This window comes from Aethalodelphis obliquidens, unplaced genomic scaffold (assembly GCF_003676395.1).
Source record: "Aethalodelphis obliquidens isolate GAN/ISIS:26980383/991018 unplaced genomic scaffold, ASM367639v1 scaffold24, whole genome shotgun sequence".
NCBI classification, from domain to species: Eukaryota; Metazoa; Chordata; class Mammalia; order Artiodactyla; family Delphinidae; genus Aethalodelphis; species Aethalodelphis obliquidens.
Window position 1 is genome coordinate 5,402,704 of NW_020837968.1, and position 72,089 is coordinate 5,474,792.

The 72,089-nt window shown below is 35.9% G+C and overlaps 1 protein-coding gene and 1 pseudogene across 1 annotated transcript; both read right to left on the reverse strand.

The window, feature by feature from the left end:
• Window positions 1–12,578: 12,578 nt before the first annotated feature.
• On the reverse strand, window positions 12,579–39,836 carry RGS18 (regulator of G protein signaling 18). The gene is made up of 5 exons (XM_027122177.1): window positions 39,483–39,836; window positions 38,891–38,992; window positions 37,798–37,859; window positions 15,947–16,113; window positions 12,579–13,979 (listed from the first exon to the last, which is right to left on the reverse strand). Exons 1-5 carry the CDS (start codon window positions 39,599–39,601, stop codon window positions 13,722–13,724), a joined length of 708 nt encoding a protein of 235 aa, XP_026977978.1. The 5' UTR covers window positions 39,602–39,836; the 3' UTR covers window positions 12,579–13,721.
• A 13,869-nt stretch (window positions 39,837–53,705) lies between these two features.
• LOC113628638 (BCL2/adenovirus E1B 19 kDa protein-interacting protein 3 pseudogene) lies at window positions 53,706–55,348 on the reverse strand (annotated as a pseudogene).
• Window positions 55,349–72,089: the final 16,741 nt, after the last annotated feature.

The window sequence follows — 72,089 nt, forward strand, 5'->3', positions numbered from 1 at the left end:
TCACGTATATTATATCATTTACATGTCATTCATTTTAAAATTATAAAATTGAAATTGCAGTATCCCCACACTACCTGTGGCCAGGGAACACAGCTGATGTGATTAGTCCTTGGGGAGGGTGTCCTTCCAGAAAGGAGGTGGTATTTCATTGGGAGGGAGCCCTTTGCACTCTTCCCTTCGTCCTCTTCTTTTGGTTGGGCAAGTAGACATCAGGCCTATGGTGGCGGCAGTACGTTGCAACCATGGGGACAAAGGCATACGAGAAGAAAATCAAGCAAAAAGATAAAAGGAGCCTAGCCTACAGATGTCCTATTCAGCCTCCAGACCAGCCCTCGCCTGCTTATTAAGACAGAAAAAGGAAGTTGACTTAGCCACTGCTGATTTTTGACAAATAAGATTACACAGAGGGAAGGTGAAAGGCTAGGACAAAACATAGGGGTGAGCAACTCCCAACACTAGTTATGTTTTTCCATTTTGCCAAACTGTGTTCATATCCTTCAGGAACTCAGATTTCATGGAAAGAGAGGCAAGTAAACAGCTAGAGTGATGGTGGCTAGGATATTACTACTAGAATTACTATAAGCAGAGTTTCATAAACACTCTTTTCCGACATATGATTCTTCTTTACAGGCTCCTGGATTTTGCAGAACTAACCTTAGAAGAATTCCTTTACTCTTCCACCATCTCTTAACCCCTTACTTATCCTCCTAGAATGTGTGTCTCATACTGGATGAGACCAAATTTTGGTCACAGGGTAAAGAAAGAAAATGTTCAAAAAGGTCAGAAAAAACATAGGCCTTTACGTGAAAGATATTTGCTTACTAAGTTCATGTTTGTTTGTTTTTTATATTTGTTTTCAGAGATCATAGAATTATTTTAAAAGTTAATAATTTTAGTGTACATTAAGTAGTTCAGAAGTTCAGATAGTATCATGAAGCTGCTTATAAAACAGTTTTTACTATGTGTTAATCTCCAAATGACAATTACAGTAGATGTTTCTAGAAATGTCCACTGCTTTCTGGTTTAGGTTCATTCCATAGCACCAACAGTAGCTTCTAATCGACATTTTACTTGTCTGCTTCAAGCTAAAGATGGGTGTGTATATGTGTGATATGAAAAGCAAGTGGTTTCCCAGTATTATTTTTCAAATCAAATCAGAGTTGGGTTCCACCCTGAAAAGGTGTGTGTCTATTCTTTATTTGTGGTGGTTTTGTTCTGTCTCTAATTGCAACCTGACCTAAAGGTTTTGCATCCTGGAGTCATTAAGCATGGCAGCAGGCAATTGGCAATTGGAATTTCAATATATCAGTTGTCTTGTCTGGAGGCTTACAGGAATTGTTGGTAAAAAAATAGTAAAGTGATTAGGTTAGACAGCACTTTACACTGACATCTGTCTTGGGAATTCTAAATGTAAATATTAAAATGAGGGTCACATATAAGATTGTATTTTAATTTACTATACTACTTGAAATTATGAAACCATAATCAACTGTGAGTCTGATGCCTGTTGAAATTATGGTTTAAAAGATGCTTATAAAAATGCCCTTTAATATTCATTTCTAGCACTAATCATTGCCTAACAGATTTTAAAACATGGCGGAAGATACTTGATCTGATGAAGTAACTAAAAATTAAGTCTGTTCTTAAATAAATAGGACACTATGGCAATATATTTGGATAAGGGTGATTCTATAGATAAGATCATTAAACTGTCTTTTATTAATAGTAAACTTCTTTAGCATTTGCAAAGGATGCTTCCTTCAAGAGGCTTAAAATGCTTTTTAAAAATCTTTGTAGTGTTTCACAGTAACTCCGTGAAAAATGAAACAGATCTCCTCTCTAAAAATGTCATTGCAAAAGAGAATTTTCTCTTTGGGAATAAATGACCTAACATTGAATAAATAGCCCCCAAAAATCTATTGCTTCCTTTGTCTGCAGCAAAGTGTACAGTCAGATCAATGTCCCATTGAACTTTGCACTGGTGTGAAATCATCTGATGTATTTGGTCAATTTGGGGCATAACATTTTAAAAATAAGTAGTCGATCATGTCTAATTTATCAGTTTATGTATCCCCAACACTTCTTATATGTTCATGATATATAATAGTTGTTCAATAAATATTTAATAGCTGGATTAGTATCAGCTGATGACTATAAATATCATGAAAGGTGTGCACATAAAGGGGTTTAGAGGTTTAAAGACATTTATTCGTGTTTTCATTGTTGTGTAACAAACTACCACAAACTTATCAGTGGGTCTGGATTCTGGGTAGGGTTCACCTGAGTTCTCTGCTGAAGGTCTCATGGCTGAAATCAAGGTATTGGCCTGGTTGTGTAATACTGGAGTGACTATTCCATCATAGTTTGCTACATAACATAACCCAACCAAGGGAGTGAGTACCCATCATATGCACAGGTTACACCCACATTCAAGGGTTCATGGTTTCGTAAGACGTGTACACCAGGGGCAAGAGTCTTGGGGGCCATCTTAGAATTCTGGCTTCCTCAATAAATAAGGACACACACACATACACACACCACACACACGGAGGAAAAATCAAGGAAAACCGTCATTTAAATATTACGCTTTCTTCACTGTTATCTGCTTTTAGGAATGGGAGTAAGGAAAGAGGATGGATGGTTCTTTTCTACCTAGAGTTCAGCTATTTGGAAATCGGCCTGTTTCATGGATCAAGCGCTAACATGTATTTTTGTTTGTTTGTGCTTTTTGCTTGTTTGTTTGTTTTGTTTTTTTGTTTGTTTTGTATTTTTGTTTGTGCTTTTTGCTTGTTTGTTTGTTTTGTTTTGTTTTTGCGGTACGCGGGCCTCTCAACTGCTGCGGCCTCTCCCGTTGTGGAGCACAGGCTCCGGACGCGCAGGCTCAGCGGCCATGGCTCACGGGCCCAGCCGCTCCGTGGCATGTGGGATCTTCCCGGACCAGGACACGAACCCGTGTCCCCTGCATTGGCAGGCGGACTCTCAACCACTGCGCCACCAGGGAAGCCCTACTGAGTGCTTATTGTGTATCAAACATTTGTCTAAATTCTTTTGATTCATTAGCTCATTTAGTCCTCCAGAAACTGTAAGGGAGGGACATTATTATCGCCTCCTATATAGTTGGAAAACAGTCACGAAGCGGTTGTCAGAGTCAAAACACTGGGAAGTGGCAAGGATACAATACTATGCTTAACACATATTATACCCTCAATAAATGTAGTTAGTGGGACTTCCCCGGCGTCCAGTGGTTAGAACTTCGTGCTTCCACTGCAGGGGGCCCTGGTTGGGGAACTAAGATCCCCACAAGCCGCATAGCACAGCCAAAAAAAAATGTAGTTAGTAATTTGATTATTATTTAGGATTATTAGAGAATAAAATAGTATAGAAAAACCAAAAGGACATGAATACATATATTTACTTAACTAGCATTGTTACCATTTTCTGTTAGAACCTCTTTGGAAGAGTACCCATCCTAGAGAAGTATAAAATCAAGTTAGGAAAGAACTTCTAATTCACAGTAACTTCTGTTTAGCAGTGCTTGCAGTAGTGCTGTCCGACTTCTCAGTATATTGACTAAGAAAACCCAGGAAAGAAAAAAAGACAAAATCTTAAAATGACCATACAAACTAAAACAGAAGCAAACTACCACTGGGTAAAATCTCCACAACAAACTACCAAGAATCTGGACTCCATGTTGGGATTGCTGTCTCAGGTCAGGGTGGCTGTGAAAGAGAGGAAGCTTCAGGAGACATAGAGGGATTGTAAGAGGTTTCACACCCAAATGCTCCAGGAAGAAATCTGGGAGCAGGATATGCCATGCAATGTGCTTTTTTTTTTTAGGCATTATAGCAACTCAGCTCAGCAGAGAAACAAGATCATGTCTCTGAATTAATATTTTGCAGGATCCATCATAAAATTTCAAAAAACTCTCTTACATGCTCAATAGGGTTCAGGAAAAGCAGACTTCCTTATCAAGAAATGTAGAGAGTTATTAGTTATTTTGATTTAAAGGGAACAGGGTAGGGATCAGTTGATTGACCCTGAGAGAGATCATAATTCTATGACACTTTTATTAAAAAAATTTGATTTTTAGATAAACAACAGATCAACAGATGTCTGCCACACTATTGTGAATAAGAGTACAATTTGAATAAGAATCCTGTTCAAATTGATAAACATGGAGCATAGCCAATGAATAAACATGTGTTGGTTGCCATGGTTAAAAAAATGCTAGTGTAAGTTTGGTGAGATGCAAAGAGGTAATCAGCGTAAAGATAAAACTGGCTTAGAATTACTTGACTAGTAGAACTGCACAGAGAATTGTATTAAGAGTTGACAAACTTAGCACTGATAAGCATATTCTAAAGCCAATGAACATATGAAGGAGGCAATACAAAGTATTGCTAATTCTAAGAATTTGTTACTCTACAGGATTGTCTCTTTCTGTCTCTCAGGATGAGAGTGTGTTAGTTGACATCATCAAAAAAAGTGTGCTGTAATTGTTGAGCTATTTTCTCTGATAATTACTCTTTTAGCCCTGAGGTTGGTTTTAAAAGCTTGATTTAGGAATATTTCATGTTGTATTATTTTCATATTCCTTATGCATACCTCATGCAAATTAACTTTCTTATAGCCTCATACTGACCTTTACCTCACTGAAGGAAATTAAATTGTAAAATGAATCTGCTTAGGAAAATCATTTTCAGAAAGTATTTCTTCCTCTATGTTGTTGAAGTTTGAGACGCTTTTAGCATGCCAAGTCATCAATCTTATTATATAATGAAATAAAAATCTAGACAATTGGCAAAAAATTAAAATATTTTGTCTCAGGATGAAAATGAAATAACAACTCTTAAAATATTGGAATATAGTAGAAAAGAAAAAAGTGCTGGCAACAATTAGCTCTAAATATTCTCAGAATTTGAGGGTGCTTTTCATACCATATATTGGCATATTTGACTTTTTTCTCAGGCTGCTTGAAATCGGTGAAACACATATAAAGACAAAGACATTTTGATTCTGTAAATATCTGAAAATCCTCAATTTGTACTTCCAAAATATATTCACATATTAAGAAACAAAAATACCTTAAATACCTAGAAATTAAAGATGTGCTTTTGCATGTAGTAGTTACAAATAATAAACTATTTTCAGTTTTATCTAAGAGTGCTTTTGGATTAGTTTTTTAATCTCTGATGATTTCTGAGAAAAATAAAACTGCAAGTTGTGTATTTTCTGTTCACAAAGTCTCAGCTGCCTCCTAAAATTCACAAATATAACCTTATGATGCCTAGTGGCACTAATGTCTTGTATACTAAAGAAGAAGGAGAAAAACTTTGGGTTTCCCATGACCATTTATTTTAAATTCACATTGCATCTTATTTTCAAACTCTGAAATCATATTACATGGACTTTACTTCCTTTATCTAAACATCCTGATTCAATTTTCAATTTAAAGTGCTTTTGAATGTAATGTCATGCATGGAATCAAAAATAGAAGTATTGGTGTTTTACTTTCATACCCAGGAATAGTTTTGTTTTTAAGCCAGGTTTAAAGGAAACAGACCTATAAAGAGAGCTTATAGATTTCAGAATAATCTCAATAACCAATTACTTAGTTGAAGAAGATGAAGTCTAGGAGATAAAATAGCCAATCTATAAAACCCCGTGAGTCCCAATTTTTTTTTTTAGAAATTTTAATTTTAAAAAAGTAGAAGAAAGAATCATAACATATAAAGTAGTAAGATTGTCAAGCTGATGACCTCAGTGTTTGTAAAACAAAAACTATAAGTAGATTCGATGGTTGTTTAATAAAGTCTATGATTCAGTTACATATAACACGTTAATACATGCACAAAAGTCTTTCCTGTTTGAGAATGTTTTCATGGAGATTATCTGGTTTTCCCAGAACCTCCTTCTTTCCCATTTCTGTCTAAGCCTACTTTTCCTTCAGTGTGATTCATTGTTTTTCTATGATGTTAAACGTTCCTTTACTTTATGTAACATGATTAGAAGTTTTAAAAGGATATATTCATCAAAAACTTACAAATGTATGATTGTGATTTTACATTTGGTATCTTGAGACTTTTATTCTTTTTTCTTGTTAATGTGAAGTCTGGTCTGAAGCATCCTTTGAAGAGAGTTGAACAAACAACTCATTTTATATCTTTGCTAAAGACTCAGTCTTATGACATGGAAGAGAAAAATTAATCTCTGTGATCAAAGTTTATAATTTAAATTTTTACTTTGTATACTATTAATTTTAACCAGTAGTAGTCATTCCAGCATTTATTCTATAGATGTATTGGAATCTTGGAAGCAAACCTGCATGGCATATATAAAGTAGTAAAAAGAAACAATGGACATTTAAAAATAAAACACAAGAATAAACCAGTAGCTCTAATTAGGTTTTATAAAAATTACTCAACCAAATATCTAAAAATTAAGTTAGTTCTATTTAAAAGTGAATTTAAGAGATCAACTCATTTACTACATGACACATATCCTAAGTATTAAAGCCAAAGACAGAAGTACGTAAACTTAGTATTTTACAATTGAGTAGTTATTAGATTAAATATGCAATTTTAATATGAAAATTATTAAGTATCTCAATACTTCCAAAAATCAGGAAGTCAAGAAATGACTAGAATTTAAATACTGATAAGAAATATCACTAACAAATTCAGATACTATGCCAATAAACATAATTAATTTACTTCATTTCTTCCATAAAATAAAATTCTTTGAATTTTTATTGCTTTGAAAATTACCATTCAATTAAATTGTAATATCTTTAGCATTTTACAAGTAAAATTAAATAAAAAATAATTGAATTTAATATAATTTGCATTTCTTTGAACAATTATGGCTGTGTATATGTATATTCACTAACACATATTTATAATATCAGCAAAAATAAATTTGAAGGAAAGAATCTAGTTTCATGTTGAGTTCTGATTAAGGTTTAATCTCCAGTAAAACAAACAAGATGACTTTTTGACAGTTTGTGTTTTATCAGAAGAGAATCCTGATACTTAGGAGGCATTAAGGAATTATTATTGATGAGATGAATAAATAAACAATAATGGTTGATATCTGAGTCATTTTTCACTCAAATTCTTTATTATTGCTCTAAATTATTCTAGAGATGACTTCATTATTCTTACTTTTAAAATGTGAAAGGTTGATGGAACATGATCTCTAAATCTCCTTTCAGCACTAGTGTTCAGTGATGAACTAAAATTTAAGAAATCTGCTGTCTAAAGCAGGTTCCCAGTAATGAACTGGATTCCCCTTTTCAGAACAATGTCATGCTTTGAATAGAAAATTTCAAATCTTGCTAATTTTTTCTTATTCAAGAGAATCCCACAGTGTTTTACTTGTAATAAACTACTGTCTTTTAGGAGCCATTATTACATTCATCGTGTCTTTGTCTTAATGCAGGTTAAATGATATCTTTTATTTTTTTAGGGAGATACAGTTGCTGGGATAAACAATCAGTATTTGCAATATTCAGGGATTAAAAATTCTTTTCACACACTTTTTTAAAGCCCTCAAATTACTATTTTATTGATTTTTCTCTAATACTTTTTATTTGATGTTTATAACCTTAATTTTTTAATCAAAATCCTTTGCAAAGTGTAGATATTGTCATACTATATTACCCCAAACATTTGCCTAAGGACTTTCTTCAGTGAGGGAAAAATAGTGAAATTGAGTGACAGAGAAAATACACTTAACCCAGTAGACTGAAGAATAATTATAATTATTATTTATCTTTTAAAATATCTTTAAAATTTATCTTTTAAAAATCAAACTATGTGTGTATATATCTATATATCTATACACATATCTATCTATATATTTATCTATCTATATCACCCTGAAATCTTATTTTACAAATTCTTGGCAAAATAGCCACCTAGAGGAAAAAAACAAAGAAAAAACAGAATAGAAGAAAATATACCTGAAATTGGCTAGCAAAAATAAGTTAATGGATCAAGTTGCAAAGTTACTGTTTCCTTCATGATCCTATGATTTTTTAGAGAATGTGTATATTACATTTCATAATAGATATGCTTATGAATAATATAGATAAATAAAATTTTATGGATTGAACCATGATTTTTCAATGAATTTACTTCATAGTTTGAGGTATCATATATCTGGTTTTGGGGTGATATTCATTTATCTGTGTCTTTTAACACTCTGCTTTTCGGTTTTCTACCAAAAATTTACTTCCAAAGACTCTATGTGAAATAATTTTATGTGAATAATGCCTAAATACATTTCTGGGAGCTCCTACTTAAAGGGAGCCTGTAATGAATCACATTATGATGTGAATAATGCCCATTTATCTATTCTATGAGATCAGTTCAGGTTTCCAGAGATTGACATTTTAAAGTAAAGTAAAGCATTTTAAAGTATTTCATTGGAAAGAGCAATTCAGTACATAACCTTATACCATAAAATATACTCAGACATATTGTGAAGACACAAAGGTATAACTCTGGTATTTTACTACATCATTGTGAAACTGTCTTGCCATTTTTTAGAGATAGGTGAAGCAAGATATATGTGAATGTTTTGCATGTTATATTGAAATGACTGATTTATGTGTTTGCCTACACGGGAACACCATGGGGTGTAATATCCTCAGTGATAAACTTTATACTGTGTTATTCATCTTTGCCTTCCTACCATACAGTACAGTGACTTGAACTGAGGTGAAGCTGTAGCAAATGTTTATTGAACTGCAGCAGCTCTGTATGATTAAATAAGGATAAATTAGGCATGAGGTATTCCAAACTATGGGTTATTAAATACATGTATCACTGGTATCATTAATACAGATATCCCTCATTCGAGTTCATGTTTAAATATTCCATTTTCTCTGCGGGTCACAATAGTTTAATGTTCAGAAAATAATTTGGAGATTTCACATACTGATGGCAATCTTTTCAAATGTTTTTACTCAGTTCTTTGCTCTAGTAAATAGGGTCTATTACGCACAATTTTGATATTTTTAGTAGCTCCAGATTTAACAGTTTTAATCATCATCTTCCCCACAATTATTACTTATTTCCTCCCAGTAGGTAAAGATATCAGAGATGAGACTGTAAACAGACTATCTAAAGATAATGCTGTTGTTTTTATGAAATCTATGATAAAGAATTTCCCTTGGTTATTAATTCTAAAAGTTGCATTTCTACTATAGAAAACTTAATTAGAAGGCTAAGTTCCACATGTGATTTTCTGTAGAATGATTATATTCTTTAAAATCACAGTTAATACTGTCTTTTAATTTTTTTGTTTGTTTTGTTTTTTTGTTTGTTTTTGTGGTACGCGGGCCTCTCACTGTTGTGGCCTCTCCCGTTGCGGAGCACAGGCTTCGGACGCGCAGGCTCAGCGGCCATGGCTCACGGGCCCAGCCGCTCCGCGGCATGTGGGATCTTCCCGGACCGGGGCGCGAACTCGTGTCCCCTGCATTGGCAGGCGGACTCTCAACCACTGCACTACCAGGGAAGCCCTGTCTTTTAATTTTATTAAATGCAATATTTTACCACTTATGCTGTTAATTTCTCTCTACTGTTTCTCAAGTGATACTACTTTTTTAAATGTAGCTTACAGTTATGTGGGTTTTTTTTTTTTTCTTTAACCGTTTGAAGGACCTTTTTTTACTCTTTGGAGGCCCTTTCTACAATTTCTTGACTTATAAGGCAAAAACAATGAAATGAAGTTAACAACAAAAAAACCTTAAATATAATGTGTTTATATATGTGTGTATGCTTTTGGTTAGTTTTGCATTCGTTTTGTAAGATAAGCAAAGTTTGTGCAAGTTAGTGGGTCTACTGTTTTTCTCTTAAATGAAATTAGCTACTCAACTCCTAGCTTCAAAAGATAAATGATACCTGCATCATCAGTCACAGATGGATTTGCAATTTGGGATAAATTTGAAGGATTGTCTTGTTTAAGTGTGGCTTTCAGCTGCATATTGTAGCATGCAAAATTTATCAGAGAACATCCAGGAAGAAAGTTTCTTTCTTTCTCCCTGCCTTTCACTCCTGTTTGATTCATATCTGCATGTCCAACAGCTAACAGTACCAATCAAATACACAGTGTTCAATAAATATTTGCTCATTCAACCAACATGTTACAGAAAATGGATTTGGATGTGTTATCTTACCTTTTATTTTCATTGTTGAAAATACTTTAGGTGATGTAGATGAACAAATTTGTCAAATTATCAAGGGTTTTCAGTTTTGTTTTCATTTTAAGACAGATGATAATTAAAGAGCGAGACAATCAAATATAAGGCCAGTTAATATGACACAGTGAAAGTAAATTTAATGTGTTTAAATTTAGTTAATGCTATATAGTTAAGTCTGTGAGCATTTCAGCGTTTGTGTATCTTCAATATTCTTTGTCCCCTTTTTTTCTCTTAAAGAAGGGCTACACTGCACATAACCAAAAAGTTAAGCTTTTTCAGCTTTGTCTTTAAAAACAATTTAAGCTTTTAATGTTCCAGTATTTTTCATTTAGCTAAAAGTCATTATTTACTCTTGTTTGCAGTGCAAAATTATAAAAGATTTCATGAGAGTAATAGCTGCCTGCATATGTTATTCTGGAAATCTCATTTTTCTCAAAGGGTATTTGTTTGATTTGTAACCTAGACATTATTAGAAATTTTATATTATAATTAAAATATGGTACTTAAGGGACTTCCCTGGTGGTGCAGTGGTTAAGAATCTGCCTGCCAATGCAGGGGACACGAGTTCAAGCCCTGGTCCAGGAAGATCCCACATGCCGTGGAGCAACTAAGCCCGTTTGCCACAACTACTGAGCCTGCGCTCTAGAGCCTGCGAGCCACAATTACTGAGCCCATGTGCCACAACTACTGAAGCCCACGCGCCTAGAGCCCGTGCTCCGCAGCAAGAGAAGCCACCTCAGTGAGAAGCCCGCGCACCGCAATGAAGAGTAGCCCCCGCTTGCCGTAATTAGAGAAAGCCCACGTGCATCAACAAAGACCCAACGCAGCCAAAAATAAATAACTTTATAACAACACCAAAAAAAAAATCAGAAAAGTATTTTAAAAATAAATAAAATGTGGTACTTAAATACAGGGAATACTTTTCATAATCCTGTCCATGCACTAAAGTAAATTAATCTATACTTGGCACTTCACAAATATTTTAAAATTTAATCGTCTTAAGAACACTGTAAATGTTTTATTCCAATATTACAAATGAAAAAGTGAAGTTCAGAATATTTAAGTAGCTTTCCCAACATATTGCTTTTGATAAGTGGCAGAGCCAGGATTTAAATAAAAATATGCCACATTGGAAAGCCTTTACCTTTTGCTGAAATATGTACTACTTTCCTCATAGGGCCTCCTATTGCTTCCATTTAATTCCAAGGTCATTTATTGAGCTTCTGTTATGTACAAAATATGACAGTCTGGGTATTGACTTTTGTCTGTGGGCTTTATGACACCTCAGATGATTTAATTCAACCCAAGTCTCTCTTTAAAGACATTCTGTATTTATACACGTGACTGGTCAAAAAAATGCAAGCTATATTTCCTGTGATTTTTTTTTTTCCTTTCATGTACTTCTAATTTTTTTTATAGAATTGCTCCCTATTCTTAGACCAATATCCCATATTAACGTTTAGTCTGAAAATTTCCTTCATTAACCATAATTATTTGCCTCTTTTTCTTGTTTGGGCATCAACCAAGAGGTGCTTTGGAGAATATCAGGTCAATAAATCAATAGAATCCATAAATGTGAGGGCCATAAAGAAAATTAGAAATTAGAAATCATGAGTCCTCATCTTGAAAAGAATGTGTGGAGGAAGGATGCTTAGAAATTAAATGGATTTCTGAGAATCGGGCATCTGATAAGGAGCCCAGACGTTAAGACTCTCAGGCTTTCATTGTATATTTCTGCAATTCCTTTAGCCAGCGTTCAGTACTGTCTGCCCATTTTTACTTGACTTCTTTCACTTCTACAATTGTTTATTTTGTTTTCTGTATTTGACTACTTATCCCCCCTACAGACACAAACTCTTTGAAGTCAAGGTTTAACTTCATCAAGAAGTCCTGTTATGTTTTTGAAGGGTCTCATGGAATATTTCATAATTTAAACAAGATATTGGGTGCTTCTAAAGAGTATTAACAAGCGAAAAAGCTATATACTAGCTTTCTGCGGTCCTAGAAAAATGCTGTTAAAATCAGTCCATGATTTTTTTCTGATGAGATCAGACAGCTTGTATAAAGTCTTAACTCTGTGTATAAAGCTATCAAACTCTTTGAAAAGAGACTACCACAAAAAAAGAAAATACAAATCAGCCAAAGAAAAAAGAAAAATAATTTTCTTAGTTGATCTTTGAAATGCATAATGCCTTGTTTTCGTATTCACAACAGTATTGGGAGTTGATTTAGCATTAAGATCAGTGACAAAATAACTCGATTAATACTTTCTACTCCAATATCATTCTAAAATAAGAAAATATATCTGTCTCATTTGATGACAGGAAGGATAATCAATAATCGGTGAGAGCATTTAGTGGTCAGATAAACATTAACTGTATGAATGAAGAAATTAAAAATATTTATTACTATAGGTGATCTACAGTTTTATACTTTACAGTTCAACTAAAATAACATTTGCCAAAGCCAAACGTATGACATTTTAAATACAGACGTTTACATATAATGCAACACACATCTAAAAGTAAATATTTCCCGATAGTTAGAGACATACATACTTATTAGCATCATCATCTTTGAATAATATAGTATTAAATGATTCAGTGAGATTTGGAATAAGAACATGATCCATGGAGGAGCACTATCTGAATATGAGCCAGTGTGGCATGTGCCTGAGTTTCCAGGGCCTTGGACTCCTTGCCACTTTATTTCCTCTCATTCCAAAAATAAAGGTTCATGACTCTGGGGATAAACCTCCTCTGGTCATCATTCAGATGACTCACTGCCCACTCTTTTAGCGGAAAGTTTTTCTCACAGATGAGAAGATGCTCCACTCAGTCCCAACCTGGAGCTATTGCAGCATCTGGTCATGTTTCTTTGACCAGCAGAAGTGGTTCCGTATAACTGAGTAAGTCCATGCTCGCTTAGGAATGAGCACAAATGTAGATCCCATTCTTGGTTATCAACCTAGGTTCTGTATGACCTGGAAGTTCTGTAGAGATGAATGTGTCCTCCCAAAAGTTCCTGTTGCTGGCTTATAACTAGAAGTGATATATTGCTATTCTTGAGCCAGGGTTCTATACTCTCTATAACTGAACCAGAGAAAAGCTTCATCATTATAGAAAATGTTGTCCAAATACATGGCTATCTGAGCATCATATAGTTTACATCTAGAAAAAAAAGTCCAAACTAGATATTTGGCCAAACTGTTGAAATTTTGCAAAAGTTTAACCTTTACAATCTTATACAACATAATTATTACTTCTTTTCTGCCTTTTAATTAAGCAATAAGTTTTTCTGACTGAATGAAATGAAGTCAGATGGAAGCTTTTACAGAATATCTTGGCAGATAGAGTATATATTGTCAGAAAAAAAATTTTGGTTTGCATTTTTTAAATCATTTCGAATGATGCACTTTATTTTAAAAGACTTAACCAATTTGTTAACATAAACACGCTATATCTTAGAAGCAGATATACAAGCTTGCCAGCAAAATGAGCAAAATTAATTTTCTTTATAACCAAATGGCAACATCTGACTTTACATCCTGGAATTCATTGTAGGTAAATGAACGTGATCGTCTTCTAAGATTTGTTGGTCTCTGAGGTCTTCCTTCTATCAAGTCTAAATAGATGTCAGATTTCAGAAAACGTGTGTAACTGTCTTGCTCCATGAGCTGATACACTCTGCTTTGTGCAGCATCAAAACTGTGGAGGGTGGGTTGGGTGATGCTCCTGGTGATGATTTCTTTGGTGTGAAAATCAAGGTTAACCTGGATAATAAAAACAATAATAAAAGTGTAATTATCGTCAATCTACTTAAGTAAACACCTTTGAGAAACAGAAGTAAAGGACTGACTCCACGTTGGAGGGGGCATACGGCACTCGGATGCTTGGTGCTTTTCCTGTTGTGGGTCCAGGGATCCAGTGATTCACTCTGGGCTGGCATGTTACCTGGCTCTTCTCTCCCTTTGCACCCGGTCCTTATCAGTCTCTGCCAGTGTAGGATCATGGAACAATGTAATGTTAGGTGTCCTAGAGATCATTAGATTCAACTCATTTTCAAAGTGAAAACTAAACTTTGTAGAAATTCAGTTATTTTGAGTGAGGGCAAGCAGTGTGTTTGGGCCATATTTGGGATTTCAATGTGAGGCTTTTGCTATATCCCAGTGCTCTTTTCATTATATTATGATGTTTTCCTACAAGCAAACGTGTGCTGAAAATGCCTATATGCATATATACGTGTGTGTGTATATATATATAAAGATATAAAATCCTTTAACGCTTTTTATCAAAACATTGATGATATATTCGGCTTTGATGGTGCTCAGTTTTCAGTTTTCACGTAGGTTTCTTTTCCTTCGTGGGTAACACCACATGACCAGCTGCCTTTGTTTACTTGCGTGTAAGGGGAAGACAGGATAATACGTTGAAACACAAAACAGATTGAGACATACTGAAACAAGGAAAATAACTGTCATTTCATGTGCGACAGTATCTACATAAGCAGTGCTACCTCGTGGACAGCAACAATTTATAGTCAAACAGAACTCTTAACAGTGACAGATTATCAGTTCTACACTTCAGTGAAAAGACTATTTATTGAGCATGTACTAAAAATACAGAAACTGTAATTCATATTCAAGGATAGTGAAGTAATATTTGCTGGTTTAATAGCCATTTTAGCAGTTGTTTCATACAGTTACCTCATACTGAGCTTGCAGTAAAAAAAAAAATCACAATTGTTTTTTCACTTGAACCGTTGCCAAATTAGGTTTTCCTCATCTTTCTATTATGAAATTTTCTTTTAGTCCATTTTAATGTGTAGGGGTAATAATTACAGAGCAAATGAAACTTTGTACAGATAGATGAGCTAACATTAAAATAGTACATAATACAAACCTCTTGATTTCTCTTACCTTCATCACGTACAAAAGTCTTTAGTTTCTACAAGCAGTTACTTGTGCTAAGGTGATAAACATGATAAATGAATGAATCTAAATGTTGCAATTAATTGTGTTCACTCTTAGTCTAGAATAAAATACCCCGAGGAGTAACTTCAGTTATACCTTTCCTTCCATAGCAATATCTTATAATGCATTCTGTTTGTAAATAGAAATCTATATACAGGCAGACCTCGGAGATATTGCGGGTTCCCTTCCAGACCACCTCAGTAAAGGGGATATCGCAATAAAGTGAGTCACACAAATTTTTTGGTTTCCCAGTGCATAAAAATGTTATGTTTACATGATAATCCATTAAGTGTGTGATAGCATTATGACTAAAAAAACAACATACATCCCTTAATTAAAAAATACTTCATTGCGGAAAAAGGCTAATTATCATCTGAGCCTTCAATGAGTCACAGTAGAAACATCAAAGATCACTGATCACAGATCACCATAGCAAGAATAATAATAATGGAAAAAGTAAGAATTATTGTGAGAACTACCTAAATGTTACATAGAGATATGAAGTGAACCAATGCTGTTGGAAAAATGGCACCGATAGACTTGTTCAAGGCAGGGCTGTCACAAACCTTCAATTTGTAAGAAACAAAATATATGTGAAGTGCAACAAAGTGAAGGGAATAACATGAGGCATGCTTGTAAATAACCACCAGTTTTGTTTCAACAAAATTCTGACCTTTCTGTTAGAATGTATGGCAGTACCGATTTGATGAAGACATATTCTCTCAAAAAATTTTTAAACAGATGTAAATTTTTACAATCATCTTTACCTCTTGTGGAGCATCATTCTGTATAAATTTCTCATATATTGCTTTTGCTTTATGAATTATTTGTTGAGGGTCTTTGCTTTTCTTGAAATCTTCACAGGCTATCCAAAATTCAATGTTTTCCTCACTGAATTCAGTTTTAAGAAATCTGGTAAAAGTCTCCAGTCCATCTACCAAGGAAAGAAGTGATATATTTTAACTAAAAAATATTGATACTGAGAATATATGCTACTTGATATTGAAGTACAACTGTGAGTGTTAGCAGAAGAAGCGTCTTCCCTGTAATTCAGGGCAGTAGCACACTTCTTGCTCATGAGGAACCATGTTAACAATTAGCTGAAATCTTCACAACTATGAAAGGTAAGTACCAATGAGGCTGGTATCATACTTAGACCTGAGTAACAGGGACCTTAAATCTGGACCTCACTTTGGGTCTCTCTCAGCTGTGCCTTTCCTTGGGGTGAGTGTCATAGGGTTATTCTACAGAGCCAAAGAGCCATTCCAGCTGGAGATCATCTCTCAACTTCTAGACCATGCTTCTTGGACTCAGGACCCTGAAATTCCCTTTAAAAGGCTTTGTGGGGCTTCCCTCGTGGCACAGTGGTTGAGAATCTGCCTGCTAATGCAGGGGACACGGGTTCGAGCCCTGGTCTGGGAGGATCCCACATGCCATGGAGCAACTAGGCCTGTGAACCACAACTACTGAGCCTGCGCGTCTGGAGCCTGTGCTCCGCAACAAGAGAGGCTGCAATAGTGAGAGGCCTGTGCACCGCGATGAAGAGTGGCCCCTGCTTGCCACAACTAGAGAAAGCCCTCGCACAGAAACAAAGACCCAACACAGCAAGAATAAATTAATTAATTAATAAACTCCTACCCCCAACATCTTCAAAGGAAAAAAAAAAAGGCTTTGTGTTTCCAGGATTGGCACAGTCCTCTTCCCCAGATACATCCACCAAAGGCACCTGTCTCAGTGGAATGCACACCCCAAGGCTTGAGTGTGGACAGGACTTGAATTTGCACGCTGGAGTGTCCACCGAAATGTGCAAAGAGGCCTCTCACAGTGTGGAACCAAACCATGGGTGGAAAGTGAAGGGAGGTGGGCTATGCTTATAGGGTAGAACTGGGAAGAGTCTGAGAATTTTATATTCAAACGTAATCTACCATGTGTCACAATAGAAGGATAAAATGGTTTTTTTTGTTTTGTTTTTTGGTTTTTTTTTTTGCGGTATGCGGGCCTCTCACTGTTGTGGCCTCTCCCATTGTGGAGCACAGGCTCCGGACGCGCAGGCTCAGCGGCCATGGCTCACGGGCCCAGCCGCTCCGTGGCATGTGGGATCTTCCCGGACCAGGGCACGAACCCGTGTCCCCTGCATTGGCAGGCGGACTCTCAACCACTGCGCCACCAGGGAAGCCCAAAATGTCTATTTTTAACAGTTTATTAGCCTGATCTGTAACTCTTAAGCATTTAGAAATATAGTATGGGGCCTCCATTTTTACTTTTTTTCTGAGGCCCATGAATGTTAGGGGCAGGTATCAAGTCTTATGGAAGACTGCCAGGGTTCAAGTTCTTGTTCAGCTAGTTACTATGTGGTCCTGAGTGAGTTACTTTTCCTTTCTGTGTCTCAGTTTCTCAATATTTAAAATTAATGATAAAACCGACCCGATAGAGCTGTTTAGAGAATTAAATGTGCCAAAATGTGCAGGACGCTTAAAACAGAAACTGGCGTATAGCAAGTTCTCTATCTGGGTTTTGATGGAGGGTGTGATGGTTATGATGATGTTGATGATTTTGATGACTATCGTTTTTTTTAGGCTCAGTTAGGTAAAGTTTCATAGCTAAAACTGTGGCAGACTCAGGATTCAACACTAAGACAATCTGACTTTAATACTAGGGTTCTTTCAACTATTTATGATATTCTACTTTTTTGGGCTAATAGGTTTTTGTTTTTTTTTTATTTATTTTTGGTCGTGTTGGGTCTTTGTTGACGCGCTTGGGTTTTCTCTAGTTGCGCGAGCGGGGTCTACTGTTTGTTGCGGTGCGCAGGCTTCTCATTGTGGTGGCTTCTATTGTTGTGCAGCACCGGCTCTAGGCACGTGGGCTTCAGTAGTTGTGGCTCGAGGGCTCTAGAGCGCAGGCTCAGTAGTTGTAGCACGTGGGCTTAGTTGCTCTGCGGCATGCGGGATCTTCCCAGACCAGGGCTCGAACCCGTGTCCTTTGCATTGGCAGGCAGCTTCTTAACCACTGTGCCACCAGGGAAGCCCCGGTATTTTTTTATAAAATTAAACTTCTTTGAGAAAATTATAGATTCACGTGTAGTTGTAGGAAATAACAGAGACAGAGCCCATGTACCCTTTATCCAGTTTCCACCAATATAACATCTTGTAAAACTGTAGTAAAAATATCACAAATAGGATAATGATATTGATATAGTTAAGATACAGAATATTTCCATGATTACAAGGTTATCTCATGTTGCCTTTTTACTGTTATACTCACATTTTTCCCACACCCAACCCCTCCTTAAATGTTAGGAACCAATAGTCTGTTCTCCATTGCTGTAATTTGGTCAACTCAAGAATATGGTATAAGTGGAATCATGTAGTATATATTGTTTGGGGTGGCTTTTTTCATCTACCATGATCCGCTGGAGATTGATCAGTATAGCAGTAATTTGTGCCTTTTCATTGCCGTGTTGTATTCCATGGTATGGATTTGTTTAACCATTCCTGTTGAAGGTTTTGGGGAGCAGTTATCAATAAGGATGCTATAAACATTTATGTATAGATTTTGTGTGTGTGTGTGTAGATGTAAGTTTTCATTTCTGTGGGATAAGAGAAGTGAAGCTGTTCAGTTAATGGTATTTGAAATAGAGAAGAGAGCATTATAGAAGCATTGAGAAAAGGTAAAAATGTTCCTTCTAGATTTTTCAGATAAATTTTCTCAGGGACTTCCCTGGCAGTCCAGTGGTTAAGACTCTGTGCTCCTAACGCGGGGAGCACATGTTTGATCCCTGGTTGGGGAACTAAGATCTCACATGCTGCACAGCACAGCCAATAAATAAATAAATAAATAAATAAATAAATAAATAAATATTCTCAGAGAAATTCACATTTGAGTTGGATACAAACGATTTTTAGCAGTCTTTCTTCAGATTTGTTCTCTACTCATAGTTATGACCTATTTCTCTTTCTGCTATCACAGGTGAGTTATTACACGAGGAAATTTCATGAGTGCTGTCTAGATTTCTCACCTAGCAGCATTTGAAATATTCTTCTTCCTAGGATTCTAGGACACCATACCTCCTAATTTATACCATCCGATTACTTTTAAGCCTGGCTGTTCCCTGGTTAAATGTGATGTTCGCTGGGATTCTGTTCTTTACATTCTTCTCCTTTTCTTGCCTCTTCTACCTCCCTTTTCTTTCTCTATCCTCCTGTATCCTCGTCTTCTAACATTTTTCCTGAAACTCCTTTCCCCCTTATTTCCCTCTGTACTTTATGCATACTGCTGGCACCTACAGGCAAAATAAGGCATTACAAACAATCTTGCAAACCAGTAAAGTTTCTCTGAGTTAAATTTTGATCTAATTAAAAGATTTTAATCTCATTGCAAGAAATCATTAGAAGAAAATTTTTCTCTTCACCTCAGATATTCCTCCAGCTACTGATCTATATCTTTCTCCTTACAAAGTCCTTTGAGTAAGCTTTCTGCAGTTGGTCTCTTAATCCCCTTCACTCATTTACCTCCCCATACACTAAAATGTGGTTTCTACTCAACGCTTGACTTAAATAATTTTTACCAAAATGACTTACTGTAATATTCCATAGAAAAATTTTTTTCCAATCCATATATTACTTCATCTCTCTATGACAGCAGGCAAAGATGAAATATGTCTGTAATTCTTTTCTATGGCACATACACTCTTGAGTTTCTTCTTATATCTCTGACTACTGCTTTTCTAAATACTTCTCAGTTTATCCTTCTTCCTTCTTCCCTTTAATTCCAATTCCAGGGCAATCACTTCAACACTTTAACACAATGAATATGCTGATGATTTTCAGAAACGATCTCCGGCTCAGATCTCTTTCCTGAGCTCCAAGCTCATATCACCCAACATTTGGTAAACATCTCCACTGAATTTCCCACCAAAATAATCACATCACAGCTGAATTCAATATCGTCACCCAAAAGCTTCCCAGAATGTTTCCCATGCAATGACACCATCCACTCAACAACTTAACCCACAACCCTGGCATCCTTAGGGATCCCCAATTTTCTTCTCAACTCAATTGATAATCAAATCTTCTCAAGTTTATCTTCTTTATGTATCATGCATCTGTCTTTTTATTTTTATTCAATCTGGAATTACCCTTATTCAGACCAGGATCATATTTTACATAGATTATTATAAAAACCTTCTAAATGGTGACTCTGACTCCAGGCTTCACTTGCTTCCATCCCCTGCTAACCTCCCCCCCCCAACACTTTCCAAGTTATTATTCACATTCTAGTCAGTAATATCTTTCTAGAGTACAAACTTAATTATGTTTCTTCACTGTTGAAAATTTTCCAACAATGCCCTTAATCTCTTTCCACTCTCTTTCTCACGCTCTAAGCTCCAAGCACAGTGAAATAACTTAGAGTTCCATTCATGTGCCATGTTCCCACATCTCTTTAGCTTCTATTGGAAAGATTTTCTCTTCCTACTCCAATTTTATCAATCTAATTTCATCAGGCTAATCTGTATCACCCATTGAAGTTTAAATTAGAGATCACTTTATCTGGAAAGACTTCACTGATCTCTCAAGAATAAGTTGGGTGTCCTTCATATATGACGTCCTACACTGGGTAACATTTAAACTATTGTGCTGCAGTTGCTTCCTTATTTTTGTTTCTCATGCTATATTGTGAGATTCATGAGATGAAGGCCCTTGTCTAATTTGCCACAAAGATCCCCAGCACGAAGAAATCACTCAATATTTACTTACTGAAAGAAATAAGTAATAATTGAACACATGAGAAAAAGTACAAATTTTCATTAAAAATACAAAAGTTCTAGCAAAAAAGTCTTGTTGAGGAGGCAGAGATGAGTCTGGGGATCATGATATGTTTGGGATTTGTGGGTCAGGGTACAGAGGAAAAAAGAGAAGAAAGAAACATGCAGAGGGTGCCTGGAAGTCTACATGCAGGTTACCTGTAGATCCTTGGCTGAGGGTCAGGCTGTACACGGGCAGGGCAAACTCTGTGAAGCCCAGAAGAGTATAGCTACAGTGGTGCTGAGAGGTAAATGGAGATCAGGGAGTTTGCATGGGTCTGGGAGACTTTGGATTTCTGGCCCAGCTATAGTGGAGATACCCAAGAAAGTCTATATTTTTGGTATAAATACTACAGGCAAGGTCTTTGTCCTCAAACTAAGATAAATTGGAAAGAGATTGGTTTTAAATATCAAACTGATCAGAAAGAATCAAGAGGATCCACCCGTGATTTAACTGACTGCCAGAAAAATAATCTAATGCTGTTTAAAGGAAGACAGCATAATCTAGACTCCTGTATCTTCCTCCTTGCACACATACAATAAAAATTTATTAGGCATGCAAGAAATGTCTAATGTGACCCATTATCAATAACAAAAGTGGTCAATAGAAACAGATACCTGAAACACAAGATACCTGAAATGTTGGAAATAGCACAATGGTGAAGAATGAAAAGGTTAAAAAAGACATAAGGAGTGAATAGATGCAAAAACTCAGAAAAGAAATTGAAACTATAGAAAACAATCAAATGGAACTTCTAGAACTAAAATGGAAAATACTTGAAGCAAAAAAAATTCATTGGATCATCATGACAGCAGATTAACAACTGCCTAAGAAAAGATGAGTAGACTAGAAGACGGGAAAATAGAAATTATTTAATTTAGGATAGTAGAGGACTTCCCAGGTGGCACAGTAGTTAAGAATCTGCCTGCCAGTGCAGGGGACATGGGTTTGAGCCCTGGTCTGGGAAGATCCCAAATGCCGCAAAGCAACTAAACCCATGTGCCACAACTACTGAACCTGAGCTCTAGAGCCCACAAGCCACAAATACTGAGCCCACCGTGTGCCACAACTACTGAAGCCCACGTACCTAGAGCCTATGCTTGGCAACAGGAGAAGGCACCACAATGAGAAGCCCACACACTGCAACAAAGAGTAGCCCCCGCTCACCACAACTAGAGAAATCCCGCGCACAGCAATGAAGACATAACACAGCCAAAAATTTTTAAAAATTTAAAAAAAAAGGATAGCACGAAACGAGGGGGAAAATTTCACAATTATACTTCCAGATTTTAATTCTGTTCACTCATACATTTATAGAACAAATAGACAGAATGTCAATCAGAATATGTAAAACTTGAACATTATCAACTAAATTGACCTAATTGACAATTATATGACATTCTACCAAATACATATTTTCAAGTGCACAAGCAAGATTATCTAAGATGGATCACATGCTAGGATGTAAAATGAATATAAATAAATGTCAAAAGATTGAAGTCTTACACAGTATGTCCTTTGCCCATAAGGGTTTTAATCAAAAATCAACTAGTCATTTTCACAGTGTTGATTCTTCCAATCCAACAACATGGTATATCTCTCCATCTGTTTGTATGATCTTTAATTTCTTTCATCAGTATCTTACAGTTTTCTGCATACAGGTCTTTTGTCTCCTTAGGTAGGCTTATTCCTAGGTATTTTTTCTTTTTGTTGCAATGGTAAATGGGAGTGTTTCCTTAATTTCTCTTTCAGATTTTTCATCATTAGTGTATAGGAATGCAAGAGATTTCTGTGCATTAATTTTGTATCCTGCTACTTTACCAAATTCATTGATTAGCTCTACTAGTATTCTGGTAGTGTCTTTAGGATTCTCTGTGTATAGTATCATGTCATCTGCAAACAGGGACAGCTTTACTTCTTCTTTTACAATTTGGATTCCTTTTATTTCTTTTTCTTCTCTGGTTGCTGTGGCTAAAACTTCCAAAACTATGTTGAATAAGAGTGGTGAGATTGGACAACCTTGTCTTGTTCCTGATCTTAGAGGAAGTGGTTTCAGTTTTTCACCATTGAGAACGATGTTGGCTGTGGGTTTGTCATATGTGGCCTTTATTGTGTTGAGGTAAATTCCCTCTATGCCTATTTTCTGGAGGGTTTTTATCATAAATTGGTGTTGAATTTTGTCAAAAGCTTTCTCTGCATCTATTGAGCTGATCATATTGTTTTTATCCTTCAATTTGTTAATATGGTGCATCACACTGATTGATTTGCATATATTGAAGAATCCTTGCATTCCTGGTGTAAACCCCACTTGATCATGGTATATGATCCTTTTAATGTGCTGTTGGATTCTGTTTGCTAGTATTTTGTTGAGGATTTTTACATCTGTGTCCATCGGTGATATTGGCCTGTAGTTTTCTTTCTTTGTGACATATATGTCTGGTTTTGGTATCAGGGTGATGGTGGCCTCATAGAATGATTTTGGGAGTGTTCCTCCCTCTGCTACATTTTGGAAGAGTTTGAGAAGGATAGGTGTTAGCTCTTCTCTAAGTGTTTGATACAATTTGCCTGTGAAGCCATCTGGTCCTGGGCTTTTGTTTGTTGGAAGATTTTTAATCATAGTCTCAGTTTCAGTGTTTGTGATTGGCCAGTTTATATTTTCTATTTCTTCCTGGTTAGTCTTGGAAGGTTGTGCTTTTCTAAGAATTTGTCCATGTTTTCCAGGTTTTCCATTTTATTATCACATAGTTGCTTGTAGTAATCTCTCATGATCCTTTGTATTTCTGCAGTGTCAGTTGTTACTTCTCCTTTTTCATTTCCAATTCTATTGATTTGAGTCTTCTCCCTTTTTTTCTTGATGTGTCTGGCTAATGGTTTATCAATTTTGTTTATCTTCTCAAAGAACAAGCTTTTAGTTTTATTGATCTTTGCTATTGTTTCCTTTATTTCTTTTTCATGTATTTCTGGTCTGATCTTTATGATTTCTTTCCTTCTGCTAACATTGGGGTTTTTTGTTCTTCTTTCTCTAATTGCTTTAGGTGTAAGGTTAGATTGGTTATTTGAGATGTTTCTTATTTCTTGAGGTAGGATTGTTTTGCTATAAACTTCCCTCTTAGAACTGCTTTTGCTGCATCCCACAGGTTTTGGGTCATTGTGTTTTCATTGTCATTTGTTTCTAGGTATTTTTTGATTTCCTCTTTGATTTCTTCAGTGATCTCTTGGTTATTAAGTAGTGTATTGTTTAGCCTCCATGTATTTGTATTTTTTACAGATTTTTTTCCTGTAATTTATATCTAGTCTCATAGCATTGTGGTCAGAAAAGATACTTGATATGATTTCATTTTTTAAAAATTTACCAAGGCTTGATTTGTGCCCCAAGATATGAACTATACTATCCAAAGCAATCTACAGATTCAGTGCAATCCCTATCAAACTACCAATGGCATTTTTCACAGAACTAGAACAAAAAATTGCACAGTTTGTATGGAAACACAAAAGACCCTGAATAACCAAAGTAATCTTGAGAAAGAAAAATGGAGCTGGAGAAATCAGGCTCCCAGACTTCAGACAATACTACAAAGCTACAGTCATCAAGACAGTATGGTACTGGCACAAAAATAGAAATATAGATCAATGTAACAGGATAGAAAGCCCAGAGACAAACCCACGCACATATGGCCACCTTATCTTTGATAAAGGAGGCAAGAGTATACAATGGAGAAAAGACAGCCTCTTCAATAAGTGGTGCTGGGAAAACTGGACACCTACACGTAAAAGAATGAAATTAGAACACTTCCTAACACCATACACAAAAATAAACTCAAAATGGATTAAAGACCTAAATGTAAGGTCAGACACTATAAAATTCTTAGTGGAAAACATAGGCAGAACACTCTGTGACATAAATCACAGCAAGATCCTTTTTGCCCAATGGAAATAAAAACAAAAATAAACAAATGGGACCTAATGAAACTTAAAGGCTTATCACAGCAAAGGAAGCCATAAACAAGATGAAAAGACAACCCTCAGAATGGGAGAAAATATTCACAAACGAAGCAACTGACAAAGGATTAATCTCCAAAATATACAAGCAGCTAATGCAGCTGAATATCAAAAAAAACAAACAACCTAAGCCAATAATGGACAGAAGACCTAAATAGACATTTCTCCAAAGAAGATATACAGGTAGCTAACAAACACATGGAAGAATGCTCAACATCACTAATCATTAGAGTAATGCAAATCAAAACTACAATGAGGTATCACCTCAAACCAGTCAGAATGGCCATCATCAAAAAATCTAGAAACAATAAATGCTGGAGAGGGTGTGGAGAAAAGGGAACCCTCTTGCATTGTTGGTGGGAATGTAAATTGATACAGCCACTATGGAGAACAGTATGGAGGTTCCTTACAAAACTAAAAATAGAGCTAACATATGACCCAGCAATCCTACTACTGGGGATATACCCTGAGAAAAACATAATTCAAAAAGAGACATGTACCAGAATGTTCATTGTAGCTCTATTTACAAGAGGCAGGATATGGAAGTAACCTGAGTCCCTTGACAGATGAATGGATAAAGAAGATGTGGCACATATATACAATGGAATATTACTCAGCCATATAAGGAAACGAAATGGAGTTATTTGTAGTGAGGTGGATGGACATAGAGTCTGTCTTACAGAGTGAAGTAAGTCAGAAAAACAAATACCATATGCTAACACATATATGTGGAATCTAAAAAAAAAAAATGGTTCTGAAGAACCTAGGGGAAGGACATGAATAAAGATAGAGACGTAGAGAATGGACTTGAGGACACGGGGAGGGAGAAGGGTAAGCTGGGACAAAGTGAGAGAATGGCATGGACATATATACACTACCAAATGTAAAATACCTAGTCGGAAGCAGCCACATAGCACAGGGAGATCAGTTCCGTGCTTTGTGACCATCTAGAGTGGTGGGATAGGGTGGGTGGGAGGCAGATGCAAGAGGGAGGAGATATGGGGATATATGTATATGCATAGCTGATTCACTTTGTTATAAAGCAGAAACTAACACACCATTGTAAAGCAATTATACTCCAATAAAGGTGTTAAAAAAAATCAACTAGTAACATAGCTTTAAAAGCCCCCAAATATTTGGAAATAAAACAACACATATAAATAATTTATTGATCAAAGAAGGAATCAAAAGAGAAATTAGAAAGTATTTACAATTGAATTATAATAAAAATACAGCGCATCAAATTTTGTAGGATGCAGTTTAAACCGCATTTAGAGGGAAATTTACCACATGAAATGCTATACTAGTAAAAAATAAAATCTGAGTTTCTACTTTAAGAAGCTTTAAAAACAAGAGAAAATTAAAGCCACAGTAAGTTGAAGGAAAAAAAATTATAAAAGAAGTCTATGTAAAAGAAAACAAACCATAGAGAAAATTTACAAAGCCAAAAGTTGGTTCTTCAAAAACATTAATAAAGTAGAACTCCTAGTGAGGCTGTTTCATAGTAGTAGGAAGCAAATCAGTGATATTTCCACAGATCTTAGGCATATTACAAAGATAGTAAATATTATGAATGATTTTATGCCAATAAATATAATTTAAATAAAATGGGAAAATTGTGTAAAGAAAGCCTACCCAAACTGACACTGAAGTGAAAAATCTGAAACTATTAAATTAATAGATTTTTATAATAAAAATACCACCCCCCCAAAATAAAATCTTGGGCCCAGATTTGGTGAATTTCATCAAACATTTAAGAAAAAAGTATTCTAATCTTATACAACTTACAGAAAACAGTGGAGGGATGAATAATTTCCTTCTCATTTTAAGAGGTTAGGATAACTCTAATACCAAAACCTGACAAATGTAACACCAACAGCAGCCCCAGAAATAACGATTAAGAAAGGAAAAGAAAATTATAGACCAATGATCACAGATGTAAAGATTCTGAACAAAATATTAGAGACTTAAATTCAGGAATTTAAAGAGGGAGAAGCATACATTCTAGCATTAAGGCAAAAAAATTGTGAAGTAAATGATAGCTTTCTTTGTCTACTCAACTTATTTTCACTTACATTCATTTCTTCTATTCACTATTCTCTAGAACTATTCCTCATGGTCCATGATTATTTGTAACATAATAAGTTCCATATAGAATGAAGCAAGAAGAATGAATATGGTAGAACTATGGTGATAACTGAGAGGGTTTGCATTTTTAACATGTTTAAAGGTTTTGAGGGCTAAGTGCTGTTCATACACATTACTACATTTAATACTACAATATATGTATGGAATATGTCCTATATTAATTTTCGTAGCTGAGAAAACTGAGATTCATATAAATTCAATTGTCCCAGATCTCAGTTTTCAAACAAACTAGTTGTAGAAGTATATCTTTCTCAAGAAGGCAGCACTTTCTGTCATAGGTAGAGTAACAGTCCTTCAAAGATGTCCATGCCCTAACCCTCAGAACCTGTGACTACATTACCTGACATGGAGCAAAAGCTTTGCTGATGTGATTAAGGTTAAGAACCTTGAGAGGGGCAAATTATCCTGGATTATCCAGGTGGACCCAATTTCATCACATGAGTGCTTAAAAGTGAAGGAGGAAAGCAGAGAAGTGGGTCCGGGGAATGCGATGTGAGAAGCACTCTTGCTGCCCTTCAAGATGGCAGAAGATGGTCAAGAGCCAGAGTGTGGTGGCTTCCAGAGGGTGAGAGTGGCCTTAGTTTAGAGCCAGCAAGAGAATGGAGACCTTGGTCCAAAAGTGCAAAGAGCTGACTTCTGCCAAGAACCCAAATGGATAGGAAAGGGATTCTCCCCAAGACCTTCCACAGAGGACAACAGCCTGCTGACACCTTGATTTTTTTCCCAGTGAGATCCGTGCTACACCTCTGACCTACAGAACTGTAAGATAATACATTTGTGTTGTAAGTCCCTAAAGTTATCATAGCTTGTTACACAGCCACAGGAAACTACTATAGTCCTCAAATCATGTGTTACATGTCACCATTTACTTCTCCTATATCTAGAACTTGTCCTGTTTGTCATGAAGCATTGTGTTTTCATTTTTGTTTTTAATGCTGAAAGCAACTGTTTGATTATATTAGAGATCCAGGAACTTAATGTAAGAGAACAACAGCCAGAAATGGCATAACCTACAGACATTCCTTAAGTGATAGGTATGGGATCTCTCCAAACACTACCATGATAGAGGAGCCCTGTGGGCGTCTTCTACTCCACTGCTCCTTCCATTGGTGTTTTCATTGGGGTGAGGGGAGAGTCTGCCATTTCTTTTCCTTTGTAAATTGATCCTGAGCACCAGATGTTAGTGGTTAAACCTTAGTGAAGAAACTAGGAAGACAAGCAAAGGTCAGTCTCAACAAGAATTTGAGAAGGCATCATAGGACTGACATGCCACCCAGAAATTGTCCACAGTGATTAGAGGCTGGTAAGATAATTCCTAGTCAAACACAGCTGTCTTAAGGAGGCCTTAGTTCTAAGCGCTTCCTGCTTAAGTCAACAAATTCTAGTCTCTGAGGAGAAGGAAGAATGATCAATGTGAGTGATATTGAACCGCTCTTGTTCTTATTTCTCTAGCACAGTTAGTGTTTGATTTTCAAGATTTATTTCTCATGCTGTGTAGTGTGCTTTGCTCAGAATGTAGCAGAAAAATATAAATGGATAATGATTCCTTGAAGCTTTTTGATAGATAGAAGATTTTCCCCAAATACCTACAAATGTATATATTCTCAGAGTAAAGTTAATGATCTATCTCTGTTTTTATTATTTTTAAGCCAAAATAGCTATCAAAGTGAAAAACAGGGAGTCAGACAAGTGGGTTTTACCCTGACTTGTTAACCCACCAGCACTCTTAGGGATTACTGTTCCTCAGTGCGGTCTGTTTGACTTTCCTTTCCACAACTCTTTTACCCTCTGTAGCTCAGTACCTGAACTTGTAAAAAAGCAGTTTGAGTCATTACTGTTGTCGAAGGTTACATTCCTCTAATTTTGGAAAACTACATCGCAGCAGCAGCCTTTCAGACTTCAGGTAAAGCTGGAGCCCCAGGCTGATGACTTTAGAAAATAGGCTGAATAAGCATCATTTGCCTATTGATTGGCAACAGCTTGAAAACTTCTTCCTTTTCCATTTATGCGACTAGAAAGATCATTTTGTTGCCTAATCTCTGCTTTTACTTTTTGTCCTTTTTTTTCCCTTCTTCTTCTTGTGTAATGATCCCAGAAGGAAACAAGGAGACTAAGGCAAAACATGCCTTTCAACCCCTAAATCAAAATTGAAGTAGAATTTGAAATGTGGGCAAGGTTTAGGTGTGTGAAAGAAAAGCCACAACAAAAACAACCATCTGTAGACCAATTGGCTTAAACCAAACTTTCGGTAGTTACGTAGTCATGCCCCAGCCTCTGGCCAGAACTTTAAAAAAAATATATTGAGAATTCCCCCTTGATGAATTTTTAGTGTAATCAAAAACCGCTGCTTAGCACCCATACTTCCTTCCTCTTTAAAATTTCTAAAATGTTTGCCCTTTTTTCCTCCAATTAACATCCACTTTTTGCTGGATTGAATCCTAACTACATGTATATTCTCTTAATTTATCTCTCATAATTATCTTCACAACTGATAGATTCTTTGTATTTTTTAATAGAACTCTGAAATTTCTTACTTGCTCGGTAGCTGCTATAAAGTAGTCTGAGGAGGATTCCTTGACTAGATATTAGGAAACAATTGGAAGCAAGACAGCAAAATGATGGTGAGAACATCTTCAGGTTATCCTAATTAAGAAAAGCAAAAGTGGTCGTATGGAAATGTGCACTTTGATATTGAAAAGCCTGTCATTGGGTGGTATTGCCCTGTGTGTTCATGATGTGGGTCCTGCCTCTTCCTCTCCCACAATGAGAGACATCTGTCTTGTTCTAACTTGCTGCTCCGTTACTATTTAAATGGAAATTAAAGCAAAGTTAGCAAATAAAATGCCTGCTATCTTACAACAGAACGGTCTGTTCCAGGTCAGACCTAGACGGGAAAGAGGAAATTAAGAATATGCTTTAGTGGGCTTATGAATAAAGTTACTTTGACCCCAGTGAAGGGAAATGCTTTTTGGATTTCATGTTATTCTATCTATATGTCATATATAAGCATGATTGATCAGTTTTTAAATACCAGATTGTTCCTAAAGCAAGTTGATAAATTGCTGTGACAATTTTAGGAGGATGTGGTCATCACTTTTCCTATTAATCTCAATTATAAGAAACTTTTTGTATTGACACCTAGAAGGGATCATCCATATGCCAGACAACTGAAATTGTTACTTATTAAAAATAACTTCCTTTGTCTATCTTTTAATTATTTGTGAAACACTTAGTATGAACCTGAGGACTGTATTATAAACTGAAAATGCAATGATATTAATTACAATAGTTGAAGTTTTGAGTCTTTGCTAAGGCCTGGGCACACTGCTATATGCCTTTTATTGGGGCAGTTCCATTTAATTTTCACACCAGCCCTAAGGAGTTAAGTCCTGTTCTACCCATTTATACAGATGAAGAAGCTGAGGTTCAGAGAGTTGAGTTGCCCTGAATCTTACCGCTGGGAAAAGACAGCACCGGGGTTTGAATCCAGGTTTATTTTGTTTATAATTATAGAACGTTTGTCTTTCAACTGCCATGAAACAACAAAGTCTTTACTGTTGAGGAATATGGAGATTAATAGGCAAGACAGGCATGTATAGACCAAGGACTAAGAAATGAGAATTGCAGGGGTGACTAATTCTGTTTGGAGCAGCAGAGAAAAATCAGCTTACTTAAGATGACTATAGAAGCCTTCCAGAAAATAACATGAATGCTACTTAAATAGTCCTTCACTAATTCACAAAGCATGAGTGAGTGTCAGCTCTGTACCAGCCGTTGGGCTTTGGAGTACCACCGTGCTTAGTCTTGAGTTTGATACAGACATTCAAAATGAAGTCACAGCATTAACGTAAGGAAAAGCGCTGTGTGTTAAAAGTGCTCATGGTGAGTTAAAGTGAATGAATCTTGTTGCCATAATATGAATATAATAGGGGAGAATAAATACTGATTCAAGAAACAAATTAATGATGAATGAGAAGGTAGTTCACCTATTTAAAAGTTTAAGTAAATGACTTTTAAAACAAATAATACGTAATATCATGCGGGATTATCCCAGCACGCTAGTTACTTCCTGTTTCTCTTACTCACTTGGGGCAGCTGCATGAAGTCAGGTCACAATGGAACCGTTTCTCACACAGAGGCAGTAACTTACTAAACAGTCCTTTAGAAGAAAGCAGTGGTGAAGACATCTGCCAAAAGCGCTTGATAGAACCCGGGATTAGAATTCACACTGGAAGAAGCTGGCTCAATGTGTCATACAAATATGAAATGCTTGTAATTGCATGTTTCTAAATTGAAACTCTGACATCTGTTGGAGTATTTTTCTGATGCCAAGAAACCAAATGAAACAAAAAGTCAAGGAACTCAGAAGTTGGAAACCCAAATACAGTGTGGTATCTTAAGTACTAGGTTGCCTTGCTTCTCCTTTGATATTTGACTTTGGACCTGCCACAGAATGTGGTGGTTACTTGTGCAATAATGATTTGTTTGTGCGGCCCATTTATAATCTAGACTGGATTTTACTTACTTTTATTTTTTAGATAGATAAAGTAATTGCGTGTTTGTTACGGGTCAGCTTGATTCAGAAAGTTAAATTTGCAGAACCCTGGAATCCCTTATCTTGCAGAAAACTGGTAACTGAAAATTGGAAAGGGCAACTTAAAAAGCCACAAGGTGAAAAGTGTAAGGAGAAGTGCTAATTTCCTTCCCCAAAAGAGAAGTATGCACTTCCTTGCAGCCTTTCCTCAAAGTCAGTAATATGTACTTCCCACAGTATCATCAGTTCATGTTTTTAAATCAAGGGGGTGAAATGACTCACATATTCCTTTTATCCTACCTCATCGTGAATTAGTCTCAAAATTAAGCTTAGTATATATAATCACAATTTAAAGTGCAAAAAGTCCAAGCAAATAGCTGTTAATAAAAAGACTAAAAATACTGGAATTATTTGCAGTGACTGGAAAAAAGGCTGTACAGGAAAATAAACAGGTAGTAGTTGGAAGTTTTTTTTTTATTGACAGACTCCCTTCATAGGAAATAACCTTCTCTTTCAAATCTTTACTTATCAAGTATGTGAGATGGTTAGAAAATGTTTCTATAATCAATCATGCTTCTGTATTCTAAGTGTGTGCCTATAAAACCCTGCAAAACTGCTGATAAAGTTTACCAGCAACTAAAAAAGTTCAAAGTCTCACCTGTTATCTTCTCCAAATCTATTTTTTCCACCTCTATTTCTGATCTATAAAAGGCACTCTTACCTTCCTATTAATATGGAACAAAATCTAGAGATCTTTGGCTCCTTTTTCTTCATCTCCTTTTACTTCACCACCTCACTTTACAACATAAGTACACATTCATTCAGTCACCAAGTTCTTCCATTTTCTTTCCAAAATAGCCCTTACGTTGAGGTTAACTTTGATATTTGTAACAACCTTGTAGGCAGTCCTATTATATGCATCCATCAGAGTTAGCTTTCTAACAAACAAACTCTTCTTGAGTTTGTCCCCAACTTGATTTTCCAATGTGATTTTTCACTACTCTTTACCTCAATGAATGCGACCTGCTTGCTTTCCTAGGTTATAAGCCCAGTAAGCGCAAATCGCTTATTTCTCTAGCCCTTTTCCTGCCTTTTTCTCTACTCAGGAATAACCTTTTCCTCTGCCTGTTGAAATCTTGCACGCATCGACATAATTTCATGTAATGATTTTCTAAAGCCTACATGAAACATTGCAAGTTCTACAGGCATATTTTAAACTATTTATCCAATTGTTTTCAAAATTATGTATTATCAGCAGCATTGTTTTACTTTCAAAGCTGTCTTACACAGAACCATATAAATATATGCATACAAACACTCACGAATATGTGAGTGTAATATACATATATATGTAATTTTATTGGAATTAATTGATTTGCTAAGTTCATATTGGTAACATTTATTTTCATAAAGTCAATTGGTAAGAAGACTGATAACTAAATTTGAAATTGATGATTATGAATGACAGTCTGATACTGGTTTTTGGTTTATTCCTTTTGTTTTTCTTAAACAACATTTAGAAATTATTGTTATATATGGTTTTAAATCATAGATTTTTATGATTCATTTTTCAGTTTCAGGCAAATTTGTCAATAAACAGGGAAGGCAGGAAAAAAATTACCTTAATATCTGCAGAGAAACAAATGAGGAATGGAGGTTAAATTATTGATGGACTGCAGTGTATTAAATTTACTGTATAACATATTTAAGTTCATTTTTTAAAATAACATTTACTTTTAGAATAGATTAGATTTACAGAAGAGTTATGAAGATAGGACAGAGCTTCCACACACCCCACACCTCCAGATCCCTGCTATTATTAACATCTTACATTGGTAAGGTACATATGTTATAATTTTTTTTATATATAAATTTATTTATTTATTTGTTTTTGGCTGCATTGAGTCTTCGTTTCTTCACACGGGCTTTCTTGCAGCGAGCGGGGGCTACTCTTCGTTGTGGTGCGTGGGCTTCTCATTGCAGTGGCTTCTCTTGTTGCGGAGCACAGGCTCTAGGAGTGTGGGCTTCAGTAGTTGTGGCATGTGGGCTCAGTATTTGTGGCTCGCGGACTCTAGAGCGCAGACTCGGTAGCTGTGGCGCGCGGGCTTAGTTGCTCCGCGGCATGTGGGATCTTTCCGGGCCAGGGCTCAAACCCGTGTCCCCTGCATTGGTAGGCAGATTCTTAACCACTGCGCCACCAGGGAAGCCTCTACATATGTTATAATTAATAAACAAATACTAATACATTATTATTAACTAAAGTCCCTACTTTGGTTATATTTCCTTGGATTTTACCTTCTGTGCTTTTTTTAATTTTAAAAGAGTTAAGCTACATTTTAGGAACGAAATTTGAATACAATAGTGGGATTATCAAAACACTCCATGGATTCCTTGGTTTCTGTGGAACACAGCAAAAACACTGTTCTTTCTGCTTGAGTTTCATCTATTACCTGTTACCCTAAGCCACGCTTTTTCAAATTATGTTTCTCAATAAAGAATTACTTTCTCTCTAGTTCGCTAAATAAATTGCACTGTTTAATGCCCCATGCCTATGTTGGCTTTCTGCTTGGATGATCTCTTTCTCTTTGTCCAGCTAGTGAATTTTTTTATTAATCCCCTAAAATCTAGCATAAGAACCATCTACTCTGCTCCTTTCCTAAAGATGCTAATAATTATTCTGCAGTGGTTTTAGTATCAGGCATTTTTTTTGTCAAATAAATACTCAAATTTTCTGATGTATTTTGTTTGACTTATCACTTCACTTCCCATTTGAATAAATTTAATACATTTTCCATTTCCTTTATATAGATATGGCATACAGAATTTGAGAAACTTACACATTTAACGAAACGGAAATTCTATAAAATCTGATAGAGCAAGGTCTTGAAGTGTGTGTGTGTTTGTGTGTGCATGAGTATAAAACTTTCCTTTTTTTTTTCTTTTTGGCCTACAGTCAAGTCAATAGAAATGAGCTGAATTTGACCATTGCAACCATGAGACTTTCTTAGGTGATTATTTTAAGCTTTATAATTTAATAGTACAATAAGATTTGCAATTTAGAATAACTGAATTTTTGGGATTGATTAAAAGAATACCATTAACATAATTTTTTGTGAATCCAGTATAATTTAATTAGCACTTTGATCATGAGCAATGATAATAATGTCTAAGTGGGTCAGTGCTGATTTTTGTTATTCATGCTACCCCCTCTAGGTTCCAACTGCTGCTGTTTTACAGAACTTTAATATTTCCACCAGTAGAGAACAGAGAGGAGCAGATTTTTTTCCATTTGGTTTTGACTACTTGTAAAGCAACATGATTAGAGAATGCCAGGGGAGGATTTTCTGTAGGACTAATTGCCTAGAGAGAACCTTTATTCTCTCTAATGGGTCGTGAGAGTATGATGAAATTATTATATACCAATGTATTAAGTTAAAGAAAAGTCCAGCTTATATATTTCTTTCCATTGAAATTTAACCCTGTAAGTGATGTTTATACAGCTGGGAGCAGGTTGCAAAACAGAAAAAGATTATTAAATTTATTGTTGATAATTATTTTTCATGATAGCAGAAGCCATTTACATTTGTGTAGTGTCAAACAGTTATTGGCTTGTTGCAACCTAAGTGTCCATCAACAGATGAATGGATAAAGAAGAGGTGGCACATATATACAATGGGATATTACTCAGCCATAAAAGGAAACGAAATTGAGTTATTTGTAGTGAGGTGGATGGACCTAGAGACTGCCATACAGAGTGAAGTAAGTCAGGAAGAGAAAAATAAGTACCGTATGCTAACACATATGTATGGAATCTAAAAATAATAATAAAAATGGTTCTGAAGAACCTAGGGGCAGGACAGGAATAAAGACTCAGATGTAGAGCATGAACTTGAGGACATGGGGAGGGGGAAGGGTAAGCTGAGATGAAATGAGAGAGTGGCATGGACATATATACACTACCAAACGTAAAATAGCTAGTGGGAAGCAGCCACATAGCACAAGGAGATCAGCTCGGTGCTTTGTGAACACCTAGAGGGGTGGGATAGGGAGGGTGGGAGGGAGATGCAAGAGGAAGGGGACATGAGGATATATGTATATGTATAGCTGATTCACTTTGTTACAGAGCAGAAACTAACACACCATTGTAAAGCAATTACACTCCAGTAAAGATGTTAAAAAAAAAAAAAAGAAACAGAAAACAGTTATTGGCTTCTTACTCATCTCATGTAATCCTGACAGAAATTTATTTCTATTGGAGCTAAAGACATTGTGATCTCCATTTACAGTTGAGGAAGCTGAATATGAAAGTGATTAGGAAAGTGATTGTGAGGCAGAAGAGAACCAGAGCTCAAATCTCGAAAGGGACCCAGGACTAAGTTTTTCCTAGCAACAAATTTGGTTATATTATTCGAACACTTAATATTTACCAGGTGCTGGGTTTGGAGATCCACAGATGAAAAGACATGTTTCCTTATAATAAACATTCAAACTGGAAAAAAAAATGAATTCCACTTCTTTTTTCCTTGCTCTGACTAGTGAAGAGGCTCAAGGGCTGAGTTGTGCCCAAATGGTGGAAATAATAGGAGATTAAAAGAAGAAATAAGTTTGGGGGGCATGAATTAGGGAGGAAAGTTTTACATAGGTTGTAATTAGATAAATACCTGAACCAAGAGAGTGACAGAGGAGATAATGAGAATGGGAGATAGGTTTTACATATATTTGGCAAGAATTTTAACAAAAGTCAAGAAATGGGTGGATACTGGGAATGAAGAAAAGTTGAAGAAAGCTGTTCACATTATTTTTCTCCAAAATAGGGAGTTATAGAGCATTAAGGTGAAATGAGGATGGAGTAACCCATTAAACTTTTTTCAGCATGAACTTCCTTTCTTACCACTACCCTCCATTTTCACTACATCCTTGCCTAAATTTAAGCCTTGATTTCTCTACCTATACTTTTCTTTCTCTGAGTCAATATTACAATTCAGAGGCAGAATCTGTTTTCATTGGAAGAGGGAAGGTCTTCAGGGAGAGTCTGCAGAAATAGGATTCTCTGTCAGTAAATCTAGGGGAACATGAACTGGTCACCAAAACCTTATAGATGGATGGACAATTAGGAGAAAATTAAAGGACATGAAGACAGATTAGAAAAGTTGGTTTCATCAAAGAGTGCATAGTACTTGAGGCTGAATTGCAAGTACTGCACTCCCAGCAACAGGAGCTCCTGCTTCCAGTAGACACCTTAGGATGAGAAAACCACTGGCAATGCTGTAAACAGTAGTTAGCCTCAGGCTAACCCAAAGAAATGCGGTAAGGAATAGAAGAACTTGGAGATACAAATAAAAGCTGTGGGCTAGAGGAAGTGTGTGGCTATTTGGTAGTGATAAAGTGTTGCTTCTTAAGCAGACTCTGCCTGGTTTAACGTGGAAAGCAATGAACCCTGTGGTTGCTTAGCCTCATCGCCTACTCGGTTCAGTCTGTCAGTTTTACTCCCTGAAAGAAACTGTGTATTGAATAAAGGCCAGGAAAAAATGCTTACTCAGCTGTTTCCTTATGCAGCTGACTCTAAGGATTAGCAATCCAGGCAGCCTGTCCTCTGACCTGTGCTTGGACAAACTCAGTATTTGTCCTCACTTTCCATCTCATCTACAAAGCTCCACCTTAAATGCCCACCTGATTCTCAGTTACTCTGCAAAATTCTGATGACTGATGCAAAGAGTGAAGCATTTATAAAATTAAAACAATATATATTTTCACGAAGGTTTCCTAACTATCCATGAACAGAGCTACTTTAGATTTTTGATCACTTAACAGTAAAAATAACACAGATAATCTGGGATTTAATAAAACCAAGGATCTCATTCACAAACTAAAAACACTGAAAATATGGAACTATTCATCTAGCACCAAGAAATATTTCATCCACCATAAGTAATTCTTAATAAAATAAGAGTATTTTTAAAATACTCTTATTAGTTGACTGTTCTATTATTTAGTTATTTCTGTGGATCAAAAACTCATATTGCTGTAAATTATCAATCAGACTAAATTTTTATGACAGCCTGCTTTGTATAGTTACATACATATTTTGTATACTTTTCCATTAAAGAATAAAGTATTTGGGAAAAGTAGCACTAACCTTTATGGGAAAGCAGTTTGTCAAATGATTCACCCCATATCACTGCTTCTTCAGGAGAGATTCTGTTCAAGAAACAATGTTTTATAATGGAGTATGCAGAAACTCTACTTATGAATCTGCTCTAACATGTGCTATCATACTGCTCTTTTCAGTCATATTTCACAGGATTTCTCCTTTGATTATTATACAATGGAAATTGTATTTATATTGGAAAGTTCAAATACATTGGGTTTTGCCTATAAAACAATGTGTTAAAATAACATTATTTTCTCATGAATTATTTTATTTTCTAGGGAAAAATAATCATGTGTTAGGTTAAAAACAAAGAAATCAGGTCAATTATCTTTCTTAATTTGGAAAATAGGAGAACCTAATCTAACAGTGTCTTTCAGTCAAACTTTTTTAAAACTGCAATTTCCTTGAAACTCTTACCAAAATATGCAACAATTTTTTTTAACAGATACAGGAAGTTTGACTAATGAAGTTTTAAAAGGGTAAGAAATAGGAAACATTCTTAATACAACAAATATTTTAGAAATGTTGATAATTGAGAATTGAATATATTTGTCTTGGATCTTTTATTGGTCATATTTCATATTTGGAAAAATTTATATTATCCTAGTGTATAAGGTTATTCCATTTTCTGTTTGAACTAAAGAAATGGCTAAAAGTTACAAAACATCCCTTTTTGTGCTTTACTTGATACTGTACCTAGGGCATTTTTTCCAAACTACTGAAGAAAGAGATGAATAGCACTTCTCAATGACATTGTGCAAACTCTTAAATTAATGAGTATTTCATCAGTTTAAAATACAAAGTGATGAAGGAGTAAAATATATCATTTAAAATTGGCAGGCATATAATTTTAAAAGAGCATCTTTAAATTTTTATGAGATTACTTAATTCAAGCTATTAAAATGGTTTAATTTTATGGAATAGATCTGGTTTTTTTGAAATGAGATCGCTAACCCTTCCTTATATTACTGTGTAATATTCAATAAAATGGTAATCCCTAATTTCCTCTTTCTTAAATCTTTAATGATAGAATCAGCAAAATGTCCCCCCCCCCCCCAGATAATTACAAGTTATTCACCTTGTTTCTTTGGCCAGTTGCCCAGATCTGCTGGAAAGAGTATCTTCGTGAAACTCAGGTTTCTGCACAAGAAGACTTAGCCTATTTCTTTTTTCCTTAGCTCTGTAATGAAAAGGCATTAGCTTCAGGACAACTTGGATGACAATTGAAATCTCTCCTTCTGACTGACAAACAGATTTGGGATTGGTAATCACCTGGACACCCCTTCTCACCCACCTCCCTCACTCTGGACACGCTCAGTGGTTTTCTTAAGAATTTCATTTAAATACTGTTTATGGAGGAATTAGGATAGCATATGTGAAATATACTTGTTTTTTTTCCCCTCAGTGACTTTAAAGTATTTGAGATTATATTTCAATAAATATTATTACAAGTTTTCCTGTGTGGTTAAAATTGTTGCACTTTAAAAAATAAAATAAAAATACTTTTAGATTTAACAGTTATTTACTCCTAATAAATAGATTTTTTTCAGTTGTAATATTACAATCAATATATTTTCAACCAGATATTTTAAAAACAAGTGCTAACAAATATTCAATGTCGATCATGTTTTTAAAAGTATAAGGCTAACTTAAAAAATTATGATTTTTACCTGATTTTGGCTTCTTTGCTTGTTTCTTCTTTTCCTGAACCATATATTAACTTGAAAAAAGTTTTTTCTTTTGGTTCACACATATTTAATTGAGAAAAGAAAAACAATGATGTTTCCATCTTCTCTGTCTAAAATGTAGAGATGTCTAATTTATTACATCTTTCACTTGTTAATGCTATTCCATGGTTATACATAATGGAGTAAAAAGTTATCTCAACCCGTCAGCAACACTTTAAAAAAAAAATCAAGAGCTTGGGTTTCTGCCTCTGCAAAAATATAGAACTGAGGAACTAAAGTACAATTCAGTCTGGAGTTGTTTAGGGAAATGAGACTACAATTTTGCAAAATGACTCTTGGTCTCTGAGATAAAGACTAGTATTACCACAGCACAACTTCTCTTTCTAGTTTGTGCAACCAGAATGATGCTAGACCCAAATGACACTGTCATTTCCCACAGGAACTTTTTAAAAAGGTCTTTAACGTGTGTAGTACGTGTTAAAATGTGTGTGGCAAAGTGCTACACCAATCATATTTTCCCTTGTTCTTAAAATTAAGTATTTTTACTTATTTAAATACATTGAATTAGGTAAATTACATTTAACTGACATAATGCTATGTAATGTTAATCACATTTGCTTTACATATTGTATCAAAATAAGAAGATAGATCATAGAGTTTCACAGTTGAAGCTCACTTTCAAAGTTGAAGCTCACTTCAAAGTTTCACAGTTGAAGCTCACTTTCAAAGTTGAAGTTTCACAGTAAGAAGCATTTAATTCAATGATTTTTAAGCACAGGTCCATGGAATGACTTCAGACATTTGTAAAATTTTTACCAGTCCATGATGAAAATGGGAATAAAAGATCATATGTAATTTTTTCCTTAAACTATTTTTAATAGTATCTATTTTTAATATGAAGCACTTATTCTGAATTTGTCCTTTTGCCTTTTTTAATGTTAAAATGTTTTTAATGAAATATTGTAACTAGAGCCGGCAGTTTGTAGGATTGTTTATTTTATGTTCTTATTAAAAAAGAAACGGCAACTCAAAGTTGGTTCAGCTTCCACCTTCTTTTTTTTCATGAAACCCAAATATCTAAGAAATGCTGATCTAGACCATAACTCACATTAAAAAAAAAAAAAAAAAAAGGCAGGAATGATAGATATTAAGTGATTTATTCTTACAAATTCCCAGAGGTCAGTAGAAAAGAAGATCCGGAATTATCAGAGCCTTTGATCACCAGTAGCATGTGCTTTAGTCTTTCCAAGTCTTTGATCTCCAGTAGTTAATGCTTTAATTCCTCTAAAATTGTATATATTAAAAAAAAAAAGTTAACAAATCTAAAAGAAAATTTATTTTCAATCTTTCTGAATTATTGATTTTAAGAAAATAGTTATTCTTAAAGATTCACAGGGATCCCTTTTAGGGATACCAGCTAGGAGCTCAAAACATTTGCAGAAATGAAATTAAAGAATATTTAGTATATATTTATACTATATGCCCCTGATTCTATAAGTTTTACTTTGAACATATTTTTAAGTTCACCTTGGCTGAAAATTGACTGTTAAAAATATTGTACAGGAGGGCATTTTATGGCAAGTCTAGCTGGAAACAGATGTTGATAATGCAGATTACACTTCCACCACAAACTCCTTTAGTCTCTAGTATTTATTAGCACTCTCTCTCTCTCTCTCTCTATATATATATATATATATGAGGTTTAGTTTTGTAAAGGTGAATGAGGGCAAGGGCTGGTGAGCAAGGACATATTCTAGTCCCTAAGACTATATTTGAATTACTATATTCAGAGGAGTATGAGACAGGAATTTACTATTTTTCATAAGATTTGCTGAAATTGCGTGTAAGATGTGCTCTTCACAGGCTGATAGAACTGTGGAGAGAGAGACTGTGAAAACATGGACACAAGTAAATTACATTAAAGACCTGTCCAGAGGTCTGAAAGAGAATTGGAAGATGTGTGGGCTAACTCTGTGTGTGTGTGCAGACAGGTGGAAGTAGGAGAAGAAAAACAGGGTGGATGCTACATGATGACTTGAGCTGATAATCATTCTTTGGGGCACAATTATCCTTTAGCTTGAAGAGTATTCTCATAGGATAGAATTCTAGGTTTACAGTCACGTTTTTTTGTTCTTTTTTTCCAATGCTTTTAAGATGTTGCATTTTTGTCTTCTGGCCTCCATTATTCCTGATGAGAACGTCAGTAATAATTTGTATCATAGTTCTTATGCTCTAATGTGTCTTTTTTTCTGTCGCTACTTTTCAGATTTTTTTTTGTCTCTGATTTTTTAAAATTTGATTATGATATGAAAGATATTCATTCTACTTGGGATTTGTTTAGTTTCTTGGATGTGTGGTTTTATAGTTTTCATCAAATTGGAAACTTTTAGGCGTTGATTCTCCTATTTGTTTTTCTCTTTCTTCCATTTTCAGAAAACTCCAATTACAGGTATGTTTGACCCCTTGACATTGTCCCCCTGGTCACTTAGGAACTATCCAGTTTTTTCAGCCTCTTTTCTCTCTGTTCCTCAGATATTTTTCATTGCTATGTCTTGATAGAAATTTTCACTGATCTTTTCTTCCTCAGTGCCTAATCTGTTTTAGGTTTATTCTGTAATTTTTTAAATTTCAGTTCCAGAAATTCCATTTTTTTATAGTTTGCATTTTTCTTTATTATGTTCTTTTTCTTTGAAGTACTTGAACATATTTAAAATACCTGTATTGAAGTCCTTTTTTGAAAATTCCTCACTGTGGTTCTGGGTCTGCTTTTATACCAATTTTTCTCCGGCTAATAGCACGTTTTCCTACTCTTTCAGATGTCTAATAATTATATATTGATGCTAAACATTTTGAATTTTGTGATGTTAAATATCAGGACTTTATTAGTCTTCATTTAATGATGATAGAGTTGGTCTTGGTCAGGCAGTTATCTGAGTATCAGGTTTGTCCATAAAGACTTTTATTTGAACTTTGTTATGGTGAGCCTAGAATAGCCTTAATTACTAAGATAGAAAGATTCTTAAATTTCTAATGAATTCTCAGAGTGTTTATTAAAGCTTTGCTATTCTGGATGTTAAGTACTTGAATGTCCCTTAGCCCTGTGTAAGCTCTGAAGGTTAACGTATATCTCACAGTAGGTGTCCTCTGTCAATGCTCGTGGAGTTTTATCCTGCGTGAGAGCTGCTTGGTGTTCAGCCAGACTCCAAGGTACCCTCGTACAAACTTCTTGAGCTCTTTCTAGTACTTTGTCTTGCAAATTTCAGCCCTCTTGCTCTCCCTGAATGCAGATCACTATTTCCTCATCTTAAAATAGTACTTTTTGCTCTATTTAAGGAGTACCCCTGTAAACTTCTCAGTCTCTAAATGAGCCTTACATTTCTTCCCTGCACTGAAGTCTTCAAAGAAGGCAGTTGAAGTTGTATGGCTCACTTCATCTGTCTCTCTTCTGTTAAGTATCGCATGTCTATGTTGCCTGTTTTCAGTGTCTGAAAACAGTTGTGTTATATATTTGTTATATGTGTTATATCGGTCATGGTCATGGTCATGGCCGTCTTTTACCACACACACACGCACACACACAAACACACACGTATCCTGTTACCTTAATGAATTCCATTACTGCTATTATTGCTCATGGAATTACTCATAGCTTTTCAATTAGTTTTCTTAAGTTTCTCAAGAAACAGATACTTTATAAATATTATTAGTTTCAACAACCCATTTCCAACCATTACACTCTCATTTATATTCTAACCTAATATTATTGTTTTATAACTTCAGTACAGAAAGTTGATAGTTGGAATCGTTGTTGTCTTTGCCTTGGCATTAGGAGAAATTAAGACCTACTAAAATGAGGCTCAGTTTCATACTTACCTTTTGTGAATGTGTGCATTTATATGATTATGTTCCTTGTTCTTTTCTTTTCTTATGATAACTTTGCATGGAATTTGAATTTGATACATTTCTGTTGTTTATTTTCACATGAAATTAGTTTTCTTATACTTTTAGAATGAGCCAGGATTCAAGAAAACTTTCCTAGCTTTAATTTCGATAATTACATTGGTGGTAGTATTAGTATTCTGAGAATAATTTTCAAAATGAATAATTAGTGGATATTCTTATTTATCATCTCCTGTGTCCTTGAGAAGCAGAATTTTTAGGGTGGAATAAGGGACATATAGATGCAATAAGGAAGCATTTAATTTAAATCTCCTTAGTCTTGAAGTTTGACTGTATCAGGATAAATTTGGGAAGTTGTTACTGGGTTGGTTATTGTTTCCAGTCTTTTATGTTGGATGGAGCTAGGCTGTATATTTTTCCTACTTATAAATATTACCTTCCTCTTTTCACTATTAAGACCTAGATACAATGACTAATGCTTTCGTGATGAGACTCATATTGTGGCCTTGAAGTGTCACTTCTCACTAAAAGCGACCTAGGTTTAGTGGAGACATTGCTGAGGTCTGAGACAGGAGATGCACGAGCTGAGCCTGGCAAATCTTGCCATATCGGTTAGAAGGGAAGCTATCAAAGACTAATGGAGTCAATTCAAATTATTCAAGGGCCAACTTACTAGTCTTCCACTAACCACAAAGGGACGATCAGATTTTCAGTACTTTTAATAACGAGAGTGGATTGAAGACATCAAACTTATTTTCATCTGTGGGTGCATAGCAATATTTAAAAAGAATTGCCTACCTGCAGAGGATTATAGAAATTAACATATTAAAATGAAAACTGGTTAATAAAGGGAACAATTAAGCAGTTATCCTATATTTCTTATTAACTCTACCATGGGAAACCAAAGAGTGACTGAGAGAAAGTATTGCTTTAATAAGATATATTCTGACAAACAAATAAAAGTGAAAGAATATTAAAATCTCAGCTTTTTAAACCAACAAATGATTAGATACAGGTGTTAAACTTCAACGGTGGCTAAGATCACAAAAAGAGACAAGCAGACATTATGTGCTTCCTATAGCCATACTACATTCTACTTACAGTTTTCCAAAGAGATCAAATCTGATATCCAGTCTCTGGACCCAGCTGCCAATCTGCAGAAATGACAGAGGACAGAGGAACATGTTTAACTGCACCATGAAGGTGCAAGCAGTGAGATCCCGGCTGTGGGGGGAACTACAGCCCAGTTCTGCAGCTGCTAAATTGTAGGGGAACAAAGGAGATTGAAGTAAGGGGGGATAGAACTGTCTCTTTCATTCAGATGTGCATTGAATGAAAAATATAACTCTATAACGCCAAATAAGTCTTTTCAAATAAAGGGCTAATTGTCTAATTAGTTCTACCTGAAAGTCTGAGCGTTTGATGTTATCTAAGAAATACCCATGTTCTATGACCAATCAAGTAGTCAAAATCAGTACTATTTTACCAGCCATTTGGAGAGTAAACTGTATAACCAGCATGAGGTAAGGGAACTCTTAAAGAACTTACATTCCAGAAAACTCATCAAGTCTCCCTTTCCATAATTCTTCCCAATCTGCTTTCAATCAGAGCAATTTGGTTATTTTTCTTTTTTTTTTTCATCTTTATTGGCGTATAATTGCTTTACAATGGTGTGTTAGTTTCTAATTTGGTTATTTTTCAACACAGCAACACAGTGTGAATACTGGCTCACACTAGTTCTTCCAAAATTCTGATTATGTTAATTTGAAAATCAAAATATTACTACTGCTACTTGTAACAGTAAAACAAAATTAAACGGAAAACAGATTCATTGACTACCTCTAATGCAAAAGGAGGAAAAGATACTAACATTCCTAAAAAATATTACATTTGGTTCATTGAGGAAACTGACAGGCAGAGAAGCAAAAGCACACAAAATCTTCCACACTTGCCTTATTACGCATAAAAGCATGCCTGCCATGGGCAAAGCTGCACTGGACATTTCACAGAAGGGTGCCAAGAGTAAAGCTTCCCCTCAGTCACTCAAAATACAAGGAAAGGAGGACAGATAGCATCTGTGTATCAACGGGAGAGTCTTAGTTAACGAAATGCCAGAGTTTACTACTTTTCCACTATCTAACTCACAACTGCTATACTAAATTATTCCTAAGCTACAGAAGAAGAAGAGAAAACGACCCCCAGGGCCAATCAGAATTGTCTCTGCTTATTCCCTAGTGCCATACAAAATAAAAGGCTTCACTCAGCTTCATGATATGGCCCCTGTCCACCTTTTCAGCCTCTTTTCTCACCCCATCCCTTCTGTCTAGTTCACCCTTTGGAATTATCTTCCCTTCTCATTGTCTTTGAGGTATGTGACAGTTCTATAAATTGTTGAACACTGATAGTAATGCCCATGCTTCTGGTTCACATAAACACAGATTAGCCCAGTGGAGATGCATTTGATTACTGCCCTATGGATATTGATGAATTTTGTACCTATTTGTAAAGTCATTTTAGCATTCCTGTTGACCAATACGTGTGTGCGTCTTGAATTCTTCTGTGAACCACCTATAACATCTTACTAATTCCTTCATTAACTAGTGAGTTAAATAAAATCTTAGATACATATTTATTTTACATTTGTATGAGTCATGATTTTACCTGTTAAAAAATATGTTTTGGTAAAATAATCATCCCCTTCTTTCTGGATGGCTCCATCCTCTTGTCCATTTGAAAACAGTGATTAACCTTTAAATATTAAGCTTAAGCGTTGCATTATCTCTCCTTCAAAAACACTTATAATGTAACTAGGCAAAACTACACCCCATCCACTGGACTTCACTCTATCTAATTTCATAATAAGAATTGCAAGCTTCTGTTGCTCATTTTGTCACCTTTTTTTTTTCTACTTGATTCTAGCCTTTGATTATAGGAAAAGTTTCTTATTCATTTTTGTAAATGGAGTACACAGCATTCTGCCAGCAACACATGAAGATTTTATTACATATTATAATAAAATAAAGGGTGAAAACTACACAAAACAAATGTATACTGTAAAGAATTATTAAAATGCTAACACCCTTGGAACTACTACTCAGGTCAAAAAATAGTACTTTGCCTGTCACCTAGAAGCCCCATCCATGTGTCCCACCACAATTACAAATTCTCTGTCTCCCCATGAGTAACTGTTACCCTGGAGTTCATAATGATCACTTCATTTTTAGTTTTATAACCCAGATATGCATGCTTTTATATTTATCCGTTCCCTTTTTAAACTTAATATGACTTTTAAGTCTCTTTTAATAAGTCCCTAATCAGTCCTCTTCTTTCCTTACAATTGGTCTACTGAAAAACTGGGCTGTAGTTTTTCTCATCATCTGGACCTTGCTGACTGCACATTCATGGTGCAGTCCAACAGGTTCCTGTGCTTCTGAATGATACTTGCAGGTAATATTATAGCAAGTATGATGAATACTTCAGGAATTAAAGGCATGACTCTCTATGGTCAAACCTACATACATTGTAATTGTATGCTAAATTACCTCCTGCCATAACCAAGGACTTGTCAGAATGAGAATTTAGAGCTTTATATGCTGACCAAAACTATTTTTATATCCCTCTCATATTGCAATATATTTAAATTTTTATGTCATTGTCAAATATAAAGCTTTATTCAAATATCCAAAGGGATTAAAAAACTTGCCTTTATAAATTCATAGACTCAAAGCTGTGGATGAATTTCAACCCATAGTTGAGAGAATCAAGAATGAGAAAAATCACATGACTTGTTCACTGTCAGCATATTACTGGCAGAGCTGAAACTGGAATCTGGTTTTTATAATTCCCAGGCCTTCCCCAAGCTCATCTGTGAGTGGCTAAAAGCTTTGAGCTGGGAAAATGCTCTGCTTATGTTCTATGTATAGCACCCCTCTCTTTAGTTATGACTTGACTCCTACAAGGTTCCTTTTCCTCTCCCACAGAGGCTTTAATCTGCAAGTGGATAAAAGCTCCCATTAGCCTGCCTCTCTTCCAGGCTTTAGTCCCAGGACAATTCACCCACTTCCTCTAGTATTATGCAGTTCAATGGTGTCCTTCCCCACCTGCAGTCCTGTAAAGGCCTCTTTTCTAATGCCTAATTGCTATTTTTGCTAGGACTCAAATAATATATTGTTAAGTTTTTAAATTTGATCAGAAATTTATTTTTAATAAGTTTTAATTTTGGAAGGTTTATAGATTTATAGAAATGTTACAAAGATAATACAGGAGTTGTCACATACTCTTTCCCCACCTGTTGCCATTGCTAACATCTTACATAATCCTGGTGCATTTGTCAAAACTAAGAAATCAGCATTAGTCCATTACTATGAACTAAACTAGACTTTATTTGGATTTCTATTCTTTCTACTAATGCCATTTTTCTGTCCCAGGACCCAGTCGTGAATTCTATATGGCATTTCCTAATCGTTTCCCATTTCTTGCCTCTGTCCATGACAGTGTCTCGGTCTTTCCCTGTTTTTCATGACCTTGGCAGTTTTGAGGAGAACTGATCAGGTATTTTGTAAAATATCTCTCAGTTTGGGTTTGTCTGATGTTTTTATCATGACTTGACTGAGGTTATGGATTTGGGAGAAGGTACCAAAGAAGTGAATCACATCACATCAGTGGGAACGCACTATCAACATGACTTACCATTGGTGGTGCTGACCTGATCTCCTGGCTAAGGTAGAGTTTGCCAGCTTTCTCCACTGAAAAGTTCTTTTTCTAACCTTTTCATGTGCTATTCTTGGGAAGCAACTCACTAAGTTCAGCCCACAATTAAGGAGGAGGAGGAAGTAGCTATATAAATTATTTTTAATTCTTTTGTAAGGAAGATTTATCTCTTTCCTTCTATTTATCCAGTAATTTATCAGTATGGACTTGGGTATATTTATATTTTGAGTTACAATCTAGTACCATAGTATTTATTTTGCTGTTCAGTTGTTCCTTCTTTTGTCATTCAAATTAGTTCCTCATTGCAGGCTTTTTAAGAGATAAAATGCACTTAATTTCTCAAATATCACTATGAGAGGCAAAAAAATTGTTAGGTATCAACAAAAAGAAATTTTTGAATTACTGTGATGGGTTTTGTCCCCCCCAAAAAATATTTTTTAAAAACTTTGGAAAATATCATACAATTTTCACTGTAGTTTGAAAGTAGATAGAATATCATAAGTCCCCATACCTTTAACACTCATTTTTAAAATTAACACTGTTTTGCCACACTTTCTTTATCCTTTTTGTCCTTATTTTTGAAATTTGATTAAACATTTTAAATCAAATCCCAGACATTAATATTTCCCTTTTAAATATTTCAGCATGTCTTTATAAAGAATAGTTTCTAGATAACCACAATGCCATTATCATACCTAAAAATACCTTGATATCTTTACTAAACCCAGTCCATATTCAAATTTCTTTTGTTGCTCAAAAATGTCTTTGTATAGTTTGTTCCAATCAGCATCCAAAAATATGTCCACATGTTGCAATTGTTAGTTATGCCTCTTAAACCACTTATAGTATAAAACAATATTATGTTCTGACACCCCCCAATTTTTCATGTTATTTACTAGTTGAAATAAATGGGTCACATTTGGATTTGTGTCTACTGGCTGTATCTTAAGATAGTTCAGTGGGTTCAGGTGGTAACAAAATGACTCCTGCATTGTATCATTGTGCTTTTTCCCCAGTGATGAGCTTGGGATACATTGATACCATGTAAATATTCAGTTCTTTATCCATTATTCACCAAATGTCTGTAGTATATATTCATTATCATTGCCCAAACCTGTCATTTAAGCAGCAGTACAAAATGATGTTTTCTAATTCTATAATTCCTTCCACTCAATTTCCATGGAATTTTTCTGTAAAGAATAACATTTCCTTATTGATCAGGACTTTTTGGTTATTCCAAAATACAAGTCATTTGAAGTCACCTGACCAATACTTAATTTTTCCTCTATTATTACTCTAAGTTGTTTTATAGTAATGAGTTGTTCCCCTAGCACCTATGATATTCTGTGTATACTTATTTGTTCTCTCTTTTTTTGTTTTGTCTTGTTTGTTTGCTTTTTTGGCGGTACGCGGGCCTCTCACTGTTGTGGCCTCTCCCGTTGCGGAGCACAGGCTCTGGACGCGCAGGCTCAGCGGCCATGGCTCACGGGCCCAGCCGCTCCGCGGCATGTGGGATCTTCCCGGACCGGGGCACGAACCTGTGTCCCCTGCATCGGCAGGCGGACTCTCAACCACTGTGCCACCAGGGAAGCCCCAAAGACACCTTTATATCTCTCCTCAGTTAGGAAATTCCAAGGGTTTGGGGAGCTGTGAGTCTGGAACCCTGGACAAAGACCCACTAATATATGAGAAATGGTCATTGGGATAACCAAATACATATTTCTTATAAATCACTATACTGCACATGGCTTTGCTGAATTTAATGGTAAACACTGTGTTGAAAGTGTCCCTCTCTTAAGGCTATACTATTTTGTATTCTCACCAAGAAGGAAGGTGAGTGCCTGTTACCTCACAACCTTACCAACAAGTTGCATTTTCAAGCTTTTGGATTTTTACTGAGAGATAAATATAAAGTGGTCATTCATTATTTTTAAAAATATTTTGTTTTGTTTTCGTGTGTGTAGCTTAATTTTTTAATTAACTCTTTATTTTGAAATAATTATAGACACACAGAAAAGTTGCAACATAAATATATACCCTTCACCTTGCTATACCTAAGGTTAATATCATACGTAACACATAACGATGGTAAAATTACCAATACAAGGAAATTAACATTGGTATAGTATTATATTTTAAACAACTTCACTGAGATATCTTTTTTTTTTTTTTGCGGTACGCGGGCCTCTCACTGTTGTGGCCTCTCCCGCTGCGGAGCACAGGCTCCGGACGCGCAGGCTCAGCGGCCGTGGCTCACGGGCCTAGCCGCTCCGCGGCATGTGGGATCTTCCTGGACCGGGGCACGAACCTGTGTCCCCTGCATCAGCAGGCGGACTCTCAACCACTGCGCCACCAGGGAAGCCCCTCTCTGAGATATCTTTGACATACCAAAAAGTGTATATATTTAAGGGGTACAATTTGATGTTTTGATATATGTATACGTTGTGAGATAATAATAATAATCATCACCACAATCATAAAAGACTTATCCACCCCTCTACATAGTTACTGTGATATGTGTGTGTGTGTGTGTGTAAAAGATTTTAGATCTATCTTCTTAGCAAATTTAAAGTGGATAATATAGTATTGTTAACTGTGGTCACCATGCTGTACATTAGGTCTCCAGAACTCATTCATCTTGCATAACTGAAACTTTGTATCCTTTGGAGGTACAATATAATTAACTAAATTATAGACTTAATTCAAATTTTATCATTATTTCCATAAATGCCCCTAAATGCTTGTTTAATTTTCCCTTGTCTTATGTCTGAATCTGAACATAGTTTTGTATATTTAAATCCTAATTGCATTTGTTTCTCTTTTTCATAACTTCTTCCCATTTTCACTTCGGGTTTGGTCTTTCTATTTTGATTTTTAGGAGCTCTTTAAATGTTAAGGATGTTAGCTCTTTCTATATGTTCTGTATTTTATTTTTACCACAGTTTGTCTTCTGCCTATTGTTTTCTAGGTTATGTTTTAATGAAATTGTTTTATTTTAATATAGTCAAATTATCAAATGTTTTAGTTTTCACTTTTAGTTTTTGAGTTATATTTAGGAAGAATTCTATCCTCTCTCAGTTGTTTGTTTGTTTGTTTGTTTCTGTATGCGGGCCTCTCACTGTTGTGGCCTCTCCCGTTGCGGAGCACAGGCTCCGGACGTGCAGGCTCAGCGGCCATGGCTCATGGGTCTAGCCGCTCTGCGGCATGTGGGATCTTCCCGGACCGGGGCATGAACCCGTGTCCCCTGCATTGGCAGGCGGACTCTCAACCACTGCGCCACCACGGAAGCCCCTCTCTCAGGTTTTAATGAAATTTACTCATGGTTCCTGTTAACACTGGCATAGTTTCATTTTTAATATTTAAATCTTTGGGGCATTTGGAATTTATCATCTTGTAAGTAGCAAGGTGAGAATGTACATTTATCTTTTTTTGTAATGGTTATACATCTGTCCCAACATAACTGCTTTAAAAATGCCATCTTTTCCCCACTGATTTGAGATGCTAATTTTCTAGTATATTAAATTTCTCTAAGATTTAAGTCTATTTCTAAACTTTGGATTTTGTCCTAGTTGGCCTATCGAAAAGTGCAGCAATCATATTTTTTTAAACTGTGCATTTTATTATATTTTTACAGTATGTTAAATATTTTATAGACTTAGTCTTCTTCCCTTTTATACATGGTTTTCTTGGTTCCTCTTGTTTATTCTTTTTTTCTATGTTATTGTTTAAATTAATTTGTCTGGTACTGTGTTGGGGGGCATGGGGCATTGTATATTTAGGGGATTTTATTAATATTGTGTCTCATTTTTAAATTAAAAGTTAAAGTCTCTATATATATTTAAGTTTTGCCCTAGATGTGTTTTACATATTTTTGTCACTTTATGTTACATTTTCAAAGGGTGGAAATAAGGATCTAGGATATTTTTCTTGCAGATCATCCCTAAATAGGAATGTTAGAAATTGTATCACAGTGGTAATTCATGTATTCAATATTATACATCAAAAATGAATTGTGGCTTCTAGTTTCAGACCAAACATGTAAAGAGCTTGGAAGTCAGAACTCCCATATTTACGATAAGAAAAAACTGGACAATGATATCTTGGATGCATCAGAGAACTAGGTTACAGGGTAAACCAGCAACCCAACACCTAGAGAGATAAGTGCACCCAGAGAGATACAGCAATAGAAACTGTTGGAACCATAAACTGGTAGTAACACTTAAGTGGTAATTTTGGTGAATTCTGGGAGGTTGAGTGGAGACTAGTGTGAGGGTGAAAAACTGCTGGGAACCACAACCTTAGAGAGAACCCACATTTTTATGGGCTTTCCTTCCAGGAACCCCATCACGTGTCTATGGTGAAAGTCCAAGAAAGATACCCTCTTGGCTCTGGGAGGGGGAAGGGAAGAGTAACCATTTAGAAACATGTTCAGAGCCTTCTCCATATCAGAGGTCTACTTTCCAGTAGAAAGGACTTCGCCCAATTCTTAAACTTTATCCAGATGAAGGAAGAGAACTCACTTCAGCCTTCCTGTCTTACTTAAGGGGTGGAAAAACAGGCATCTAGAATCAGGGCTTCAAATAAATCGATTTGGGAATGTTGCAGCCAGAGAAAGGCATAGGAGGCTGAAGGTAAAAAGGCTGGATTAACACTTGTGAAGGTCATACCTCCGAGACACAGACACATCAAATGATTGAGATTTAATCAGAAGATCATAGAATGTTCTTCTTCCCCCCCACCTTACCACCACATCGACAGAGCTCAGGTATAATAAAAGTGGATTATAGCTGAAAGAACTAAAATACAGACTCTATGAGCAAGGATACTTAGTGAAGCCCAAAGCCAAGTGAGGACATCAAAACAAGGACACTGGAAAAATTTCAATTAGAATATCCCATTGTCCCCTTGTGTGAGAAGTTGCATGTGCCTTTCTCCTCTACAGAATAAAAGCTCTTGGTGGGTAGAAACCACATTGTATCATCTTGGCATGGTCTGCTTTGGTAATGAACAGGTTGTCAGCAAGGTTTTTCAAGTGAAGACATGGGTAAACAAGCATGTTTTCATATTATGAGAATTTATAAGGGAATGACAAGAAATCCAGAGGCTTAAAATCTTTATTTTAATATATTTATTATTTCATTGAAAATACCCACTTACAAAAGTTGATATTTCTCCCACTTCACATTGTTTCCATTTACTAAACATGAGTGGCTAAATCGGGGAGGCCAGTAATGATTAAATATATATTATAGTTGTAGGCACCTCTGTTGGAAATTTCCACATAATTTTGTTTTTAATTTCATGAACATTTCACCCAGAGTCCTGGAGTGTTTTAGTGTTTTTATAATGAAATTCCCTCTCAACTCCACATGCTCCATATTCACGCACACCACTATTTTTTTTTAAGTGTCTTATTTTTATTTTACTGAATTCGGAATGTGGCATTTACCTAAGAAATGACACAAGTGGTGCAGCCACCCAAGGACCAAGATGATAGTAAGCTGCGTTGCAAACCCCAATGTAAATTCCCACTAAATGAAAAAGCTGGATTCCAATTCTTCATTAAAAGGTTATGGTGGATATTTTCAGTAACCTTCAGATATAGATACCCAACCCCATGGCTAGCAGATGAGAGAGAAGAGACAGAAGAAAAACTTTAGAAACTCTGCAGAGAAGATGCCCCCTTTCTCCCTAACACTCGTGTTCCTCAAGCTGAGCGCGATCGTGCGCTGCGGGGGTTTGAAGAGGAACTGGGGGTGGGGGTGAGGAGTGATGTTTTCTGGCCGACTTGACCAGTCCCATAACCAGTCTGAGTGTTTCTTCAAGAGGCTTTCTCCGTCTTTCTTTGTCTCCATGTAATCTTCCTCCGACTGAGAGCTGTTTTTCTCATCAATATTAGTGTGTCTGCTTTGGAAGCTCCATTGGTATCTTGCGAGGTCTGTGAGCAAGGTGGGCGGTCACAGAGAAGTCTTGGGGCTACTCCGTCCAGACTCATGCTGCACACCCAGAACTATTTCTTCCACGTCGCCATTATAAACAGAAACAGAGTCTGAACAACGCTGGCGTTCCCATTATTGCCAAAGTGTAATTCCACCCAAGAGCCATGCAACCACTCCTCCTGCAGTGCGGGTGGCTTACTCTGAGACACGGCACCTGGGCGAGGGCGCTGCGGGAGGCGAGACGGCGTCGGGGTCGACGTGGGGTCAGCGTCGGCGGCGGCGGCGGGGTCGACGTGGAGTCAGCAGGCGCTCTGAGGCGGGAGTGCGAGCGGCGGTGGCGTCCGCGTCGGGCCAAGGAGCGGGAGGCCAGACTCACCACACACACCGCTCTCTTTTGAAAGGTAATGGCAGCCACCATTTAGGTAATGTGTTTACATTTCTTTTGTGGTCTTGACTGACCAAGCTGACGTTTAGCAGTGATTACCTCTGACTCGCGTTTACTTCTGCGATGAGGATCTCATCATTGCTCGCAACTGTGTAAAAGAAATGACCTCTGAGAAACAGTCTCAGTGAAAACCTTCTTTGGTCATAGTTGTCCTCTGCTCTTTGAATCTAGCAGCATTCATACCCATATTCCCTGAGCATCGGTCAGAAAAGGTGGTTGGTTTGGTTTATTTTGTTAAATACTGGAACACAGATGCTAAAATGAGGTATGTCTAGGATCTAGTGTTGATGGAAAAATTGGGAAGGAAACTAATAATAAACAAAATACCTCTGTATCTAGGGGGCGACAGAGAAAGTGAGAGAGACTGTCTTCAGAAATCCAACTTAAGATACTGCTTATTGGATTCCTAATGAAGGAATTAAATTCTAGGTGACCAGGTTTTAACCTTAGGTTAGAACTAAAACTAGAAATAACACGTATAATACATAAATTATGTATCTTGTATTTTCAGTCACTTTTTCATAACGTGTTTAAATATGGTTCACGTGAAGTTCATAAACATGATTTAAATACCAGCATTTGACATTTTTCCTCCAGCTTTGTCCAAGTCCAAGAAACTGAGAGAAATAGTATTTCAAGTGACGTTAGTGTTCAGCTCACTGGAAAGTTAGGTTTTTGAACAAGGATGGTTCATCAGGCTTTTTCATTGACCGGATAAAATATTCTTTCAGGCCTTCTAAAGCCTTCGCTCTTTTTCTTTGCCCATCTCGCAAACTCGGGCTGTTAAGCACCTCGGTTGCCTTGACACTGAGAATGAGGTGCTCTTGACGGCAGACACAGGGAGGAAGTGCCATGGTTTTGAGCACAAAAGCTATATTCCTGTTTTATTATCAGTCTCTTTTAAGTTTGATTGTAGAAGTCCATCCTACTGGGACTGTACTGTCAGACTTGGGCTTCTGGCAAAATGGGTATCAGACCTGAGACTAAAGTTTCCCTGTCACCTTGAGAGGCTCTCTTTCAGAGTGACCAGCTGACCTCCCTCTGAGCTGGCTCTTTATTTCACAACAGGGGTTTCTTTTGTGTTTTTGTCCTCCTTGATTAATCCATTAAGAGAGACAAATTCAAATGTGGATGAAATGACTAGCCCTTGAGTGTGTGTATTCTTTTTTCTAACCTTGAGTGTGTGGATTTTTTTAAAAATTATTTTTAAAACTTTTATTGTAGTATAGTAGATGTACAATGTTGTGTTACTTTCTGGTGTACAGCAAAGTGAATCAGTTATACATATACATATATCCACTCTTTTTTTATATTCTTTTCCCATATAGGCCATTACAGAGTATTGAATAGAGTTCCCTGTGCTATACAACAGGTTCTTATAAGTTAACTATTTTATATATAGTAGTGTGTACATGTCAATCCCAATCTCCCAAGTTATCCCTCCTCCCCTTATCCCCCGGTAACCATAAGTTTGTTTTCTGTATCTGTGACTGGGTCTTTTTAATAGCAAAATTATATTTGCTTAGAGCTTCTACTGCCTTTCCCAGAATAAATTCTTCATTTCCTTTCTAACGTTACACCATCCCCCAGGGATTTCTTCTCCCACAGAGCCCCAAAATCTCCTATGGGTTACTCACACTTGCTCATGAGTCATATGGTCTCATTAGTTGCTCTGCCCACCTCTGCAGAATCAGCGCTGCGATGAGCAAGTCAGAGACCAGGTGGTCCTGAAATGGCCTGGACTGAACCCTCTTGGCCCAGTGCTTTACTCACCACCATCGGTCTGATGCACCTGTCCAGATTTCTGCCTCATTCCTACTGGTGCAAATATTCTCTCCTGAGGAAAAGCAGGAATCTCTTCCCATTATATCATGTTTAGCTCCACAGCAAAAGTCCTTTTACTTCAGCAGTTATGTTGGGAAAGGGCTAACCTAATTCATCATTACTTCACTTGAATTCTTTCGGTGTTCATGAAAATATACATAGTCATCAAGTGCATACACCTTAGCAAACTGTTTCCTATTGCTGCTGTACCAAATTACCACAGACTTAGTGGCTTAAATCAACACAAATTTATTCTCTTACAGTTCTGGAGGTCAGAAGTCCAGGATGTGTCTCACTGGTTAAAATTAGTGTCAACAGCTTCCCTTCTGGAAGCTCTAGGGATAAATACATTTTCTTGCTTTTTTCAGCTTCTAGAAGCTGCTCATGGTCCCCCTCCAAAGCCTGCAATGTCTGGTTGACTTTTTCTCCCATGGTATCACTTTAACACTGACTTTTCTGCCTCCCTCTTTCATGTTTAAGGACCCTTGTGATTACATTGGTCCCACCTGAATAATCCATATTACTCTCCCTATTTTGAGGTCAGTTGCCTAGTAATTTTAATTCCTTCTGTTATCTTAATTCCTCTTTGCTATGTGACATAGTATACCCACAAGTTCTGGAGAACAGGGCCTGGATCTTTGAAAGGCCATTCTTCTGCCTACCACATATACATTCATAATAACTAAAGTCCAGAAAACAGGATGAGGGGAAAATTAAATCACCCTGATAGTTGAGAGTTTGGTTTAATGACAATACGTAATTTTGAAGGTAAATGTGATTTGAGTTCACATATATTTATTGTTCAAATAGTTTTCCTCTAGATCTCTCTGATGCCTAAATTTTAGAGTTCAGATCTTTAATAAAAATGTAAATGTGGAAAGAAGCAGATTTTTTGGCCTCTACAATCCATTCATGTCCTTTACCTCCTCACTTCTGGTAAAAAAAAAAAAAAAAAGTGGTTCTTTCAATATAATGACATATTATTTTCTAAGTCACAGTTAAAATGAATGGTAAATACTCTGAAATTGAAAATATAAATAATTTTCCCTTTAGTAGCAAGCCTTCCAAACAGTGTTTTCCAAGTATTTTGAACACAAAGATTTTTTTATTATATCAATATAATCTGACACAAGCTAGTTGTGTTAACTTTCAGCATCTATGGATTGAGAAATATAACAAAAACTACTGTGACTCTACTAATGTTTAAAATAAGTATGCACATTATTCTTTATGACACACAGATATGTTTCTGACAATGGCACATATAAGTGTATGATATTCTACATATTTATTTTATATATACGGCTTTGTACACATAGATAATCAGTTCACAGGCCCCTTGTAGTAACTCTGCACTTCAGAAATCTATGTTAAACCCAGATTGCAAACTATTTCCTAAAAGTCAAAAAACGTCTCAAATCTATCTTCTTAATCTCCATCAAGAACACAATTTTTTTTTTCAAATATTTCAGAGCACTGCAAAATGCAGTTACCTCACTTTTGAACAAACAACTTAAAAAAAGAACCTAGAGTCTACAAGGAAACGTGTTGAAAATTCTGAAACAGAAATGTGCAAATAAATAGATTTTTTATCCCTGTCTCTAGTAGTTGTCTAGTATAAAACATGTAATTTAAAGTCACTTAATTTACAGAATTGATATGCTCATTAAATACTACTTGATAATTTAACCCACAGTCTCTCAGAACAGATTCTAAGAACTCTTGAGCCAAATGCATATTCAAATTTTACTTCTGATTTAAGACTTTAAGAAATAGGATGCCTGTATATGATAAACCCAGTTTCATACAAGTGAAGAATATTTTGTAGGCATTTATAGTAATATTAAGCTCTCTACCTAAAACCTGAAGTACATTGTTTCATTGAGTAGTTGTCTGTGCTGGAGAGATCACTGTGTTTTATGGAAACATAATTGGAAAATAACTTTTAGAAAAATAAAAAGAAAACATTTGATGAGATACATAAATACTATTTACTAGAATATTTATTAGAAAAAAAAAGAAGTTTAAAATTTTAAACAATCATTACATTTAAAAAAATTCCCTGTTTGCTTATTGAGAATTATTAGAATAATGTGGAGAATAAATCATGTACCTAAAATAATGGCTTAAATGAGATTGTGGAAAATTTAGGTTAGTAAAATGAAAAGGGCAGTGTTAAATTATATGGTTTGGCTAACAAAATAAATCTCTTCATCTTGTCCCATTCATTTTATTAGATAATGTTTTTAGAAGTTTTATCTCTCAGTTAAGCTTTGGCCAAAGACTCCTAAATTTTTAAATAGTTCCCCAAGTTTACTTAGATGATGTATTTAAAGTTTTTAATGGAATATATATTGGATGTTTACTGCAGTCTTTTCTGTTCAGTTGACTGGGGTATGAATTTACTCTAAAATAATTCTTGATCTGGATTTAAGATTATCAGGAGCCTATCAATGCAGAAATGACATTAAGAATTTATAATTCCATGCTAGTTAAAATTTCCTCAAATCTGATGGAGAAGAGGGATTATATAAGAGCAAATTACTGGCATATTTCCATTGCTAAAGGCTAAGGACACAGAACTTTTACAGATTCAAAAGGTTATAAATTTTAGTTTATGTGCCCATTATAGCCACTGTTGACAGGAAACAGGATGAACACAGTGTGAAATGTGACTTGCAGGGTCACTTGAGGCTGGTTCTCTGAAATTTACCAAGTCTACTGCCATTAACAGCCTGTGTAAGTAGGACCCTAGACAGTGTATTTTGGTTTTATTTACATAGCTAAAGAATGTATTAAGAATTAATCATTTATCATTCACTTTTTATAAATAATCTTTGACTCTTTTCTCAAAAGAATATTAATTTCTAAAAACTGGTACTACCTAGGCTGAGCATATTATTTTCCATGGGGTGTTAAATAAATTTTTAAAGTAAATTTCTGGTACATAAGGAAATCTACATTGGTAAGTTAGAAATCATATGATATTTAGGAATGCTGCGATGGAAATATTTTTTTTTACTGTTGCTTTTGTAAATGATATTGTTGGAGAGAGACTTTTAAGCTCTTCCTTCGAAAACTAGATATAGATAAGAACGTGGGTTAGCATAGATTAGATACCAAGGTCTGTAACAAAATGATAACAAATCGTGTTTTCTATTGGTTAGATGTTACTGTTTGATTTTTTTTTTTTTTTTTTTTTTTTTTGCGGTACGCGGGCCTCTCACTGTTGTGGCCTCTCCCGTTGCGGAGCACAGGCTCCGGACGCGCAGGCTCAGCGGCCATGGCTCACGGGCCTAGCTGCTCCGCGGCATGTGGGATCTTCCCAGACCGGGGCACGAACCCGTGTCTCCTGCATCGGCAGGTGGACTCTCAACCACTGCGCCACCAGGAAAGCCCTACTGTTTGATATTTAATTCAAAAGAAGCAATGATGGGTAGCTGTAAAGAACATAGATTATAGTCTAAATCTGTTCTGGGCTCATTCATTGCTAGCTGTGTCACCTGCAGGTCAGTTAGTTCGCCTCACTGCTTCAGTTTGCTCATTTTATAAATGATGGTAATAATAGTACATACCTCAAGAGGTTGTCTTGAGGATTAAATGGGTTAATACAGGTAAAGCACTTAAAACATTTCCTGACATCTTCTAAGTGTTTTTTGAAAAATAAGGTATTTACTCATTTATTATTATAAGTGCCTGTACATACCAGGCCCTGTGTTGGAGTCTAGAAGGGAAGTAAGTTTTGGGCCCTGTTCTCAAAGAGCTTATGAGTCTTACACAGATCATCTCCATGTAATGTGTTCAGGTTTATATGTGAAATACATGTCGGTTGCTATGACAGAAGCTTGACTCTGAGTTTTTCAAACAGAATATCTGAGCTGCTTCTTGAAGATAAGAAATTGTGCAAGTGAGGAAGCTGGGGAAGGGCATTTCGTTTAGAAAATAGCATGAAAGCAGACACAGAATGGTGAAATAAAATGAATATGCAGGGAGCTTCTAGTAATTCAGTATCAGAAAGCTTAAATCACAGGGGTGTATGCGTCTGGATGTCCCTCTCCCCCTGCTTTGGTTTATTCAAAAGGAATCAAATGTTTTTACGTTGGTCATAGATTCTGCAGATTAGCACAGTGCTTACCACTCCTTTTAAGTTAAGCAGACCTGGGAACAAGGATTTGGGAACAAGTATTTTACTTGAGAAATGATCCCAGGAAGCACAAATGAAAAAGTGCTGAAAAAGAAACAGAAAGAAAGAAATGCAAATGAGATGTGTGTTAATAAGTGGGTTTCTATTTTGGGCAACTGGGCCTCAGTCCTACTGGTGATCCTCTGAGAAAACACGTAGAACATATTTCTGAATTGTTCCAGGGGAAGATGGACAGACTGGGGTGTTTATTCACCCACTTTCACCCCTGCACACATACCATTGGTTGAAGGTTTCACCTTGAAGCAGTCACTCCCCTGATCTTCAGTTGCTCCTGCCTTTAGTCAGCAGGCTCTTGTGGGGCTAGAATTAGCTCTCATGCAGTGAAGGAGAGAGATGCAATGTTTAGAGTAGAATGCTATCAACATACCAAAAACTGTCTTCTACAGCCACAGGTGCGTTCAGAGGGAGACTTAGAAGTTAGGAAGGAGGGAGCGACTGAGGGCACAGATTCAGGTGAGCTGTCAGGCCTCCGAAGACCTGATTCTGCGGCCCCTGGTAAGAAGAATGAGGTAGGGGCTGACTGGAGACTTGAGATAAGGCTGGAGAAATAGGGAGAGGAAAAATCATTCAGCACCTCACAGACCAGGTAATGCTGGCAATTTATCTTTTATTATTAAGTCCTTTAAAATGGTTTTCATAGAATGTGAAATATTTCAATTTGCATTTTGGATCATTGTCTTAGACTGTAAACATTATCCTTAACTGGAAAATAACATAAATTTAGCTAGTTTGTTGAACATGGTTTAAAAATGGGTCTTGGCCCACACATGGAGATCTGGGACTTAGCAAGAGAAAAATCAATTAGATTCTGTAGTATAATTTAATTCAAACTAAACTTACTTTTGAACATGTTTTAAATTGGTGAAAGTCTAAGTAAATCACAGTATTTTTTATAGTACAAGTATAGAGTAAAATGTACATATTTTTACATATTTACAGAATTTTATCAGTCTATAATGATGTCACATACTGGATAAGAATGTAAAGGTGCATCACCATATTAAGGAATGTTATGCATAATAACTGATGAATGCAAGCAATTTACCTTTTAAATTTTATTATGACCATATGCTATTTTATTTGTTTTTCCAGCTTTATTGAAATAAAATTGACATATAACATTGTGTAAGTGTAAGATGTACAACGTATTGATGTAACACACTTATATACTGTGAAATGAATACCACTGTTGCATTAACTAACATTTCCATCACCTCATAAAATTATCATTTCTTTTCTGTGGTAAGAACATTTAAGATCTACTGTCTTGGCAACTTTCAAGTGTATAATACAGTATTGTTAACTATAATCACCCTGTTGTACGTTAGATACCCACAACTTATTCATCTTATAACTGAATGTTTGTACCATTTGACCAACACCTCTCCATTTCTCCAACCCCCTAGCCCTTGCTAACCACCATTCTACTCTGTTTCTATGAGTTTAGCTTTTTTTAGATTCCACATATAAGTGATATCATACAGTATTTGTCTTTCTCTGTGTAACTTGTCTCACTTAGCATAATGCCTTCAGGGTCCATCCATGTTGTTGCAAACAGCACGATTTCCTTCTTTCTCGTGGTTGAATAATATTCCATTGTTCCATATTATCTTTGGAATAATATTCCAAAGATACGCTGCGTCTTCTTTCTCCATTCATCCATTGACAGACACTGCTGTTGTTTCCATATCTTTGCTGTTGTGAGTAATGCTGCAGTGAACATAGGAGTGCAGCTATTTCTTCAAGATACTGATTTTGTTTTCTTTGGCTATATACCCAGAAGTGGGATTACTGGATCATAACCATATGCTATTTTAGGTTTAAGTATTAGGATCAGACAGTTCCATAATATTCATTCTAGGTGTATTACTGTTTGTCTCCACTTAGTGGGCACACTCCAGAGAAATGAGTGAGAGAATATAAATTCCTTATTTCTAGATAGTATAGCATCAGTTACAGAGTTTAATATTGATTTATGCTAACAATTTTGTAGAATTAATGAATAATTGCTTTGAAAATGATTTTTAAACAAAGGAATAATTTGTAGAGTATGACCAAGTTACTTTAATTCAGTATTCTGAACTTTTGTTGACATCCCTTTAACAACATTATATTGTGACTATTTTATGAAAGTTCTGATAATGCTTTGAGATCTTAAATGCAAATCCTTTGACAGAGATCACTTTCTCTGTATTCCCCATCAGCATTTTTTAACATGCACATTAACCACATTGAATAATTTTGTAGAGTGGAGATAATTTCCATGGGGAATTCATACATAAATCAATTAGACCGAGGCTGAACATGTTTGCTAAAATATGTTTAGCTATATCAGAATGGTTATCTATTTGATTATATTATGTTTAATATCTAAAATAGCTGTTGTTGACTTCCTAGAAAACGTGTTAGTACACTTAAATGTGCATGTGCGGTGTGTGTACACGTATGCTTTTGGAGTACTTGGTAAGGTGTATATCTACAGAGAGATACACACTATTATTACTTTGGAAGATACTTCACTTTTTGGCTACTTCTCATAGTTTTAAAAATTCCAAGTAGATATTATTTTCACTGATTAATTCTTGAGAGCCAGCTAAATATTAGACTTTGTGCATGAAAGACATTTTCTAAATTCCTATAATGTGGAGGAAGAAGCTGCTGAGTTTGCCAATGTAGAGACACTCCATGTTGTTAAGGTGTAGAATGGAGAACTGCCAAAATGTCAGGACCCAGGTAGCTTAGCATGGTCTCGGATGTAGTTTTTACGGGAAGGAAAAGGAGCTTCCTTATAAAGATTCCTTTTTCAGGAATCTCAGGGCAGTTAACCACATAGGCAAAGTTCAAGTATAGTTTCTTTACACATATAAAATAATGTAAAGGCCTGTGTTACACAAACAGCACACAGATACAAGTACAGATTGCAATGGCAGTGTGTTATGTGACATTTAAAAAAAAAGGAATCTCACTAAGCCGTAGTGTTTCCGAGGCATATAATTTATCATCTGAACAGTGCTACCCTGATGACAAACAAAAGCATCTTACCTACCTTAAATTGTTCGAGTAATTGTTCAAGTATTGTTTTTTTAAACAATACAACTGCTTGTCTATACTTTGTCATTGTTGAACAAGTTAAAACTTGTTATGGAGCAGAATTTTTCTATAATATATTCCTTAGTGTTTACATTTAGATTCAAAGAGGAAAGCTACTGCACAACCAATGATTCTATTCCACTCGGTTTCCTCTGACTCGTTCAGGCTTTCTTAATTATTTTTGCAAGAGGCCTTATTGGTTTTAGTCTGATATTCTAGTAGAAGTAATTTGTACTTTGAGTGGGATGTTGGGAGCCTATGAAGATTTCACTTGTGTGTATTCTGTGTCTATTTTCACTCCAATCAATATTTATAGAGCTTGCTTTGTTCTGTTCATCTTCCTGCAGTAAAACCATCCAAACCGTTCAGAAAAGTCCTTTTATCCATTAAATGTTCAAGATGTATCTCACCTATCTTCTAATTGATTATATGAAATATACTCTATATATACACCTTTATCCATATACTTTTTTTCTATAATTCCTGACACCCAGGATTATCTTTTTCTCAGAGCAGGGTGCCACCATGTTACCATCTAGCCACGGCCCAATCCATCTGGGAGAGCAGAAGGGAGCATCTGGGATGGTTGGAAAAGGAAAACCGGGACTCTTGTTAGCATATTCACATACCAAAGTTAACACTAAATGATAGACCATCTTGGATGTGTTGAGATGTGTTTACCTTGTAGTTGTTACATTTCAAGGTTGCACAGGGAAGAGATCATCTTTGTTCTTTCCTCTCCCACCTGGAATTTTTAAAGCTCTTTGTACCCTTCCAGTACCTGATGGAACCTAACTGACCTAGGCCTGAGGCTGAGAAACAGAACAAGTCAGATCCTGGGGGAAGATGAGAGGAATTAAGAGACTTAGGGTATCCTGAAAATGGAAAGTTGAGAGAGGGGGAGACACCCTGGGTTCTCTTTTACATCAGTTGAAAAGACAGATTAAAAAAAACTGATAGGCAAAGATTTATACATGTGGCATATGTGTATATTATTTAAAAAAAATAGAGATCAAAGAGATGTTGCATCTGTTGTGCATCAACGATATGCCAGTCATTTTGCATATATTTTCACATTTAATCTTCAAATAAATTTGAAAGAAAAGCACTACAGTCAGCTCCAGTTTGCAGATTGAGCAGTGGGCTGAGAGAGGTTATGTAATGCACCCTATGTGGGCTCCTCACTAAAGGAGTGAGAATTCCCACACCAGTCTCTCCAGCTTAACTAATTGCTTGAATTCAAACTCTTAGAAAGAAATTTTTTGGTAGATAAACTTAAAGTTATTAAAATTTTCTTATGTTATAAAAGTGTTATTTTCCTAAAGGCAATAATTTTAATTTTCTTCCTTTTCCCCAAATCCCAGTCCATTCAGATCTGTTTTATTTGTACCAATGAAATTACCAGTATGATTTTGCTAGACTAGCATGTTTAAATGCAAGTTAAATGACTTGGAATTAAAAGATATTCATGAACACTTCCTGAGGTATTTTAAAATTGCATAAACTTTCAGTTCTTTATGGATTTGTGAGAAGGTATCATATTCACCAAGCTGTGCTGTTCTAGGAAAACAAAAATCTCTTCCCTTTCACCTTCTGCTCACATTAAAAAAAAAAAAAAAAAAAAGAGGCAGCACTCTTTAAAGACTACCATTGTCAGGTTGTGTCCTGCCTTTACAAAGATTTTGTGAAAAATGCTGAAGAAAGCAAGAATGATACTTGGGCAAATCCTATATGTAATGAATAAGTGTAAAATTGCTCAGTTGCGTCTTACCCACAAGATCCAAGGGCTGCTTCTAATTGCCATCTTCTGATGGTCACAAATCCTGACATAGAAAAAGTCATGCTCAAATAACCCATCCAATACAAGAAATTCTACTTTATTTCCTGATTTGTTATTTAAATCTTATGTAAAAGAGTTTTTTTAGCAGGAATTAATTAAAGCAAAGTTAATCAAAACAAAGCTAATTCAAAACAAAGTTAACCATAAATGTGCACACCGCTTTGATACTTGGCTGTATACAAATCTTAAGCAATAACATTTACGTTCCCAGACAACTGAACTTTCCTTTTTCAAACTAAACTTCCCAGTCTCTTTCAAACTAATACTCACTTTAGTCAGTACCCAAGTGGGCATTTTGCTCTATTTGTAACATGTGTATATTTGACATCAAATGAATTAGTCTTTTGGGGTTGGTGGTGTGACTTTTTCCAACTCATCCCAGAACAGTAAAGATTCCAAGTTATAACATACTATAAGCAGGATCAGCTATGAAATTAGTGGAGCCCAGTGCAAAATAAAATTAAGTGTTTTGTGTTAAAAAATTATTAAGAATTTCAAGACGGCAACATCAGACCATTAAACCAAGTGTGAGGACCTTCTCAGCACTGGACCCTGTGTGACTACAGAAGTCACACACCCAGGGAACCAGTTCTGGCTGTGAAATTTCATCTAATTGTCACCATGCTCTTTCCTGGTAATAGTCTAGATTCCGGGTACCCTATAGATAGTCATATTGAAAAAAAAATGGTGGATATACTATTTCTGCCTACAGGTAAAGATTAAGTAGATAAAAACAGGATTTTAAAACCTTTTTTTTTTTTGGATTTTGAGGACATCTATGAAACATACCTCACAGTAAGTAAACTCTCTCAGAATTGGTAGTATGAAGAACTAAAACAAATATTGTGATCTGTCAAACTTACTTTGAGCTTTAATACTTGAAAGAAATGACTAGGTGCTGAATGCCTTTAGGAAAATGTCTTCTTTTTTGTCATTATACTAACGAATCTTTCTAGGATTCTCTACAAAATGAGTATCTCACTTTCTTATAGCTCAGGCTGGCCACATGGATATTCTTTTCTATCAGAGTATACCTGACGCCTGCAGTGAGGGTTATTACTCTTTATCTTGAATTGCCCCTCTTATCTGGTGTGTCTCAGTGTATATTTTTCATATGCAAAAATCATATGACTAGATCATTTGAATAATTTATTCCAAACTAGTGTGGTTCTTGGTATGTGATTACTTCTATTACATAATTAATAAATTTAATCTAAAGCAAAATAGAAAATTCAGACATGAAAAGTGAATAAATTGCCCATATATTTTCTACTTCTAGTTACCAAGTTTTAATATTGGAATATGCTCCATATTTTTTCTCTAGCATTTAAAAAAGGAGAGTATACGATATATGTTTCTATAAATGTTTTCTATTAACAATGTACCAGAGACATCTTTTTAGGCCAATAAATATAGTTTCATATAATTTTTAATATTTATATTGCAGTCTATTATGTAATTGTAGTAGAATTCATACACCTCACCTCTTTTGCTGGAGAGTAGGGACCGTGATCCTTTTCCAAGTCTTTTTTTTCTCAGGCTTTCTGATCAGGGTGCCATTATATCTTATCATCCAGCTCTAGCATGGCCTTTTCAACCATCATTTAATTTGTTAGAAAGCGGTTGCATTGTTTTTTAACTTCATTTTCTTTTTGGATATAATGCCATTTCTCCCTCTTGGCTCTTGGCTCAACTGTGACTCAGTCCTGCCCGGACTCCTGTTCCTTGTCACTGGCCCTGTGGGCAGGTTCCAAGCTGGTGTATGCTGACTTTGTGAAGGGGGTCTTGTTACCTAAGGGGTCATATTGCTGCTGCACATAATATTAGTATTTTTATGAAAATCTAAATACACAATCATTTTTTTATTTAGTGTTACCTATTCTTTCATGCTCTAGCCCATCAGTAGCTGTCATTACATACATCCCTGCTGCTTCTCATTTGTGAACTTCTATGTAGATTGTCAGTGTAGATGAGTTCAATTAACATTGCTGCCTGCTATGAGGAGAATTTGCCCCATGCCTTCAGATTTGGAGTTTCTGCTCGAAACCACTGTTTCCTATTTTGTCCACAGCTTCTGAACTTGTCCAGTTCATCTATCTAACCATCAGTCACAAAAGTCTCTCTTGGTGTCTCCAAGTCAGCTGCTCTGGATGATCTCTTTGCAAAGCCCTCAGTAAGCCCTGTCGTGATTTGTATGTATGCTATGTGGTCTATATTTCATGGTATTCCACCCCAACATACCCTCATTATTTGATGAAAAAGCCAAACTCACTGTTATTTTTATATGGCAGATGATTGCCTATCAATTTTCTGTCACTTTGTGGTATTTCTCAGGTCTGTGCAAAATGAATTTGTATATGCAACAAAGTATACCATGCAAAATACACTCTCAGATTTGATAAAACTACAAACAGAAATTGTTATGTAATAAGTAAAAAACTCATGTTGATAAAGACATTCTTCTTTAATAAATACCTTACATGTAATGCTTAAAATTTTTTTTTAACATTAGTAAAAGTTTCGTCCTTAAATTTTTACAAAATTTTGCTATAATATATCAAAAAGGAGTGCCTCCCACTTCCTCACCTCATTGATCCAAATCATTTCACTACTAATTCATTCATTAATTCATTTAACAATTTTCCAGCACGGCTCTTTTCTATAGATACATTATAAAACCATACAATAATGTATTTGTTTGATAAGTATTTATTCAGTTTCTACTTATAAGGCACCATTCTCTGTCCTTGGTGTATATCAGTGGAAAAAATGGCAGACCAAAAACCCTTCCTTATTTTAAAGAAGAAGAGAAATGGGAAGTAAACACGTAAATAATTTTAGATAATGAAAACTGTTAAGGAATTTAATCAGGGAGATGGGGCACTTGATCTCAGATAGGCAGGGAATACATTTTGTAAAAAGTGATATTTAAGCCCAGAAGAAGCCAGCCATACACAGGTCTAGAGAAAAGCACCTAGGCAGAGGGGACAGCAAGTGTAAAGGCCCAGTGAGCATGGCAGGTCATTAGCTGAGAGTAAGGTACAGGGAGGAAGTAATGTGACATTTTAACACTAAGTGAAAAAAAGCTTAATAAATAAACTCATGCTATGAATCAAGATAGAGATGTGGATGACAGGGTGGGGTTAAGTAGAAAACACAGATCTTTGGGGTTGATAAGACTAAGAAATTGAAAAACCAGGATATTGGACACATCATCTTCATGGATACTGTATTCTGTAAGAATGGTGACAAGGGCATTGGTACAGAGATGTATCAGAATTATATCTGACTGTTAAACTAGAGATTCCAAGGCTTCCACTTACATCTCACAGGCAGAACATAGTCGTGTTGCTGAAGTACAGAACAACAGAGTTCTTGTACTAAGAAGGAAGGGGAGCACAGTGTTTGGGAGGTTATGAAAAGTCCTTGTCTCATTGTCTTTACTATTAAGTATGAAACTTCAGAAGAGTCTTCTACACATTTATCTTTAGGCCTAAGGAAAAAAAGTACTGGTTTGTGTCTTAATATAGTTTTCTTTCTACTTAAGAGCTAGTGACTGAAATGTAGTAAATGGCACAATACCTGTTTGATAAATAAATGAATCAATGAAAAAATAACTAGATGATTATTACTTATCAAGCATAAAAAATCTTTTTTGTTGTTTGTTTGTTTTTTCAAGATAATGGTTTATTTCCTTTGGAAACCCAAATATCTAGAAGTGGGAGTGCTGGATTATATGATAGTTCTATTTAAAAATTTTTGAGGAACCTGCATACTGTTTTCTATAGTGGTTGTAACAGTTTACATTCCATACTAAAAGTGTACAAGGGTTCCCTTTCTTTTTCTCTCTTTCTGTCTTTTTTAAAATAAAATTTTATTGGAGTATAGTTGCTTTACACTGCTGTGTCAAGCACCACCCCCTTTCCCCCTTGGTATCCATATGTTTGTTTCTCTATGTCTGTGTTTCTATCTCTGCTTTGCAAATAAGACCATCTATACCATTTTTCTAGATTCCACATATATGTGTTAATGTACGATATTTGTTTTTCTCTTTCTGACTTACTTTACTTTGTATGACAGTCTCTAGGTCCATCCATGTCTCTGCAAATAACACAGTTTCATTCCTTTTTATGGCTGAGTAATATTCCACTGTGTATATGTACCATATCTTCATGCGTTCCTCTGTTGATGGACATTTAGGCTGTGAAGCATAAAAAAATCTTTACTTCAAACTTCCAGTACTCTGGCAATTCATATTACAGTGTTTCTACACAGTCCACATACACAGAAGATAGCTTGGTGCAGTGGACAGAGCATAGACAAACTAGGTTAAATGCTAGCTCTGTTACTAACCCCCTGTATGACCAAAGGGATGTTCTTCAATCTCAGAGAGGTTGAGTTTCCTTTCCTTCCATATTCCAGATCTGTGCTTTACACCCAAACTAATATGTAAGATCAATAAAAAACCTAAAATGTTGCCTTCTCCCATCATTGGTTTTGAAGCTGTGTTATAGATACCTCAAATATTTATTTCCTTCAAGGTAGTGGATAGTGATTTCTACACATTTTTCTAGCTGTAGGCTATGTGGGAGCCAACAATTGGATGACTTAATATTCTCAGAAATATGGCAGGATTGCAGTTCATTGCCTTCTGTGGTTCAGCAGAGCCATGAGGCTGGTTCTAGTCAGTTGGTTATCAGAAGTCAGCTATGGGCTGGGTATTGAGTGGCAGGGTAAGATCCTCAAAAATTCTCTACTGAGAATTTTTTGTTTCTTCTTATAATATGTGACAGAAATCTCAGATGGCCCTCAAAATTCCTCCTTAGTGTACCTTCCATATATAACCCTCTCTCCCTTGAAGTGGACAAAATTTGTGAACGAGATATCATTCCTGTCATTAGGTTACATTATATGTCAAAGTTGAAAGGATTTTGTAGCTGTAATTAAGGTCCCTAATCAGTTGGTTTTGAATTACTCAAATTATTCTGCATGGGTTTGATAATCATTTGATTCCTTAAAAGAGGAATTCTCCTGCTCACCTACTGAAGTGAGCTGCCAAGTTGTCTGTAAGAGGGGCATGTGGCAAAGGACTATGAGTGGTGCTTAGGACCTGAGGTCAGACCCTGGCTAGCAGTCACCAGGCAAAAGGAGACCTCTGTCATACATCCACAAAGAGCTGAATTCTGCAGACAACCATGTGATTTTGGAAGAGTATTGTGAGTTCTGTAAGCAGTGTAGGCCAGCTAACACCAAGATTGCCATCTTGTGATACCCCAAGCAAAAGACCAAGCTAAATTGTACCCAGGCCCTGACCCACAATAACTATGCGATAATAAATGTGCATTGTTTTAAGTGATGCTTTACACCATTGAGTTTGTGGTGTTTTTTTTTTTTTTTTTTGTGGTACGCGGGCCTCTCACTGTTGTGGCCTCTCCCGTTGCGGAGCACAGGCTCCAGACGCGCAGGCTCAGCGGTCATGGCTCATGGGCCCAGCCACTCCACGGCATGTGGGATCTTCCTGGACCAGGGCACGAACCCGTGTCCCCTGCATCGGCAGGCGGACTCTCAACCACTGCGCCACCAGGGAAGCCCTGTGGTGGTTTTTTTACAAAGGAATAGAAAACCAATACATAAGGAATGATACATAAGCATCAATATTTAAGAGGTTTCCCTGGCAAATTAGTTCCCTGCATGAAGATTATGTGTAAAGATCTGTTGCCAAATTACTATGTACGTACAAGGAGAGCAAAAACTAAAACTCTTTTTTTTTTAGAAGTATTGAGATTTATAAGTTCCCTTCCCTTCCACTCCCTTCCCTTCCCTTTTCTTCCATAACCTAAACTAGCCTATCTTCACTGATACAAATTTGGCACCAGAAGTCAAATGCAATAATAACCAAACAATGCATTTTACGTTGCTTTAAGAAGTTTTCTTAGGAGTAAACTATTATTAGAGACTAGAAGGAGAGTCATCCTTGTTAGGTAGTGGAGAAACACATGATAAAACTGTCAAATGTCATCATTTGCAATGTAGATAATTTATCTTCTGACCTTGTAACTTTAAGGAAAGTGTTTGGGAAATAGAATGTTAGTAATGTGTTTTGGTTACTGTTGGCTGAGTTTGGAAAATGAAAAGATGAATAGATGAAGAGATGGATCCAGAAATAATTGGCCAGCTTAGAAGCAGAAATGAAAGAGCCTGGAGAGACTCCAAAAATGTGAGAAATTGTACAACTGGAAAAAGCAATTTCTTCTCAATCCTGACCAGTAGGAGATAATTTTGGGAAATTTCTTGAATAAGGGTTGATTAAAATTCAGCCATGCAGCAAGAATGCAGTCAGAGGTTTGACCATTGTTAAAACCTCTTGATGTGTTAAGGTTATAGGATAACAGGATAACAGAAGAGAGGAGATATCTTTGGAGGCAGAGCTAAGGATCAAAGAGATCAAAGACCAACAATTCCTGAGCATGGAACCAGGGCCTAATTGAGATACGTTTACCACAGCCAGTATGGGGTCTTCTTGTAGCTGAAATGCACATGGGATTTCAGAATTGCTGCGGACCAATGACATCTGTGTACTTTCCTTTCTCCCCATTTGTGAATGGGAGTGCTTATTTTGATTGTCCTGTTTTTGTTC

What these genes read in the sequence shown, in the direction of transcription:
- RGS18 (XM_027122177.1), bottom strand. Translation starts at nt 39,601, where the DNA reads ATGGAAACATCATTGTTTTTCTTTTCTCAATTAAATATGTGTGAACCA. An exon ending in CAAACTGCTTTCCCATAAAG is followed by an intron (nt 16,114 to 37,797) that starts GTTAGTGCTACT and finishes TTTCCTTGGTAG; the next exon opens with ATGGACTGGAGACTTTTACC. An exon ending in AGAATGATGCTCCACAAGAG is followed by an intron (nt 13,980 to 15,946) that starts GTAAAGATGATT and finishes TTTATTATCCAG; the next exon opens with GTTAACCTTGATTTTCACAC.